This window comes from Thunnus albacares, chromosome 5 (assembly GCF_914725855.1).
Source record: "Thunnus albacares chromosome 5, fThuAlb1.1, whole genome shotgun sequence".
Classification (NCBI taxonomy): domain Eukaryota; kingdom Metazoa; phylum Chordata; class Actinopteri; order Scombriformes; family Scombridae; genus Thunnus; species Thunnus albacares.
In genome coordinates, this window is record NC_058110.1 from 21,882,402 (window position 1) to 21,943,387 (window position 60,986).

Here is a 60,986-nt window from a genome sequence, read left to right on the forward strand (position 1 = left end):
GTGTCCTAAATTCCAATTTACTGCTCACAGTACAGTAAACTATTGAGTGTCCATTACCTAGGGACTGATGAATGAGTGAACAAGGGAGTTATTTCAGACACAGCATTTGTCTTCCCACTATAATTTATAACTGAGGCAATATTTGGAATTAATAAATCACAGCAGAAAGAGTGACTAAAAATACTGATCTCAAAAACGCATGCAATTTTATAAATGTTAAGATAAACATTATCTACAGCTACTGAAATAAAATGTAATGAAATTGTAGGGTTATTTGTGCCAGATTAGATTATACACTTGTAGTTTCACAGTAATAAACATCGTTAAAAAAAAAGAACATGTTGATCGCCCACTGATCTTCACTTCTCTGCCATGGCATTTTCAGTAATAGTGATTCTCATGAGATGCATTTGTGTCAAAGGTTGTTTGTCTTGGTTGTAAGTTTTAATTAGGTGCCCTGGGGGTTGGAATTATGAGTCTCCATTGTGCTGACCCAGCCAACCCCAATCCTGTAGCACTCAGAAACAGGCAGAGGAGGGTCAGCCAGTTGCCTGGAATCCTAATGTCTGACTGGCACAAGATTGTGACGTCAACTTAAATACTGCAAAATATTGCCTGTTCTAAACTACTACCACGATGGAGGAGACTTCTTACAGAGGGTCTAATTAAAATACATGTAATTCACAACCTCTTGGTCTAGAATCTACACCATGAAATCAATCAATCCCCCTAAAAATGTTTTATGCTGTTTGAGCTAACCCCTGCAATATTTGCTTGAATCATACAAGAAACTAGGGGTGTGACGGTACATGTATTCATCTCGAACCGTCACCTTACAGACATTACAGTTTGGTGCATGCAGTTGTACAAAGAATACGCTCCATGACCCAAACAATTACTTTTTTCCCCCCAAACAATTACTGTCAAAATAGTTTAATTATCCACTTAGTCCAACATGCAGAACAATAATTCTTGAGCACAAGTTCCACTCGGAACATTTTGGCAGCACACCACTTAGCTATAGCATGCTAATGGGCGTATGCTAGCTGGCTTAGCCAAGGTAGGCTGGTTACCCTGGTTACCCTGTAGTGTCGATGTCTTCACTGACTGTGTGCAACACTATTATTAAAACATGCTCCGTTATATCTGTGAAATAATTGTCACCCCATCCCCCTCCCCTCTCTGTGACAGTCAGCTTTTCACTCCACCTTGGAGTGAAGCCGTCAGAACAATGATAAAAACTTTGATTTCTGACATAGTCAGACTGCACGTCATAAGAACCAGTGAGAGAGAAAGAGAGAAAATGTTGGTAAAAAGTATGAGAGTAAAAGTAGTGGTTTGGTCCCTCTAACTGATTTTTTAAATTTTTTTTTTTAAATTTAACAAGGAACTCCCTTGAGATTGAAATCTGTTTTCCAAGGGAGACCTGGTCAAAACAGCACACCAGTTACAGTTTAAGTAGAAATAAAAACAACAGATAGGGAACACAAATATCAAACACACAAGGAAGAGACTAAATCCAGCTCAAATAAGGCAGTTGCAATTCTAAGTTACATGGACTTTTAACATTGCTTTAAATATTTCCATATATATTATTATATATGACATCAATAGATTATTGTTACTGAAGCATCAGTGTGTAAGCAGCATGTTACTATTGTAGTTGCTAGAAGTGGAGCTAGTTTCAACTACTTTATATACAGTTAGACCATAAATCAGCATAACACAGCTGTCAGCAGGTGTCCTGACTCCTTGCACTGCAGCACAACTAAACTGTTTCAGTAATAGTTTTGACCAATGAACCATTGTTGGATGTTTACATTTTTCAAAATAAAAAGGCCAAAATATAATTCTCTACCTTCTTTTTTTTTCTGCTGTACCGAAAACGTACCAAACCCTAACCCCAAAACTGAGGTACATATCAAACCGTGCATTTTGTGTACCGCTACACCCCTACAAGAAACAAGCAATAAAAGAGGGCTGCTCTGCAATGGGATAGGGATTTTGCAGAACCCAACACAAATGTTCACAAAATTAACATGTATTCTCTATAACATAAGCAGAAACTGGTGCTTGGCCTCATTGTTTTGGTATGCGGTATAAAATGTAACAAACATGTTATTTTCGTCTATACTTCATTAGTTCAACCAACCATGCACGCAAATGCATGGTCTTCCAGTTAACCACATACCTGATGCACTAGCTAAGAAAGCCAAGCTTCAGATTGCTTTGGTTCACTCAACCATTTGCTTTCTCTTTCACTCTCTTTAAAAAGACTAGTCAGACAATTGGTTACATTTTGCTCAGATCTTAACAACATTAAGAAAAGTAACCACCCAAATCCAAATCCAGATAATAACACTATCGCTTGGTTCGAACATCTGACATTCAAAACATCTGGTTTGCATGTTCTTTTGGGAAATTTCATCAAGTATCTTAAAAAATGAGGACACAATCTATAACATTTTTATTTACCTTCAGGTCCCACTGTCTGAAGTGTTTTTTTTTTTGGTTTGCTATTTAATATGGCTTGTTTGCAATTTATGTATCTAAAAAGGTGGCTGATAAAACAGTTGAGCAACTGTATTTTCCATGGCTGGGTGGGGCAGAAAGATTTTCAACAGTAAACACTGTTGCAGGTAGAAGTGATCTGACTCTGTGGGAATTGGCAGTGACGGTTGGAAATCCTGCAGATGCTGTGCAGACCTCTATTCAGTAGCTCAGAAGGGTGTCAAAGATAAAAAGATGAAATAAAATTCATCAGAATGTCCCTAAACCTTTAACCACAATACCAGAGTGTCAGCGCCCATATCATATTACAAAATCCTTTCAATAAGATTTGAAAGACTTCAGACATGGCAATTCTACTGAACTGACAAAAACAAATCTAAACAACATAACCTGCTGTAACTGTGTGGTGACTTTATCATTTCAATAATGCTATATATTTGTCCTAAAACACGTTGAAAGATTGGTCACTTCATTCTTATTTTACTGAAGATAAGTACACCTTTGGATAAGCCAATAAAAAAAAATACCCACAATGCATTTCTATGAATTGTGCAGTTTAAATAATCTCTAACCTTTGTGACAAATCAATTTTCAGCGTTAGGTTTATCTGCTAAATTCATACCTACCAAAATTCAATCAATCAAAAACAAACAAGAAGAAACTTTGGTTTCTGTGGATTCAAGAATCATCCCTCTCCTCTACTCCTTTTTACAACAGCTACCCACATATTTCTAATCTGACCATATAACTATGAGGAGCCAAAATCTCTATGCTGGTGCTCTAGACAGGCCAACCCATTGCTTTGGCATTTCAAGATGTATGATTCATCGTTGGACAAAAACTTACAAAGGCAGCTACAATACGTTTTTGTAGGGAATTCAAAAGAGTCAGTAAATTATCTACTGTTAGCAGCAAATAAGAACATTTAGGCTAATGTACACAAAACAAAAACTCCTCAAACCATATTGAGCAACCAATGTATTCTACTTTCTGTGTACATGAGGCGTTATTATTCACTGCTGTGCCATGGCTAGCAGTGACATAGTGCAGTGTTTCTGGCACAGAAGTACACTGTTATGACTAGACTGCCAGCTGGGAAAACTATGACATACAATCAGTTCATATCCACAGGGCTCCTGTACCCTCCAGCATCCTGAATGTACAGTACATTGAAATGCTAGATGGACGTATAGGAGAAAGAACATTTCAAACATAAGGCACAAAGTCACTCTGAAACATGAGTTAAAAAATAGTGACACGTTGCTTATCAGCTTCACTAATTTGACATGTTGCCACCTACACACAAATACATACACAATACTGAGTCTTGTCCCACCTAACCCATTAACCGGGTTGAGATATGCACCTTTATCTGAGGTCTTTATCTACTGAGTCAGTTGAGTGGGATTTACTTCCCATGACCTTTCCCCCTCTTCCTGTACAGCCCTCTTCTGACACCGATGATTCTAGACAAAAAAAGCACTAAGCAGTGACTTAAAGACACATGGCCATGTAAGGATACAGGATCTTCAAAAGCCTACAAAATGCAAACTGAATATGAAGACAGAAACGTATTTGTTTGATTCATCTATGCATTCATGTTTAAATGTAAAATACAAACATTAACATGAAAATAGGTTTTGCCCATAGGCTTAATTGAATTCAGAATGAACATTTACACCTCACCTCGGGCTGTTGCCACACACATGAGAAAAAAAAGCAACATCTGAGCATCAAAGTGAGCTCTCCACAATGTGGCCTAGATTCTACCATGATCTCATTTCACAGCGTGCGAGTAATTCAGAACCCGATTCAAACAACATCTCATTAAGAAATATAAAACGTTTTAATATGTTGATTTGCAGTCTTCTAACATGCCATTCAAATGAACAACAACACAATATTAATTCATAATAGTATGTGTTTAAGATGAGTAAACTTCAACAAGTAATGGAGGGTGTTTCATTTGAACAAAAGGCCAACAATCAAATGAGAGAATTAGCCTTACATGCCTTGAGTACAGTGTGAAAATTTTTTTAAAAAGCATATCATATACTTCATTTACAATTATCACTCTGGATTAAGAATAGAGCAAACATTCAAAGCCTAGTCTTGGAGAAACACAACCTGCCTTAATCACATTTCACATTGCTCATAGAGGGGATAATTATCCCTCATTGTTATCATTGTGACATTTTCTTTACAATAGCATTGGGGCTCAGCCATATGGTACCCTTGCTTAAATATGTAAGAAATAAAACCCCCAGCACTTAAGATTATAATGTACAAAAGTGTTACTTTCAATATATAGTGGGGAGTTGATAATAATACATTTTGTTCTTATAACTGGGTATACACCAAACTCTTATTAAAATCTCACTTTCTATGACAAGCCCTTTTTATGTATGGTAAACAGTACAATGACACAGACCTGAAGTGTGGGAGATTTCTGCCCATTTCTCTGAGGCTTGCACTACTGGGGAGGGGTTGGGGGGGGGCAGTTTACAACAGTGATACCCATACTGTCTGTAGTTCAATAGTAGTTAAAACTTAAAAACCATCAAAAATAATTAGGGCACCAATGCACAGTGGCACTCAGGGCCAATTGAATTGACGTACCACATCCAGCAGCCTCTCGATAGTGCATGAGCTGAATAACAAACATATCCACAAGACAAGCTTGCTTTGCAATTGGATGTTTCCCTTGTGTTGCCCCCTCCACTGTTCCAACAAAGTAATGAAATATGTGGAGCAAAAAATACAAAAATCGGCCTTTTGTTAACCTGCCATGAAGATCTGATACTGTAGCAACTCGTTTAACGCCACAGGAAAACTACTATATACAGTCAAAACCCGGCGTTGCAAGTGAACAAATCACTTTTGTATATTTTTATGAACAGTTGGTGTTATCTACATACTGAAGGAAGAGTAAAGTTCCAAGTGTAAAACAATGAAAAACGCCAAATCTCAGCTCTGTAAAGCTCCCCAACAAGTGACACTATCTGAAAATTAGCCGTTGTTATGATGTATCGGCTGATTTCGTGTAAACTGATTTTCACTTCTAATTGCTAACGATTGATTACTGCTAGCCACAAATGTTAAACTCTTTATATCACTATATTTGACAACATGAGATTAAAACAAAGCTACCGGACCTGCTGGAACGATTTTATTTTGTTTTTATTTTTAAAAAAACGTTTGCAAATCCACGCTAACTAACAGTAAGTTAGGCTAAATCCAGCCCTTCCCAGTGTAACGTCAACAACGACAAAGACGCTGTGGTTGATGACAGCAGATGTCGTTTTTGACGTGATTTAACAAAACACCGCTATTATAGCTGCTATCATGCTCGATAGGATTGACAGGAATTTGTGCAAGCCAGTCAGTCACTGTTTTCTAGCTAGCTGAGTGACTAAAAAAACGTTAGCAACCGGGCCCGTTTCAGCTGCCCCGGTTTCTAGGAGAGTCGGTGCATGAGGCCTTTTATAAATGATAACGCCACCTACAACGTTCAACCTTGATAAATCATTTAGCAGCCCACACTAGGTTAACACTGTCTTTAAGGGATAATTATTCCTTTAAACCGCGCAAAAATGGAATGACTAATCTGATAACCGTCTACATAAGAGTGATACCCCGCATCTGCCCGTCGCTAGCGCAGAGATGCACCTGTTTTATTCTAGGCGGAAACAAGAGGCGAGCTGGTGCTGCTGCTGCTGGGACAATCACCGCACAACTGCCTGCCTCTCTCTATTACCGCTAACGTCAGCTCAGCCCGGCTGCATAACCGATGCTGTAACTAACTAAAAACAAAAGCTTGCTTCTTGGCGATTATCCTTCAGCAGCGCTACGTGAGCTAGCTCCATCACTTTCAAACGTCGAGCACCAAAGTCGAGTTAAGAGCGACTGTGGACTGAGCGATGATAGCCGCCGAGTGTGGCTAACTAACAAGCTAACGCCGAGAGAGTATACTGATGGCAAACATAGCTGGTTACCTGTCCTGTCAGGGGACGGGTGGCCGTGCTAATTCTGTTCATGAGCCAAATAAGCAAAGATGACGAAGGGTAGCGTTTTAAAAGACGCTACTGCTGAAACAGGGACAGAAGCCAAAACTCAAACTGACCTTGTTAGCGAGCTAACGTTAGCTAACTCGCGCCGTAATGTCTCCTCTTCTACCCGGAGAGCGCCGCGGAGTCTTCCCAAATGCCATTAAACATGCGCTCACCCCTCAACGCCACTGACAGATATGTAGTTAGTAGGGTATGTGAGCACAATGAAGGCAACAGATATCTCTCCAGTTTGGTTAGTATACAGATAGTTCTCTGCTCTGTATCATAATTATGTCGGTAACTAACTACCCCTCCCTTGCTGCCTCTGTCCTCCTCGCAGACAGGTCTACAGGTTGAGGCCAATCGTGTATGTGTGTGTGAGTGTGTGTGTGTGTACCAGCAAGACTCCGCCTCCCTTTGATTTGGAGACGTGCAGGTGAAATGATGAACTGGTGCACACACTTAAATTGGGGTTGCTTTAAATGCAGTGTGTTGATGGCGGCGTTTAAATCACTTCGCAAATTATAAAGCAACCCGTAGTTGATGATGATGATCACGCATCCCCACGCATTTTATTCCAACCTGAGTGAAGCAATTACTTCGTCTTGAACTGACTGACATGAAGAGAAGTAGTGAGGTGAAAGGTGGGAGCTGGAGTGGCTTTTGTCTGCAAATCTGATACACTGTAAACATCACTGTCTATTGTGTCTGCTTGTCTTCAGGTCTCTAATATATAGCTTACTGGAGGGCTGCATCATAATTCTTGGATAAACATTCAACACCATTTACTAGTTGTAAATAGAAAATAATAATACTTTGTAGGATTATACTTTGCAAGCTTTTTGGACCTCGAAATCATTGGCATAATTTATTAATTTTTCAGGTTGTAAAGATGCCCAGGCTACGTTTCTGTTAATATTTTGATCCTGAAAAAGCTGCCACACTTGTCTTTGGTTTATGCAGGACATGATGTTGGTCCTATAATCATATTTAGAGGATAAGACAAATAGATAGACAGTAAAAATGCATAGCATTTAATATATTTTCTTCTTCCTGTGACTTTGCATAGCAATTATCAGCCAACAGTCATGGTCAGGGCCTTCAGGGCTTTATCTCCTGCCTTGCATGCAGATTGCATACATGGAATAAAATTTTGCTAATTATTATTATTTATTTGCAGCATGTAGTACAAAGATTTACAGACTTAATAATAACTTATCACGTCTGACAATTTAAAGCTTAAACCTAAAAGTTATGCTTATGTATTGATCCATTCATCATAAGAATATCTGAAATGACTTTACAGAGAATTAGCCCACCGCAATCTAACAAAAAAAAAAAAAAACAGAACAGAATGATAAGATAATATGCAACAGAGGGAATTAAACAAAGCATAGTATACACAATAACATTTCTGATAGACATAAATGGCCTGAAGGTATCCTATAACTTAACCTCATAGCTTTCTTTGCATCAGTGAAGACAGGGAAATGTATCTACAGACCCTGTTCAGTTCTTATGAAAAGGTGTCTCTATTAAAAATACTTTGACCAACACTTATGACCTATAGTGGCTTTACCCTTTTCAGGTACCAATTGTTAAATACATCTTGAAGGGATCTCTCTGATATTGTACCTGTGCTTCATACCATCTTCCACAGGTTTTATTGTAAAAGACTTAGCAAAATATATTAGATATATTAGTAAACAGTGGTGGAAGAAGTAGCTTATCCAGATCCTCTGCTTATGTAAAAGTACCAATACAGCAATGTAAAAATACTCAGTTACAAGTAAAAGTCCTGCATGAAAAATCATACTTAAGTACAAGTACAGAAGTATTAGCAGCAAAATGTGCTTAAAATATTTAAGTAAAAGTACTTGTTTCGTCCCTCTGATATTATATATGACATCATTAGATTATTAATACTGAAGCATCAGTGTATAAGCAGCATGTTACTGTTGTAGCTACTGGAGGTGGAGCTATTTTGAACTACTTTATACACAGTTAGCTAGTTTAGTCCAGTGGTTCCCAACCTGGGGGTCAGGCCCCTCCAAAGGATCACCAGATAAATCTGAGGGGTCGTGAGATGATTAATGGGAGAAGAAAGAAGACAAAACAAAGTTCTAATACACAAATCTGTTTTCAGTTTTTGGACATTTTCTCTAATCTCTGATTTTGGGTGAAATATTGGATCATTTGAACACTTATTGAAATGTGAGAGGTTTAGAGGGAAAATTACTATTTGGTGGAGCTGTTAACAACTCATAGACATCTGAAATGTGACCCCGACTACACACTGTTTTTTGTAAGATGTCAAAAGCCAAAAAGGTTGGAAACCACTGGTTTCATCTTTAACAATGTGTTGTATTTTAAAAGCTTGTTATATTATCCAATGTGTCAAATCTTCATCTGAAAATCAACTAAAGCTGTCAAATAAATGTGGAGTAGAAAGTACATTATTTCCCTCTGAAATGTAGTGGAGTGGAAGTATACAGTAGCATAAAATGGAAATACTCAAGTTAAGTACAAGTACCTCAAAACTGTACTTAAGTACAGTACGTACAGTACTCATACTTTCCACCACTGGCTGCAAAGCTAACAGGTTAACTGCTGCTCACATTTTCCTCAGTCAAAGATTCTTATCAGTAGAGGGCCATTTAGGGTCTAAAGGTTGTGTTTGTTCAAAGAGGGGTGTTGTAATGATTAACAAGTGACTTTTTGTTTGTTTGTGCAAAAAGAAAAGGTGAAAAATGACGACAGTGTTTGCACAATCTTATCTTCAAAACATTTCTGCATCCCTCCCCCAAAAAAACCCTGATTTCTAAAGTCTTTGTCAGTACAGAAGCCATATTGATTTTGGCATCGATATACAGACTGTCATGGGTGAAAATCAAACAAAATCAGAGAAAACAAACATCAGCTGGAGGAGGGAAACTGTGGGAAATTCATTGACAAAGTGTGTAGGGCAGCTTAGCAGAAAAGGTTATCATACAGCCATGTTGGACACAGTTTGCAACAATGTGCATTTGCATCAATGCATTCAGTCTCAGAGAAACACTTGACTGCTGAGTGAAGACATATCAGTCACAAGATGCAAGCATGTGGTTGTTTAAGGGTTCAGTGGTTCAAACATTCAAGGATGAAGTGCTATGTTGTCAGGTGAAATGTTAATAGTTAAGATATACAGCATTTAGTTAATGTTCAATCCCTGTTCCAAAATTAAACCACATATTAGCTCCTCTGCAAAAACCCCCCATAAATTAAATGTAATTTAATACTGTTACTGTCTGTTACTTTAGCAACCATTGCAATAAAATACTGTTTGATATCTTTTATGAAACTTTACTGATTGATATCTCTTTTGAAACTCACTGTTATGAAACCCTTACCCTGTGAAAGCATTCTCTTTATGTTGAGTGAAGTTGCCAGATTTGTGGAGCAACCCTTCAAACCACTTCCTGCTCTCCGGCATTCTGTACTGAGGAAGATTCCTTGAGATTACTTTTCCTCACTTTGACGACTTCTTACTTTCCCCTTTTAAGGTGGAACAAATGCGCACAAAGAAGGTGATGTTTCTTTGTTGAGATCTCTATGAGCTCATGAGTGAGAGGTTATATTATCCTGCATTATTATGGGTTTAAATAGGGCACAAGCTCTATTGGGAACAATACTTGAAAGAGGAGGGAAAAGTTTAAAGAAAGAGTAACAACTCTCAGACTGACAGCCAGCGTTGAAGAAGAAGCAAACGGCGCACTAAAAAATTCAAAATGAAGCCACAGTCGCAGATGTGATTATGTTGCCAAATAAAACACAGTGGAAATGGCCATTCTTATCATTCGCTTTGCCAGAAAATGATTAGATGTCTTTTATTTCAAAGAAAATATGTGCATGAAATGTGTGGTACCATTTTTGTGATGCCATCATCATAGATTATCATAAACTATAAACTGTGTGAATATCTCGGAGCAAAAAATGACTTGATGTTCATGGCAGCAAAGAAAGCGCCTCCATATACTAATAAAAACCCTTGGCGAACATGATTAGGGTTTTAAGATAGAGAAACAGAGCCTGTCTGTAATAGTTCACAGACATGTCAATCATCTGAATCCCCTTGACTCTTTGTTCACCCCTGCAAGGCGACAGTATGAGCACACATGTAGTATCTGCATGTAGATTTAAGAGAATAGTTTGGATATCGAAAATCTAAATTAACACGCTTTTCAAAGTGAACATGCACAGGTGATGAAATTACTTCGGAATTTGTTTCATATGTGCCCCATGACTTAATATTTTTCACATCCAGAGTACTGATAATCTTTTTGTAATCATGTTATATCTTAATTGTCTCTAAATCTCATGAATACAACGCCAACACAGGCATAATATGTAAATTGCATCAGTGTCAACGGAGAAGATTACATGCGTTTTTTAGCAGTTGCTGTCCTCTCATCCAATTGTTTACACTCGAGGTATATTATGGCGGAGGGATTTCCTTTGCAAACGTATCACCCAGCTCTCATTTTGCCAAAACACACATACACAAAAACACCTGCATGTCTACTAGACCACGATAGCCGTACCGCGCAGGAGCTTTCATGTGATTGCACATATCAATCTGACTCTTGATGTGTGAGCACAGAGCGAGAAAGAGAGCGGATTAGGAATCAGCTGACTCCCCACATTTTCTTCCAAGTGACTTATTAGAAGGGTTATTCTGAGTGGACTGTTGGACCGCTGAGAGGCTTGGCTGAGTAGCGAGACCCTCAATGGAGCCAATCTCCCCTCTCTCACAATGGTAGATTACTTTAGACAGCCCTTCTCGGCTTTACTTAATAACAAACGGAAAGACCCTTTGTACTTTTTATATGTTGTGTTCACAGATCTCTCTTTCTCACTCACAGTTTTTCTTTTTTGTCACCATAATGATTTAGAATATCTGCACCATAATAGTTTTTTGGTTCTTACACGAAAAGGTACAGGGCTACAGTAGTTTGCAGGGTCATTTAATCAAGATCAGGAGTGAAATGCTTTAAAGAATGTTTCAGGAACAAATCATTTACCTGTTAGAAGTTTTGTTTTTGGTCTGGAGTGGGTGTCTGCCTGCTTACTCCATCACTTATTGTGTTGAGCTGACAATAGAACAGGAAGAAGGAGGATTTCCTTTCAGCACATTGCCTAGACTAGAGCACTGTTCCTGTTTGTGCCTGCCCCCAGTTATCTCTTCTCACTGCTCAGCACAAATAAGGTTTTCCAAGAGGTACCATCATCACTTGTGCATCTTTACACTGAGATAGATTGTTAGAAAACCCTCACCCTGTGAAAGCATCCTCTTTATGGAAAACTGAATCGCAAATTGGGATTTGTTGTTTCATCTTGCCATAGTTACATGTATTTCAGCATAAATTAAACACATCCAAGTCTTGCTGAGGCAAGTTAGCAGATAATTCGCAAATTACACTGCATAATTAATCCACCATCAGAGACCCAGATGGCAATTACAGGGGAATGGTCATTAGCAGTTCTGTATGTTCGACTAGGCTCCTCCATTACAGGGTAAACAAATGGCTCATGAGGAGACCTCATGCTAAATGGAAGTCTGAGGAAAAGCCCCTAATGGCCTCTGTGACTCGGGTAATAGTTTTGTTATCAGAGACAAACAGGCCTAATGACTCTGAAACACATCAAGAGGACATCAGCAAATTTAGAAATCAGCAAATGCAATGGCCACAGGATGACCCCAATGAAGAGCAGTAATCACATCAAAACCCAATGACTGAATAGTCCCTCATTAGCCCCTAAATGTGTTCTGCAACTCTTTAGCAGTTACCTGAAATACCTTTAACCCAATCCAGCAGTGCAGTAACATGATTATGCAGTCTTAATTTTGAAACCCTTTGCACATTATAACTATGATATATATTCACCAACAAGTTCTCATTAGCTCCTTATTTTGTGAGTATTAGCAGTGGACCAGTTTTGTATCTAAAGTTATCAATCTAACAGCTATGAGCTTAGAACCATTTTTGTTTAGTGAAATTATGACAGAAGGAATCAATGATTGTCAGCATTAAAATGATAGGACTGTAAAGTAGCATGTGAACTAAATATCCTCTTTTTTTAATTCATACAGTCCCTCAACCTTGGATATGAGACTTATCTAAAGTATGTGGCCTACATACAGTATCTTTGAGAGTCCAATCCCTCTACAGAGTGACAAGCCTGTTCAGTGTAACCTGACTCCATGTCCTCTCCTGTTACCTCTATGGTCCAGATAATCATCACCTTGCTGTGTTTTCCATCCTCGGCAGGCTAAGAGATTTATTAACTAGCAAGAACATGTAAGGTCTCAGGAATGTGCTCCAGTTTTGTCCATTGGACCTGACGGTGACTGGCACTCACGCCTAACGTGGCAGGCAGCTCTGTCTCAGTAAGTCTGTGTGGGCTGGCAAGTGTGTGGAGCTGCACTCCTGCTTAATATCTGGCTGAGGCCCTGGGCTTGGGGAGGATGGAAATGAGGGAGAAAGCACAGAGAGGACCCAACGTCAGGTCCCAGGTGTGCACTTAACACTACCTATCAATTCCGGCCTGGGGTGAGGGAGACTACAAGCCAGATCAAATCATGACTCAGAGCTTGAGGATGCATTTCAAGTCTGCCTTATTGCTTGGCTAGTCACATGGTAACAGTGAGGACTGGGATGAAATGAGTCAACGGCTACAGGAATCACAGCCACACATGCATGCAGGTGACGTGTGGGAATGTGTGAATTGAATCTAGACTCTGGGTTGTATCACTAATAATCCCACGTTGCAGTCATATCTATGATAAGAGCCATCCAGGAGAAAAAGAAACAAACATCAACAGCGTTCAAGGAGAAGGAATGGCAGCATCTGAAGCTGCCTATTATGTGGCTCCCCATATCCACCCACTGCTTGGTCCAAGGCTGTCTGTGCTGCTTAGCTCTCGCACAGGGACTCTCTGTGATACAGCAGAGCTCTCAGTGCAGGGAGTGTGGTGCTGATGCCAAAGTCCTGTTATCCAAATCCGTCGGCACTGTCTCATTTAACAGATAAGAGGCTAATCTACAGGGTGGGCAGGAGATAGACCTACAAATACAAGGCCTCTCTTGTCGCTTGTGCGCCATTCTCCACATTCCTGGAATGTGTATAGGCATGTGCAGACAAACAAAACCTTGAGGATCTTTTTCCTTTATCCCCTCAGGCTCAGACGTACTCTTTTACAATGTAAAGCACATTGTATTGGTTGAAATATTTATCTGAATGTATTGTGTTAATTTGTCTGTAAATTAGCCTACAGCTGTCAGTGGTATTCATGTTTTATTCTGCAATATGTTAGGCAAAAAATAAAAATAATAGTTCCAAGCAGTACAATAATGCTGGTGTAAATACATTTTGTATTTGTAAAGTTAATTGGTGACCAAAACAAACATTTCTGTAGTATTAAATCTCCACCCAGAGTTATTTACAGAGTATTTACAATATGGATGGAGGCATACTTCAAAGGCTTTTGAAAGCTCTGACTTGCTGGAAAATCATTGATGCAACCAGTTTTCCCTGCAATATCAACATAGTTTGCTTTTGAGCAAGATACTTAAATCCCCACTAAGGCTGTATATTGTTTGAAATTTTTTGATACTGTTTCATTGATACAAGAGTTTTAGTACCAATAGTACAGTATAACAATACTTACTAACACCTTACTTAAAGAAATATGAGCATGTTTTTCTACAAAACCACATTGTACTGAACAAAAGAAACTAAAGTTCTCCAGTTCTCAGGGACTACCTGATCAAACAATAAGTAAACAACAGTTGTGCAAAAGGAATTTGCGGTTCAATACCCAGCCCTAATCCCTGGTTCAGCTGTCCAGCTGCCAACAACAGAATATTGTGGCTAAGCTATTTCACTTCCAGGATGAATGAATGCAACTGAATGAGTGCACACTGCACAGCAAAATACAGCATGGGACAACAAAGGGTTAAAACAGACGAATAAACAATGGTTTCAATAATTAAAGCCCAGGGCACAGAAACAGGCTACCAGACACGGGCACAAATTGGCAGCTAACCAGCTCTCTTACAGAATGTCCTTTTGTTGACTGCTGAGGTATGAAAGCTTCGGCCTTTATTCTTCATGTCAGACCTTCATTTTCAGGGATAAAGACCTGACATGGGCCAAAGTGTTTGTTCCTTGTTCTCAAGTTTGAGAGAAGCTCATTAGTCTTTGTTTGGCTGTGGATCTTATCATATAGCATATGCCTTTCACTATTACTGCAACATGTGATCTACTAAGTCTCAGTACTTATCAAAATTACAACAAAACTTGAGAATAGTTGATGTTGCCACACTATTGTGGTATTGTGTACCAGTGCATTATTGTGCTCCAGCACAGATATTATCTGTTTCTCCACCTCTGTACACTTTCAAGATCAAAAGCTGTTTGAAGATGCTCTTCATACCTGATACATGAGACTCAGCAGGTAGCCCTGTCTCTGAAGTTACAGTCAAGAGCTTTGACAGGTTTCTGGTAAAGGACTTTATCATTAAGTTATGTTAAAGGATATGTCTGGCAATTTTCTAAATTTTTCTTATTGTCAGCAAATCTCATGTGTAGAGCCAAACCAACAAGGAATCAATCCTACTCAGAAGGACTGTGTGTGTATCTAAAGGCTGATATATCTTATTCCTCTGTGCCATAGACCGCCTTTAGAAACACATCAATGATTCACACCGCTGCACTCGTTCACCCAGAAGATTACAGTCACATTAGTTTACTTAGAAACGATTCTAAAGACTAATAATGATTAACTACTTGTTGTGCTACATATCATAACCTCCTTGAGTTTGTACTACATTGTTAATTTTTGGCTCTGCACAGAAAAATATAGAAAATTGCCAGCCTTATCCTTTAAAGTTTGAGTGAAGATTCAACACAAAATCTGCTCCATATTTTGTCAACAGTATTCAAACATTCTGAGTGACTATTGCTATAATAATGCGGAATTAAAGAGAATAGTTTCTCTTTGCATTTCCATGTCTATTTCAGAAGTTTTTAGTTTCCGTTCCCTCCTTTGCACCCCTTTGAAATGAATACCAGAACTTCCCACACTTTCCACCATACTTATCTTATCAAGTTCCTGCCTAAAGGCTGTTTCCCACCACAACACTAGAGACCATACAGTCATAATGTTGCCTACATTGCATATTTGTGCACCTGTGGATGACACAGTATCCTGTGGCCTGTTCTAGACATAGCCTGGAGGAACATTTCCTCTCACATCTGCCATGATCTCATCTTCGCTTTTTTTTTAAAAAAACAGACACTGAATTAAGGCTTATATGACCCAGGGCTTTGGCTGTCGTCTTGACATTACACCAGTTACACACTCTGCTTTGCTACATGATCGTAAAAATGGAGACGAAGACCCGGCATGAAGTCTCAGTTTTTTTAAGCAGTTCAATTAAAACTGAAACATGGTTTTAAACAAAGCTACATTTATCTGGGTGCAATGAGGAGACTCATTATTATTAAATGAAAGAACTGCAGTAATGATCTGCATCTTAAATTGAGGAGGGTGTCACAGGACATCTTGCATCCACAAGGCTCTAAAACAGTGCTTTTAAAGTCCTGTCTCAAAGTTTAAATGAAGTGGTATCATATGTGATGTTCAGTTCAGATTCCTGTTTTAAATCTGAGGACAGAGGATGTCTTGCCATTACACTCACACCAATGTTTTTGTATGTAACTAGTGTAGAATTGTTTTATTGTTTTTACGGTGCAGAGCCATAAAGCACTAAAAATACATTTATAATAGTAAAATGTGGTATTTGTTGTCGAGAAATGTGTATTGGATTCGTCTGGTCACATGTCTCTGGTTGTTGGTGCTATAAAATTAATCATTAATCACTGTAGTAAATAATAATGCGGTTTCAAAGTGCAGAGTTATAGACATACCTTTAAGTTGTGCCCATACAGTCTTGAACCAGAAAGCTTAATTCAAGCACATATTGATGATAGCTGAGAAGAGAAGGTATTTGTGATTCATTCTCCATCCCACATTTTACTGACCATTTGCTGGGATTTGACCTTTGACCTCACTGCCTCTGTAACCACTAGACCATCACTGCTCTAATCTTTTCATATTTTTCTCCATGTTACATTCCATTAAATTACTTGACTGTTTTTGGATATCAGTGCTCTGTGGACCAAACAACATGGAGAAATGTAGTGAGGAAGTAAACATATTTTAGATGTGAAGCAAATAGCTGAGATCACTCCTGTCAAACTGCCTCCAAAATACAGTATGAGTTCAATACTACATTAGTCAAAAGATCAATGTACAACAACTGAAGTCTTGATAAGTGATCTAAAGCAACTGGGCCAACTACACAAATTAAGTCATGACAGCTAGAAAACTTTCAATACTATTATGAATATCAGATAGTTTTCTTAAATAGTGATTTTCAGCTTTGATTCATATATCAAAAATACAACTAAAAGTGTCTTTAATCACCTGAAACAGCCTCCTTTGGATCTGAGGGAAGCTCATCAGTGGACTTTTTTTAAAAGCTTCTTTAAGACGGATCTGCTTTAACCTTGTATTTTGTAGAACTGTCATTTAACTTTTCTTATTTCATTTGATCTCCACTTTCTTGCTTCTTCTTTGTCTCTCATACACTTTTGTTCTACTGCAGTATATTTTATTACTTTCTCTTCATCTTATCTGTGTTATTGTTGTATTTTAATTTAGTTTTTTTACTCTATTTGCATGAGCTGCATAATGGAAGGTTGATTAAATAAAATAGAAGCTGCGGATGAAAATCATCTCATACTTGATGACATTTATACAAAATAAATGGAAATATGGAATCACACAGTACCTTGTTGTCCTCAGATTTTTTTTCTCCCTTTAAGTACATACAAAACAGAAAAACACTTAGAGCTTGGCAAACATAATCCGTGTTCGGTAAGCTATTCAATACTAAATCTCCTATTAGTATTCCAACTCCAGTCCAGTCCAATGTCTCCTTCGCCTCCATTGTTCAAATTAATACACTTGCTTCAAAGGAAAGCCATACGTCTTCAAAGGAAGATATATGGAAATGTGCTTTCTAATATGCATCACCATTCTGCATCTAAATGCAAATGTTTGTCACAGTGGTAAACACTGTATAGGTGTTCGTCGTGTGTGTTTGTGCATGCATTTTATTTGTGGATCTCTTTAATTCTTTAAACAGGTACAGCGGACATTGACACACCTGTAGCTTCTTTGGTCTTATCGTGTAAATTATAAAGGGAGTTATTTTCAAGTCCGTAGAAGAAATCTCTTTCATGTTTGATAAGTAAACATCAAGAAGAGATGTCAAACCATTGCTCCCTTCTTAAGAGTGAATCAAAGATGACTGCAGCTTTCAAGAGGATCAAGCTACTGCAGAAGAAACTTTAATGAAAGGCGAACCTACTGTGGGCTCTGGTATGTGAAGACAAAAACGGAATATGTTCCGCCCTTCCCCCGTATGTCTTCAATCACCATTTGTCAGGAGAAAGCTAAGAGTTGCCATGAAATTCAATGCAGAGAATGTTAGTTAAGCCATGTTTGTTTGTGCATGAGCGTATTGGAGAGAAGAAGAGAGACATTCCACGGCTGAGTAATTGTAGTTGTTACCCTGGTGTCATCTCTCGTTGTTTCAGTGCCATTTAGTATGAGAGGTATTTGCTAAGCTTGAATGCTCCCAGACAAGCAGGGATGGTATGCATTGTGTTTGACACAGCTAATGGGGGTCTGATTTTAGCGCAAGCAATGCTTTTGTGAATTTGACATCACAATCTAATTTCCAGCTCTGTTTGATTTTAGAAATGAGGATGTTACAGTGAAAACAAATGCAAGCAACTCAGACTTAACCAACCTCAATTAGAAAACATCTGAATCAGGATGTTTATCACTAGTGTGTAATTCAGTCACCGAAAAAGTGAATCCAAACCGTAAAATTAAACTAAAATTATATTCTAATTTTCTCTCTTTTTACTCTCTCTGGCAGAGTCTACACACACACACACACACACACACACACACACACACACACACACACACACACACGTTGCAGGGAGACAATCTGTCATTTAGTCCTGCAGTGATGTAGTGCAGATCTGACTTTGTTTATTAAATCCCTGCATTGTATGTGGCAAGTATATCGATGCAATCACAATTCCTTTTCCCAGTTGATGGCTGTGTAATATCCAACAGTGCACCTCAGCTTTTTTTTTTTAAAGCCACATCACCATGACTGATGGCTGGCAACAGTCTGACCCACACACCCCTAGTGGTGATTGCATTTTTTGTTCAACAAGGTGCCCTGTCTCTGCAAGAGGGATTTGAAATCACACAGCACCTCCTACTGTTTAAGAAACAACATCTCACTCTGTCACTGGACCAGATGGACCACAGCAAGTTGTTCAGTGATGCTATTATACGGTTAAGTGCTTGACTCATAGGGTACCATTATGTAGAAATTCATATAAAGTTGCCTATGCATGGTTGACAGATCAAACAACCTTCTATTGCTTGCTTCTAAGTTATGATTACCTGTCAAAAGATTGAAGACATAATGTTTCATACCTAAAGGTTAAGGTCTAATGTGGGTTTATTCACTCAGTGGAACTCTATTGGCTGTGCGTTCAAGTAATCATGCCTGGTAATTGCATTTCCTTAGTGACCCTGCAAGTGTTTAAAATGCACTGAAGGCTACAAGCATACATTTGGGAAATAACCTCGACAAACACTGTGAATGTATCTACTGAAAATATCTACTTCATTGCCCACTACTGGTTTTATTGACTTTATGTAGCCTCACTGATCTGTTTAGAGTCCCAGCCAATATAAAATGTCACCATCAGACACACAAAGCAACAAAATGCAACTGCTCACAGTGACAGTAGTTACAATGCAAAGCTGATGAATAAGTCTTTTTGTTAAGAAACATAAATATGAGTTCACATTCATCCTCTTCTCATTCTTCTGCCATGAATGAGAGGCACCTGAGAAACAACTGAGACAATCTGTGAGATAGATGGAGATGTCATGCTCAAATTGTTCCCTCTTTGACAAAGGAGCAGTGGGAGCTCTTTACAGTAGACGTCTCGCTTCATTGTCTTCAAATGAATGAGTCCTTTCGTCAAGTGAACATCAATTATACTGTAGGTGCATTTTGTTTGGTGTGAAATATTAATTCACGTCATTCTGTTTGTTTAATGTTGTTTATTTTACATGTAGCAAAGGGAAAAAATGCCAGCCACTGGTTAAAGATACCCGGACTTTTAGATATATCAGTAAAATTTACAATAATAGTATATTATATATCCCGAGTCCTTGCGCAGGATAAGCAGGTAGCCTATAGAAAATGGAAGAATGAAGGATGAATAGTTTTACTGCTTGAATATGCCCAGCCTCTTTTTAGATAAAACAGATGCAACATCCAGATAAAAACACTAGATGGCGCCGTGTTACTGAAACTCACCAAAAACTTCAAAAGAATACACGAAGAGCTTCACATTTGCACCTCCAACTGTGATCAGGCCAGTGAATTATAATATGAATTTAAGACATTTTAACTTAATTTAGAATTTAGGTTTTTGTTATATCAACAGCCTATTCATGTCTTTCTGAATTATAGGCCTATAGTCTGACTGTAAATCCCGTGACAGTTTCTCAAAGATGTGAGCTGTTTGACTTGTCCACCATGGAGTTTATGGGGTTTTTTTGGGGAACATAAATTACTTTGAAACTTCTCAGAATTTCACGAAAACATTCACGTATACTTGAGACATGGAAATGCCGCAAATCCTTTGAACAATCTGGCTAATTCAGAGAATGTCGTTCCCCCGGTCGTGCCATGATTTTAACGTGCGTAAAGGCTCAATCTGTGTCAATTTGCGACGCGACGCACAGGGAGAAGCGCGCTGCGCTCCCAGTAGAGGTCCTGTGGGGACAGGAGGATCACAGCACGCACCGGCCGAGGCGGGGGATACATACTGGAGCCTTGAAGGCAGCTGCTCAGCTGAGTCAAAGGATTTTTTACCCAGAGAGCACTCGGCTCTCTCCCACGGGCTGCCTCGGTTAATGGTGATCAGGGTGAACGGGGTGGTCGCCGCCTGCATCTCTCTCAGTGTGTGTGTCTCCCCTCCTCAGCGCACAGGCGCCCTGCACTCCAGTCTGCTGACACACCGGGAGGACAGTCCGCACTACACGTCCGTGTCATTGGACTCTATGTGGATACAAATCCCGAGCAACACAAATCCATGGGGATACTTTAGAGGGAACTGCAGCCTGCGACCTTTTACATGAGAACACGTAAGTGACTAAAGATTATTTGAGGAAGGCACATTTTTGGACAGCATGTTCCCAATTCTCCAACTTGAAACAGCTCTTATAATAGATGACATTCTCGATCACTATTTACTGTCATATTTAAGGTATTATGTGTCGAATTACATCAAACAAATAGCCGCATGTTCATATATATAGCCCAAAACTCTTTAATGAGCAACCAACGTACTGAAGCCAGAATAATGCCTTTTAACTGATTTCAATCATAAATTACTACACTCTCCTGTGTTTTCACTTGGACGCGCTCATATGAGTACAAGATGAAATCATTTGCCAGATCCACGCATGGAGCTAAATTAATGAAGCCATAAATTGACTGGGTTGTTAAATCCAGCATATGGTAGAAAGTCGCCAGATGAGCAGGGGGCACAGTAAGACTGAGGACACAATTGCTCTCTTGTGTGTGGACGGTTTTATGATAATGAAAGTGGAGCTCGTTGGCCAGGCCAGTTCTGAACACAAAGATCATTCTCAACAAGTCCGGTACTGTGGGCGCCTGCTTGGTGCTGAGGCAGCGAGTGTGTGTGACAGCACCATTATTCACCAAGATGCTTAATTGCATTAGTCTTACACAGGATAGGAAAACTGTCTTGATAAACCAAATGAAAACCAAAACTCACTGCAGATGAGGTTTGGTTGCACATGTTCTCCTAGTTTTTTTAAAATTCTATTATATATAAGGACCTCTGGTCTCATTTGGCAAATTGTAGGCTCAGTTTAGTTGTAGTACTTTACCACACTAGACATCTTAAACAGGATGTTTTGTTTGTGTGTCCGCCAGGTCACACAGTTTCCAGATGTTTCTAGTCTAGTTTGTTTGCTACACACAATTCACAGCCAGTAAATACTATATTACTATACAATATTATACTGTCATTATAATGGATATTTTCAATTAGCATAGCGGGCACAAATAGGCTTGTCAACATCTTAATTAAATAGTGTAATTAATTACAATGGGATTCAGTACAAATAGCTGGAATAAAAATATGTCATGTGTTCAGTTACCATTTCATTTACACTCACATTTTTGCATGTTTTGGCGTAAATTTGGCACTTTTAGCACAAGATGCCCTGATCATCTTTAGATTCTTCTGTAAAATAGAATCAATAAAGCAGCATCTGGAAGTGGAGCTGATTGATTCAGGAAATCATGGTCTTTGCTGCCTGGAGATGCTCATGAATCTTGCATGTGCCCCTTCACTGTGTATCTGCTCAAACAAAAGTGGAGAGAGAAAAAAGACACAATTGAAAGATTGCACATCACTTGGGGTGGGACTGTAAGCATTTTGTGGGAGAATTCATTTGGATGTAATGCGCTGTATGACTCTTTTTGTTTTTGTAGCATTTTTTTTTTTTAACCAAAGAAGTAGGAGATCATGATTCAGATTTATCTTCCCACGCACATACCGGGGATCAATAAGGAATAGAAATTTCTTCTGTGTATGTGGTGAAAGGGGGGGACTGCTTGGGTGCAAGTACACACTATTTATTCCTGACAAAAGGAACAGCACATACAATTTGGCTGATGTGAGAGGCTCGCTCCGGGGAAACAAAGACAGACCATCATGTAATGCTGACTCTCTGTCCAAATGCAATTCCTTAATGCACTCTGAGAGTTGGAGATCTAATAAGAAGTGGAAGAGCATCTTCAATAATGAAACCCCACCTGCATCTCTGCTGCAGAGTGAGGGCTGGGGCCGAGAGGCTTCATAAATAACAGAAGCCAGACCCGACACGTGCTGCTCCAATGTCTGGGAACTGCCAATAATCCCTCTCATCTACTAAGATGCTGTTCTTGCCACACTGAGGGCGGGGCTGGACAAGCACCTTGCTTAGTTTTAGTTTGTAGTCATCAAATAAATGTAGCCGAGGGCAGCAGCTTTACTCTATAACAGTCCTGCAGAGAGAGATGGTGGTTATTCAATCACCTTTTACTGACGAGGGGGATACAAGAGGAGCTTTCCTGCATAATTTAGCCATTTAACAACACAGGGGAGGAGAATTGCTTCCGTTGATAAAGCATCTTGAATTGTATGCAGATTGTTTGTGTTTTTTTTACTCTCTTGATTCCTTAAGTTAATATCAAATTAGTCCTAAATTGTTTCTCTATGAAGACTTAAAACCTGTAATAACTCGTAATGCTTTTGGAATCTGCGTTTTATGATGCAAATCAGTATCATCATCTTCACTCAGGCATTAATTTAAGTGTTGTAGTCACAGGAGCGTTGTTGTGATACAAATTAATTTCCTCTCCAATATTTGAAATAAATCCCCCGCAGCAATTAACCTGCATTTGAGTAATTAACCTGTGCTTGTCGCTATCTAATAACTACACTCTTGAGGCTCAACTCACTACATTTTCCAGCTTTGTTGACTGAAATAGATTTTTGCCATGCATTCATTATCTCTATGGTTTACCATGAAATGGGTTATCTTGTACTAAAAAAAGGCATGGAATCCAGTCACATGAAAACCTATTGATTTGTGATCTTCCAGCCTGCATGTAAATAAACAGTGTGGATTCCTTTGTCATGGACCTTCTTGTTCTGCTATGAAGAGAGCCTTTCTTTCTGAAACAGAATGTGACCCGCGTTGCTGTTCTTAAGACTGACCCGGTGGCTGACAGAGCCGCAGGCTGTCCCTGCTATGAAAAGATAGCACTGTGTTGAGCCCCAGCGATTGACCCAGCAGGCCTCATGACTCTCCTGTTGTGTCTCGCAAAGAGTCTCATGAGCATGATTTATTTAGTTCAGAAGTTACCCTCAAAGAGCGGCTTTCATGCTGTCTATACTTCACAGAAAGTGACTCAAGAAATAAGTATAGGTGTATGCTAAGTGCGCAACTCTAGCGAGTAAGTACTGTATATCAAGTGAATAAGCTAAAAGACTGCCTTCATGACAGTAATCCGCTTTTCTCTACAGTACACTAAATGGAGGTTTTCTTTCAATTGGCCATCTGCATCAGTGTGTATGTGTCTTTTTGTGTTGCGACCAAGAAGGAGAGAAGCTTTTTATCCCCCCTTCAGCTGCCGAGTGCCTGAAATATTTAACAGGGACTGCACTATTTTTGGGTTTGTGCTCAGTTTGTTGTGGGGCTTATGTAATATCAACGTGCATGGCACTGCTGTATACCAAACGACACACCATCAACTCAGCTAACTTAGGCGTAGTGATGTCGTAAGCAGTATGATGTTGCAGCCATACTGCGCGGCACTATCAAGGATACTATACAGTTGAGATTTATGATTAAATCGGAGCGAGGACTCCTGCGCCATCTGTGCACTGACGAATTTAACTGCCTTTTTTATACACTGTCTTGTACCTCAAGGAAGCAGGGCCAGTCCACATCGTCTCGGGTTACTTGTTTCTCTGAGATATCGATCAATTCTTCTCTCTTCCTCTCAACTGTCCCCATCGTTCCTTCTTTCTCTCTCAATTTGTCTCCCTTCTCTGTCTGCTGTTCTCCTCCCTCTCCTCTCCTCTCCTTTCCTCTCCTCTCCTCTCCTCTCCGAGGTGTCAGATTCTCTGACTCATGCCCTGGTGTGGAGGATGGGAGGAAAGCAGGGATGAAAGAGAAGAAAGGAAAGTCATTTTGCAGATACAGAGAGTGACCTTCATCCAGTAAGAGGGATGGGATAAAAGCTGGAGTTAATACCCTGCCAAAGTATATTCTCCACCATGCCAAAAAACCATTCAGAATGATATATGGTTCTAATAGAAGCTCTCTAATAAAAAGAAGCGTGCCATTGTAAGTCAAGGCAAGGCAAATGACCAGAAAATTCCAGTGTTGAATCCAGAGGGATAAACACTCTGGAGAAGTCAAACTGCATAATCGAATGAAAACAGCACTGCAGCACATGACATCCAAAACCCAGTTAAAGATTTTCCTGAATTTAAGAGATCTACAATATGAAACAGCTTCTGTATTTGCAGATTAGTTTGCAGATGAGATAAGAAGAGCTAAACGACGAGAGTACAGTATATCGGCCAGGGCCACACTGTTCCCCATGCTAACCAAAGCCAGCGTAAATACAGGCTCAGACAGTGTCACCGTGTGTCTGGAACCAGCAGCCACTTGGGAGATAACAATTGACAGCCTAGAAACACGGCCCTGTAAGGTTCATTATCTGTACGTTTGTGTTGTTTTATCCCCGCTGGCAGTAATGAGAAGAAGGAAGAAACTCGGGTTTACCTAATGAGGAGATGGGATCCTTTGTGGGAACAACTGCGTCAACACTTGATCAATGTATGTTTCCCTCAGAGTGGCCATGCTCCTTCAAGGATATACACGTATTAATAACCATTGAGCCAGAACAAACTAAATACTGTGCCAGCCTGACAGTCACAAAAAATAAACTGCCATAATGGTGTGTCAATTACTCTGCTCTTCATTAGCTATTGGATTCATTCGTAATTATGCAGATTCTGCCACAAAGGCTGATCTGTGTCTAAGCTGCATAGACAGATTGACATGATTGTAAGTTGCCGTGACAAGAAAAAGCCTTGGAAGTATTGATTCACGCCACTTTGAGATATGACAGACTTCGCAAATGCAATCATTTCTGTCGTCAATAATTCACACAAATTGTATAGCTCCTGAGCTGTCAGCACATTGCTCAAAAAGTGGAATGACAGTTGTTATAATGGTGGGAAATAATCTGCTTTTGTGTCTAGATAAGAGACTCTTAGTTCTGAATAAAAATATGTTTGGCGGGGACGAGGGAGATATTACAATATTTTGTTAGGAGTAGGAAGCTCATTTAATAACTGAACTGACAGTGCTCCAAATTTGTAAAGTCAGACAGAAAAAACTCTTCCCACACATTATTATTGTAGAAGATGCACTAAAATTCCTACATCAGTAATTTTGAATTAGAAATTTTTCAGCAGATTGGATTACACTATCTGGGAGAAAATCGTGGCATTTTATTCACTCTTTAAAACACTACAGATTATAGATCAAAAACACACAGCCTTAGGTTAATCTTATCAGCGTCGGCCCACATTTAGGCGCAGTGGCTGCAGTGAATACAGCTGTTGGCCTCCTCTCTGCCGCAGGAGAGCCGAGCTGGCTCCAGGAGCAGCAGGCAGCCCGGGGGTCTGATAACCCTCTCTGGGGCCTTGCGGTTGACAGGCGGCGCGCACTGCCGGCTGACATGGTTATGCTTTAACACCAGATGAAGCCGGGGGCTGATAGGAGAGGACAGTCCCCTCTGTGCCAAGGGCTGACCCCTCCCATTATATGTGACAGAGCTGAGACAGACACGCTGAGAGATGAAACACTGCTCTTTAATTTCAAGCCTCTCCTGTTTCACTGCTAAAGCCTTTCTACTTCTGTCTCTTTCCTTTTTTTCTCTCTCTTATCTCAGTGGAGAGATTGTGGAAGTGCAGCCATGGTGAAGGAACCTTTTCATACTCACATCAAGTGCCTTTAAGTCTTAAAGTTGTGAGCTCTTCCATATAATAGAACTATAGGATATATAGATATTGAACTTAAATGAGCCTAGTTTACTGTAGCTACATCTGATAGAGCTGACAATGTAATAAGTCTGAGAGGAGATTTAAAGAATGCTTCATTTGCACAAGACTTTTTGCATGTACAGTTTTCATTCAGCTCCACAGTTTGGCTCATAAAGCAATATTACAGATGAACCCTGGCATGTGGCTGTGATGTGGTTAAAGCAAATCCAAACATACAGCCCTCTTTGAATATTTTATTAACATGGAATTGAGTTCATTTAATCAAGGAGCCACTGCATAGACTCATAATTCTACTGAGTTCCAATCATTTTAATATGCAGTCGTTAGCTGTGTTAGTTCAGCACCTTCTTCCACTATTTAGAGCCTCTACATATCCCCTTAGGTGCAGTATGTAGTTAGTCAAATTCATAGACAGAGCCTCCAAATGGCAGTCAGGTTTGTTTATGTATATGTGTGCTTGTTCTTGTGTGGATGCGTGCACATGTTTGTTCCCTGAGGATCTCATTTAAGTTTGGAGGAGACAACTCTGAGTGACTGACCGCCGGTGATGAGGAGCATAGAGTACTTGTTTTCTTTACTCTGCTGCACTGTTTGTGCTTTTTCGTCTTGTTCATCATCGTCGTCGTCTCCGGAGATGATGCTCTCATTGTGTCATCCCGTGTGCTCAAACATGGCAGTAGTTTTAGCTTGTTCATGACAGATAGCTGCAGAAAATTCCTCTTGTGAAACTTCTCAGCAGATCAAAGGCTGTCCGCTCTTATGTTTCAACCGGACAGGTTCTGTGTGTGAATTGTTGGCTCCTTTCATCCCAGCAGCTGTATGTGGGTGTGTGTGTGTGCTTTGTTTTGGTGCATACAGACCTGTGAATGTGGCCGTCTCTATGTGTGTGTGTGTGTGTGTGTGGGGCGGGGGGGGAGGTTTGTGCGAGCATGTGTGTGAATGGTCTCTCACCTCTTGCCGTCACCATGCGCGTGTACACACGTTGACACCCTCTCACTTACTCTTCTATATGTGCCTGCCCAGGGGACACCCTATCCTCTCTGCCTGTGTGTGTTTATCGAGCAGACACTCAATCCCCCCGACCCCTTGTATGTACTGTATGCAGAGGGGAACCCTGTTTCCATCTTTCACCATGGAGACCAGGCATGTCCTCATTTCTTCTTCATTTCGTCTAAGCCGGCCCAGAGCCGTCTGTTTGCCAGTGGTGTGAGGGACAAGTTTGTCTCAGAACAGGTGTCCAGTCCTCTAGACAAGTAGGTTGTACAACTTCCTTTTCATCTTGACAGTCTCTGTGGAGTGGATGCTCCTGAAAACATGGCAAGAGAAAAAATGTTGCTGGCGGCTGTCAAGGGCTGTATGCTGGTTGCTTTTATCCATGACATCTTTGAAGTAAGCTCCATGGAAATTGGACAAAAAACACTTCTGGACTCTTGATATCTTTACCTTAAAGGATAAATCCAGTTTATTTGATGTTCTGGTAATAAATCTTCTGGTAACAAGTCATATTTTCACAATTTCTGCCATTATAACATTGCACATCTAGGAACCAGTTGTGCACATATTTGTACGTGGTAAATGTGTGTGTTATCACATATTATATAGGTTATGATATTAGTTTAGTTAATATGATATTTTTGTATTATTTTACATATTATATTATATTATATTATATATTAAGTATCATTTCTTTTCTGGCCTGCTGACCCTCTGCCGATCTTTTTTACTTACTTTGTAATGCTCAATGCTCTAGTTTATGGTGACTGTTGCATGTGCTCTGACATGTTTGTTCTGGTCACCTTTCTTCTTGTTCTGTTTATGTTTTATGGTGGTTGGCAAACTATGAAGTGAAGCACTACTGTCACTCACTGCAATGGAGTGTGTCTTTGGTGCCTTTGCTTTCTTTCAGATCCAATGTTTACACTTTGCTGCATGGGAACACAGATATGATGGTACTCAGGCTGTACCCGACCAAACAGAAGTTAGAGTGGGTGTGGTACCTCATTTTTATTGCTGAGAGATTTTTTTTTTTTTTTTTAAATGAAAATATACTTTGTGTACTTTTAAAAGTTATATAGTCTTATTTTAAGTGTTGGAATAAAGGTACAAGTTCTATCATTCACAGTGTAGAAAAAAATACAGAAACACTCACGGAAGTCTGCAAACTTTGATCTAAACAAGCTTTTGACTGAGTTAACAGAGTATAAAATCATGTAATAGTCTATAATATGAAATAGAACATCAAGTTGGAAGTGAACAGGTCTGAAATGTAACTTACAGTATTGTTTGAATAAGATTCACCCACCCTGATGTTGAAATAAAACCTCACTCAATGTTTTTTCTGCCTCCTGGACTGTTAAACTGGTTTAATTCACAAGAAAGTTTGAATTTAGTTCAAATGAACACAAGTCAAAAACTGACAATGTCAGCAAAATAAGTGGTGTTGGACTTGGAATATGGTAAAATCTGATCTGGGAATTCAGTGGCATCGCTAAAAGCAAGTCAGATAGAACAAGATGCGAAAGCAGTCATTATTGTGGCCAAGTTCACAGATCTCAGCAATTTCTTTGGTGAGAACAGTGTCATAACTGATAGGAATTATAACCAAAACTACAAAAATAAGATTCTGTAAAATTCAGAATAAGCCCTGAGCCTCATATTTTTTCAGCTTAGTTGCTACAGACATGTCCTTTATGGACATTTGTTTTTGTGTCAATCATTTGCTTTCACAAAGTCATGCTTAATTCAGTATAAAAATGAACACAAACAGTGACTCATAACAGGAGCTGCTGCTACTGGATTCAGCGAGGCCAAGGTTACACAGTCAGTGACAGAGGAGCAGGACAGTGGATGGGCTCATGGTCCGACTGTATTTTGGCAGCCTGGCGCTGCAGTCTGCACTTTGCTAATTCCCTGTTCTGAGTTACCAGGTCTAATTTAGAACAGAGGGGCTCTGTTCATCCTGGAACGCTGCTGCTTGGGATTCTGGAAATGAGGAGTTCAGAGGCTCACCGCCCTCACACAGACACAGAGCACATGCCTTGTTATCAACCCACAGAGCTGCACATAATGATCCCTCCAGCCATTAGCTCCTAATGCAATAAAGCGCTAACATTTTAGCCATGCCCTTCAGTGCCTAAACATAATAAAGTTAGCCCATGGGTTGCACAAATGTGCTCTGTGATAACGTGTTCAGGATGCATCGATCAAGCTTAAATTCATGATTACTTGGCATTATAGCTGTAGTTGACAGCAAGCAAAATGTACCATTTTTTTGTTTATCTCCAGTAAACCTCCTGGGCTTTGTTTGATATATATGGAAATTGTATGGAGATGGGCTTCTAACTGATAGTTTTGTAAGTCAATCCAATGAGCATCTCCATCAAAAAAAAAAAGCAGAGGTGCAATCTAATCCAGCAAAATGACACTTTGCTGCACTTACAACCCCATTTTGACAGGCTGGCATGTCAGGCTGTGCCATGGCCATGGAGGGAATACAGAACACATACAGGCAGTCAAGCTCTGTGACATCTTAAGGATGTGTATGAGCATTTGAACGTGTCTTTGCCAGCATCTAGTGCATAAATAAATCAGGGAGGCAGCGATGGCCTTGTGCACTAAGCAAAAGCAATAAACCTGCCTACAACAAGTCTCTGAGGAGTTGGATCTCATCTGAAATAACACCCATTTATTAAACATGATCTGCTCACATAGCTCACCAAATCTACATAGAGGATGAAGATTTATGTAAGGCATTGTCAGTAGGATTGCAGCAGTAGGCTGATATAACACTGTAGGCTGGTTGGAATGCATTTCACGGACAAACAAATGGCCTATCAGTAACAGCACAGTAAAAAAGAATCCTCTCTTCTTTGACTGAGTACGGGTGGTTAACTTGATCCTTGACAACAATTTTTCTTCAATATCAACGGTGCAGTCAAAACTCAAATGCGTTTATTTTGTTATAGTCCCGTTAAATAGATTGCCATGACATTTTGTACAGACATTCATGGACCCCAGAGGATGAAGCATACTGACTTTGGTGATCCTGACTTTGCCTTATCCAGAGAAATATCTCAACATCCACTGGATCCATTGATACAAAATTTAGCACATTTATTCAGATGATGAATCCTAATTACTTTAATGATCACCAATTACTGTGCTTGCAAAAACTAATGACAATCCCATCAGCCTCAGCTGTACTTTGTGTTTAGTGCTAATTAGCAAATGTTAGCATGCTAACACATAAAACTAAGACGACGAACATTACACCATCTAAACATCAGCATGTTACCATTGTCATTGTGAGCATGGCTATAGAGTCTTGTTCAAGTAAAAATGCCAACATTTCTCTGGGTCCAGCTTCTCCAGATATGCAGCTTTTCTTTGTTTTATGCATGGGTGTAGATTTGGGTATGGATGGTAGGGATCCTAAACAATCTAGTCACTTTAACTCCAGGTAATGGGTAATGTTAACGGTAAGATCTCTGCAGAGTTGCCAGGTTTGTGTGTTTTCTGCAAAAAAGTGCATTATGATAAAAAAAGTGAAAGAGCAGGATATAGGGCATATTCGACATGATGATCTGGCAGCCCTCAACTTGAAGCCGTACACATTGTTGACTAGCAGCAGCAGTAGTGGAGTCGGTGAGGTGAAAAATCTGAAGCGGTTAGTATTTATAGTTTAAATGTTCCAAACGTCATAGAATTGAAAATGACTTTGCTGGACCAAACTAAGATAATTTGATATTATATTTAATTTCAGGTGTTAGGTGTTAATTTGTTGCTCAGACATGCTGTTTAATTAAACAACTTTAATGCTGGCAGTGAAAATTCCTCCCAAAAAGCAAATTAAGACATCTGGTCTTTTTTAAAGAAGAACCAAAGTGTCGTTAACAGTTGCGCTTAGTTAATAAGAATGTTCTGTAATCAATCCAAACATTAATCATTGAAATTAGTAGGAGAAATATTTACTGTTTAATGCCATCTCTCCCCTTTTCCAAGAGCAGATCAAGACCAGAGTTATTATTCCATATGTGTCATTAAGACATGAACATTATTTATTAGCTAAATTAGCCACAGCTTGTCCAAGTGATTTGTTTGTGACTGTCAGGCATCATTTTATGAGACACACAGACAGGCAAGCCGCAGTCTCTCAGGTGAGCTCTGATGTCACAGAGACACACAGACAGGTAAAATGTAAAAATCAGTGAAGAAATCCTGATACGAGTCCAGTTTCAGGCGAGTCAGCAAATGCATATTCAGTAAAGTAAACATTTTGCAGAGTCAGGCTCTTTATGTGTGTATGTGTGTGCGCACATGTGCCTATGAAAGAGAAGAGTGATAGAGAGCAAGTGCGCACACACAATTATTTTGGACGTCCGACAAAAAATGTTCCTGCCAAAATTAAAACCAAACGTACGCCCTTGGTTTTATGTGATAGCAAACTGGATCTCTTTGGGTTCTGGACTTTTCAGACTTCACCTCGGATTTCTGAAATATTGTTATGTGTAATTTTTGCTATTGTGTCATTTTATAGGCCAAGCAATTAATAGAAAAAAATCAGCAGATTAATCATTAATGGAAAATAATTGTTAGTTTCAGCCTAATGGAAGGGATTGTGAGTGTTTGTAAGGTAAGTGTCACTGCCTTTTCATTCTGCTAATCATGCAGCATCTAACACCACTTATTTATCCATCTGCTTGTCCAAGCTGACAAATGTAAGGAAATATAAATCAAGTGGAAACATGAATGATTCCGTGAACTAATTATACACATTATGCTGAGCCTGTGAGCAGCCAGGTGACTCACACATTAATCATCATGCCGTATGTCACATAACTGACATGCACGTAGTCGCTGCCACATTGTCATTCTGGGATCAGTACAGATGCTTCTCATTTGCCGTCTGTGTATAAATTCTGCTCTGTCTCCCCAGAACACTGTTGTTTTTTGGGGGTTTTTTTTTCCTGCGGTTGATTGTGATGGAGTAGATAAAACCAGGTCCCCAAAGAAACTCCAAACATTTCCAATTTCATGAAAAGTGTTTCGAATTGGATTTGATTAACTTTGCATGAATCTCATGCCATGCTCGTCTGAAAGGAAATTTTTTTTTCTTGCATCCAATTTCAAAAATCCCTCAGCTCGCCATGAGAGAAACTGCTTGTCAGCTAATGAAGACACAGATAGCGTATTAGCCATCCATGGCCCACAGTCTGTTAGGACCCCAAAGAGATGCAACATCGCTGACACTGCTGGTGCTACTGGTCAATATCCTGCACACACAATGTGCATGACTTTATTATGACTTTGGTATGAATCACCATCAATATTACATCAACGAAATCTAATGAAGAAGTTCCTCACAGAGATGCTTTATTTCAACGTGCTATCGAAGGCCCTCAAAGTAATAAACGTGTTTGATTTCAGCTTTGATTTGTCCTTTATTTATCTGAATGCTTTTGATCTCGGGGAATTATCATTCATTTAACAATGCTCTTAGATACAGTGCAATCATTCAGTTTCTGAGAAAAGAACTAGAACACAGCCATTACATTTATATTGGCACATAATGTTCAGTGAATAATGACACTGAATTAATGTGTGTATGTTTATGCATTCGAGAACTACATCTTGGGTGCAAACAATTGCGTTTGTGAGCATGCATTGATATGTTTATGACATGATTCACACATCTTATTAGTAGGAAGGATGTTGCATGTTCTAGAGCATTTAGTTTAATTTATTTTATTAATTTATTTTAACGTCAGTCATTCTGTTCTCTCTCAGAGCGGCACTGAAGGACCTCGGAGAGCCAGAGAACGAGTGCTGGCTTTCGTTTGACTGTGTGACCAGCGAATGAGCCTTGTTCATGCGTCTCCCTGCGTGTCACTCCCACATAACTATGAACTGTGAGCAGGACTTTGGAGACGGGGGCTTGGGAGTGACCCTCACATTACGACTGCTCATGCATGGAAAGGTACAAGCCTTCTGCTCGCATTGTCAATGAATGACTGCATGCTGCACAAAAGCACTCGGCGCTTTTTCAAGCAGAAGATGTGTCACTGCCTCATACATTTTATACCTGAATTATTGAATTGATAAATAATAAAATGTCACTAAAATGATGTTTTTGCTGCTTTTTTTTAAAAAAAAAAAAAAAAAAAAAAAAAAAAGCAAACATGTATTAATGTTTCCATTTATCTCCTTGTATTTTAGGAGGTTGGCAGCATCATAGGAAAGGTGAGATTACTATTTTGATTCTGCTATATAAAATTCTGCATGTTTAAAGTTTTTAATCTTAATAAATTTCCTTCATCAGATGAGGTAGATGTTTTGAAATGCTGTGCCTGTCTCTAATCTTATGTAAATCTATAGTTATTTTCCATTTTGCTAAGTCAAATAATAACCTTTATTGATGCCTTCTGTGTGGATTCATAATAAGCCTTGGCAGAATAATATTCCTCTCCGTCTTGATTCTGTCTTGAAACACAGAACACAAAGCCCTCTAACAAACAATTGTTCTAAATATCCCCATCCTAAATGTAATTGCCTTAAACCGACCCTCTTTAGACCTCACACCCACCTCCACCACCTCTAATGCAACACAGTAATCCATCAAACAAAAACATTAATGCATTGACTGCAAGCCTCCTGTTGAAACTGAGCTCCAAAAGACATATTGCTGTTTGCCCCTTGTGGGCACTTTAAGTGTCTGTTAGGAAGGGCCTGGCTGCACTATGTTGCTTCACAAGCTCCTGCTTTCATGCCTTGTAATACACCACCTACAGAGGACATCGATAGAAGAAGGAAGAGGGACAAAAAAAAAAGAAAATGAACACAAAAATAAAGAGTGCTGGGAAGAAAGATGTCACAATGGATGCAGCAATGTTCTGCAGATATCAAAACATATGAGAGAAAATAGAGAATGAGAAGAAAGGGAGAGGAAGAGAGATGAGTTTGGTGCATACTGTGCAGCCCGACAGAGCGAGGCACTTGATCTGCAATACTTGGACTAATAACTTGCCACTCCACCCTACAAGCCTTTTTTTCCCTTTCCTATCTCTTTGGAAAAAATCTCTTTTGCATCAATAGAAGACCGACTCCAGAGTCATAATAGACCACAAATAATACGTTTTCCTAGAATATAACATAAATAACAGGGTAGCACAGGGGGAAGATACTGTTTTTGATACTCTTGTAAGGAAATGGTCATCAGTGGATGCTTGAAGGTGTGAACAGATGTGCGACAGCTTGGATGGACTTAAGCTAAAAGAAAACACGGAGGAGAGGAGAAAAAGCAATCTAAAAACCAGCAGAGGATGTGCTGCAGCGTGACACAAGTCTGACAAAGTGTTCTTGTCCCTGGCAGGACGTCTTCACACATGCCGCATATACAGCCATTATTGCAGGTGTATGTCCCCTTCAGATGCTCAGATATGTTTGATATCTTCTTGAGACAGTGTGCGGAGGATAGCACCGGGACACATGCATATTGAAACTCGAGCTGAAATTTGTTCAGCTAAATTCCAGTCAGGCTTGCGTGTTTTGAAATAGCAAGTTCCATTTAAAGGTTGAATATGCTGTGATGTATTCTTCAAACCAAGCACATTTGATTCAGTTTTAAAGCTGTCCTTTATTTTCTCTTTTCCAGAAAGGAGAGACTGTGAAACGAATACGAGAAGAGGTACAGTGTCCACGATTTAGAGCTTTAAACTGCAACATCTGCATGAATGTTTTACTCTCTGCTATGTATGATTATACGTGTGTTTTTGAGCAATAATTGTGTGTGTGCCTGCATCCCATAGAGCAGAAACAAGCACATTTTATTCACTGTTTTTCTTGTACCAAGATGTGAACCGACCACATCTCGTCGTATTTTATTTTCTGTCCTCTCTGTCTGTGACCACAAGTCCAGTAGGTTCCTCTCCAGAGATAACATAATTCAATCTCAGAGGGCCTCTAATACTGGTCAGGCTTTCTTGTATGTATTAATAATAAAGCTTGGTTCTCTCTGGCTGTTTGGGAGCTTTGAGTCTGAAAAGCATACAGAGCAGGTACATTGTCCAAATTGCCTTTTGGGCAATAACGGCACCTTTTCAATTTAAATCCTCTCTCTCCATCATTCACTGTCTCTCCTCTAGCTGGCTGCTCACGCACCAACTCTCCTTACTCTTTCTTTTCATGCTTAAAACAGCTCCCTTTTTCCTCTGTTTGCACCTTTATTCCCTCTTTATAAACCTCAAGGGTGCAGCTCAACTAATGCCGCTTGGTTAACTCTTTGTATTAGAAAGTAATTAGGCTGTCACTATGGTGGCACATTTGATTCTTTCTCTGGCTGTTAAGGTTTTATGTTTTACTTTATGAGGCAGAAGGATAAACAGAGGAATAGTGAGGTCATGGGACAGTGCTACCCCGCAGAGCTACTGGATAAACCACTCACCCATGGTAGTCATCCATCCATTCATCCAGCCAGCCTGCCAGTTTTGTCCTTTGTTACTTCCTAACTGTATGAGCCTCATCCTGTCAGTTCCTCCCCAGGCCATACAGTCACAGTGGGAGCATGACTCACTGAAGTGACTGGAGAAAATATCCCAGAGGTCAGAGCACTGTCCTGTCTCTGCTCATGTGACTTCAACTCAGAGAAATACAAGGACACAAAATGGAGTGAGATGAGGGCAGGAGATTTATCGTCCGAGGGCAACGCCCTGAGGACAAACCGTATTAGATTGTCAGTCTGTCAAACAGAGATGTGCTGTATAGCTGTTAGTGTCACCTCCTTTACCTCATGTCATTTGACTTTCATACCCCTGGGTGTGTTGCACAGTATGTCTGTGGCCACTTTAAATCCTTTTGCCAGTTTGAAACCTAATAACATGCGGATTAAAGGAATAGTTAGATATTTTGGAAAATATACTTGTTTTCTTGCCAAGAGTTAGATGAAAAGATAGATGTAACTCTCATGTCTGTACATTAAATTAATTCTTTTAAACTACAGTACAGTTACAGCAGCAGCTGATTAACTTAACTCAGCATAAAGACCAGCTCTATCGAAAGGTGAAAAAAATCCACCTACTAGCACCTCCAGGAAGTCACTGCTCCTGGCCTAGAAATAGTCCAGCACAATAACCCCTCCAGAAACCCCAAACTGTAATTTTTATGCTATGGTTTTTGTACAGATTAAACAATTAGTGAGCTTCAGTGGTTCTGGTAGGTGGATTATGTTACTGTCAGACAGAGAGCATGGCTGGCTGTTTCCAGTCTTCATGCTAAACTAAGCTAACCAGCTTCTAACTGGCTGCTGGCTGTTGCTTCATATTTCTTTAATGTTGACCTTTAAGTGACCCATTGACCTCTGTTTCTACAGAGTACCGCTCGGGTCAACATCTCAGAGGGCTCCTGTCCAGAGAGGATTATCACCATCACTGGCTCCACAGACAGCGTCTTCAGAGCCTTCACTATGATCACATACAAACTGGAGGAGGTAACTATAATGCACAGCTATCACATATGGGCTACCAGTCAAAAGTTTGGACACACTTTTTCTTTCAAGTGTATGGGAAGGTGTGTCCAGACCGGTACTGTACGAGTGAAACCAGCTCATGGTGTCATTTTGCATAAATAAGACATCATAACAACTTTCCTATAAACCAAAATAGGAGGACCTATCAAGAATAATTTTGTTTCCCTTCAAGTTTCTTACAGAGGACTCCAATCTGGATGCAATCAGCTAAATATATGTAGAAAGCTCTTTGAAGTTGTCTGGGCGGAGCCAAAATAAATTGTTTGTGAGAGGTGAAAAAAACTGCAAAAAGCCATTTCACCATATTATTACAAGAAATCATTTCCTGAGCTTCATCCCAACAGTACCACTAATGTGCTTTTATCGCTATCGATTATACTCTGAAATTAAGTGATGGAAGGAAAAAAATATAGCTGTACTTCATAGCATTTGATGTGCCTTCAGATAAGATTACACTGCAGATGAAACATATTTGATAAGTGGACCTGGCTGCTGCTGAAAAACCATTTTGACTCCTTCAAGAAGAATGGTTTGATATATGTTATACGGCAAGTTGCTCAATCACATTAGTTATTTGTTGGGCCGTTTTACATAAATGCCTTTCAACTTTTACTTGGCAACACATTATCTGGAGAAAGAACATGCAGAGTCCACCCCGTAAAGATGCGAATTTGTACCTGTTAATGAGAAGGATTTGTACATCTTCTAATGAGTTATAGATGACAGGTTCCTCATGCTATTAATCCCCATGGTGACTGTCCATCACTGCGCTAATTAATATGGTGGAATCAGAGCTGTCTTCACTGATTTAGCATCACAGCAGACTCTGGCAAGGAAACAGGTGCTCCCTGCTCAAGTCAGCAGCCCTCAGTAAACACACACTGGCTGAGAGCACAGTGCAGTATTCATTAAAGATCTTTTGCACTCACCTCTTTTCAACCCTGTGTTCAGCTGAAACTCCTGAGTTTCCATGGCAACGTGTTGGCTGACCCACCGTGCGCCTCTCCTACCATAGTTGAGTTATTGTATGTCTGACACCTTTAATTAAAAACAAATGGGAATAATCTGCTTTTTGGCCACTGACTATTAGACTTGGTGTTTCTGTCGCAATAGTTTATGATTACACAGGAGCACAGACTCACTTTGTTTTTTTCATTTGGCAGATGATCACTGTGTGTGTGTGTGTGTGTGTCTGTCTGTCTGTCTCTGTTTTATGGATGTTTTCCCCAACTGCTACCATCTGAGGGCCAAAACACATTTTTATGCAAATAAAGTGATCTAATAATACGGAAAAAAAACAAACACTATATTATCAAACAGAAAGTGTTCTAATAACACAAGACATGCACTACATCATACATGTTTTTCCAGGTGTTGTGGCACAGCATGCATGAAAGCCACATAATCTTTTAGTATTGGAGTTCTTATCCCACCCGCAACACAATATGCTTTGGGGATTAAGCCCAGCAACTCTTTGTGTGAGCAGTGCTTGTGTAACCCGCTGTCTTATTTCCGCCAATTCGCTTTGAGAGTCTCTTATTGCTAGGACGGCACCGGGAAGTATCGGAACGTTCACAGTTGTTAAGATGTGGCTCATATTTTTAGATCAAATCAAGAAAATGACGCCCAGAGTCTTGTGATTGTACAGACGAGCTGTGTGCTCCCCTTCTAATGAGACAAGACGTCAGAGAGCCCAATCTGCCTCACTAAATATAGACACGGAGCAGAGAAGCATAAGAGCCACATCAGAATATGCTTTTCAAACTTTAAGTTCACGGTTATTGGAAACATTATGCAGTTCCTTTCATAAGTAAAATCCCTTGAGGTTACTCATCCATGCCATCCAATCTTAAGTCAAAGTCTCGCTAATTTTAATGCAAACTGGCCCCAACACAAACCATTCAAGAGCAAGCAGCATGCTTTGCATTCTGTCACACATTTGTTGTGGGTTGAACTCTGATGGGAAGAGAGACAGTGCTGCATATTTACATTTCAAAGGTTCACAGAGACACACTGTTCATTAATTAAAAGCTCAATCTCCGCCCACAGCAGAGCAGACACAGGATGTTTGCTACCTGCACTGTAAAAGCACTCATCAAATCAACACGGTTATGGCTCCAAATATTCTTTATTTGTGTATTATAAAAACATAAAATACATGTAGATGTTGAGACATATTCTGCACACGTTCTTTTTTGGCTGTTATTATCTCCTGAAGTTTTTAGTTGTACATGTCGATATACATTTTAACTTTATCCATTAAGGGTTTTATGTTAAATATGTGAGTGAATAAGTGAGTTTTCCTTCTGACAACTTGTCATTTTTACACTTTTTTATATATAACGTGTTAATTTGTTAGTTGTAGAGATGCTGGAAGGCAGGTTTTATTGTCTTCTAGCAGAGCCAGGTTAGCTGTTTCCCTCTGTTTTCAATTTTTATGCTAAACTAAGCTAACTCTGCTGGCTGTAGCTTCTTATTTAACATACAGATTTGAGAGTGGTATCATCTAACTCACAGCAAGAAAAGAATAATTTCCCAAAATGTCAAGGTATTACTTCAAATTGAACCTCATCTCATGGCAATTTCTTTAATTACAAGAGCAAGGACTAACCAAATTATATATATCTGTATCTGTATATATCTTTGCAGTGCATGGATATGACTCCAGTAACCTTTAAATACCAATATGAAAAGACATATTTCATACAAACCCATTAATTCAGTTTTATTCAAAAGATCTTGAGAGAGGAAGCCCAAGGTGACCAGGCTCAGTGTGCTGGCGGTACAGCAGGAAGGACATGTGGACATCGTGTTCTGCCTCAGTTCCATGCAGTAGAGTTAAAATCTCAAAGCACGATTTGCACACCACCGGTGCTGCAATTAATGTTTCCCCTTTCATGGAGTATTCAGCAGTCCATATAAATGATTAAACAGTCTTTTCAGACCACATGCTGGACTAGACTACATACAGTACATTGCTGGCCAGACTCCTGTAGGTTTATCTCCATGCATATACAGAAATATACAGATACAGAGGCAGAGGTTAATTAGGTGCAGATTGCTCTTTGCTCTCTTTGCCTCCCACCCAAAGCTCCACCTGCTACTATGGATCCCATTGGCTTTTCCCATTGTTGGATTGAAGCAGTAGAGACTGAGCTTGGCTGTGTTGTGATTGCATAAATCATGAGTGTAGCGCCTGCTTTGGCTTTGACTGTTGGCTCATCATGACATGGCATAATTGGGCAGATTTTAATTTTACTCAGTTTTTACTATTTGATTTGAGACATCCAGTATTCAAAATATTCAGCCAAGTGAATTCATGAGGAAGTATTTGATGAAACTGAAACTGGAAATGTGTTTAGTTAAAGCTGGATCTCAAATCTAATGCCTGTTCAGGGCTAATTGATGGAGTTAATACTCTCAAGTGACTTATCTCCCCCTCTATTTCCACCTAGACCCCCGCTGTCTGATCTTTTCCTCTGGGGCTCCCCCCTCCCCCTCTCTCTTTTTCTTTCCTGTTGACTCTCACCAGATTTTTCTTTGCCCATATCTCCTTCCAGGACTTGACTGCGCTGGTGGCCAATGGCACCATCAGCTCCAAGCCACCAGTCACCCTGCGGCTGGTCATCCCTGCCAGCCAGTGTGGCTCTCTCATTGGGAAAGGAGGGGCCAAGATAAAGGAGATCAGAGAGGTGAGCAGCCAGAACACAAATCTACTCCATCCTCCCCGTCCTCGCTGCACAGGCTGGTCGAACACAAAAATGTGAAGAGAACAAATCTGCTCCTGGAAATGAGGAAAAAGGCTGCAGCTGAAAGAGACAGATATTTCATTCTCCACAATGCCACTGTCCTTACCCTGCTGTCTACCGTAATTTAAGGTTTATATTAGGTGCTTTTATTCAGAATCACTGCAATTATAGGGCGGGTATAATAAAGTTCCAGCTGGAAAGCTGGTGATCACGTTTGTCTACAGCAGGAATATGGTATGAGATAATGAATGTATGTATAATTCGTCAAACAAACTGGATGCAAAGACTAGCATTATTAGTATGACATTTTAGTGAATGGAAATATAACAATTCACAAAGCGTGCAACATTTCAGATGATTAGACTAAGAATCTGAAGCCACGTTAGCAGCTCTGTGAGACTGTACAGTATTTCGGGGGGGGGGGGGGTTAGCTAAAGGCTAACATCAGCATGCTAACCTGCTCACAATTACAATGCTATCATGCTGAAGTACAGTATAGCAGCTAATGACTAATGAAGTTAAGGGATTACCAAAGTGATTACAAATCATCTTGAGGAGAACGTAAATATGTGCACCAAATTTCATGGTAATCCATCCAATAGTTGACATTTCACTCAAAACCTCAAATGTGAACCTCATGGTGGCGCTAGATGAAATATCAGAGGATCACCAAAGTCATGAGATCTCATCCTTTGGGCACCATGGTTATTTGTACCAAACGTCTTGACCAAAGTGGTGGGCTGACTGTCAGACTGAGATTGTGGCTAAAAATATAGCATATTCACAAAGTATACAACATTTTATATAAATAAAACAATGGTTGTTGCAGATCATTTCACTTAGGTTGGCACTTGGCTAAAATTGGTTTTAGACCACCATTAAGGCAGAAAATTAGTGAGACAATGCTGTCCAGATAGATCACTTTACACAACATACAGTATGACTCAGCAGTGGCAACGTTGAAGGGAAAAACTCATGACATTTTAGGCCCAGTTGAAACATTAGGATTAAACTTATCTGATCTGTTGCCAGAGACGTCAGACACGTTAACTTTAGCTCTGTACCGCTCTACAAATAGACTCTCTGTCCCATTGCCATTTTAGCTCTTTACCTTCACCAGCAATGGCATCCAGTTGATTTTCTACGGTCAGACAGGTCATTAGCCACAGATTAAAGGGGACCTAGTATGCTTTTCCTTATTTTCAGTCATATATATAATGTTACAGTGTCTGATGTTTATGTTAAAACTGACCAACGTGTCAAATAATGAGGTAAATGTATGTAGAGGTAATCCCTGTAAGCAAAAACCACCAGCTTCAGACTGCTCTGAATGCTCAGTTTCCAACGTTTTTTTCTACTTTCATTCTGAACCAACATATAGATTTCTCTGTATGGTCATCTGCTTTACGCACAGTGTGCGAGTTCACTGCTCTGCTCTGCTAACATTGTAGCGTTTTTCCATTGTTTTGGGGGTAGTCACACCATGCCATTACTCCATTACACAGCACGGCAAAGTAAAATAAGTCATTTACCAATTGGAGGTATGCTGGTCGTCTGCAGCTCTTCATCAAACATCATCTTCACTCTGGCTGTTTCTGCTGGTACTATTCCTCCCTGCATTATTTCTAACTGATCTGCTGGACAAAGAGCTCCAAATATCTCCATATCTTGTTATTTCGACCGGATTTTATTGCAGCTAACGAAGCCTGCTAATTCAGTTAAAATTCTTCACAATAAAAGTCTCCCATTATTTAGTCGTTTAAAAGCTTTTAATTTGAAACACTAAAGCAGGGAATGCTTGGTGGTTACTTAACACAACTCTAATATGGCTGCCCCTTGGCAGCTACCGGAAAGCTGGCCAATCAGATCAGAGTGGGCTCATCAGGAGGGGGGCCTTAAAGAGACAGGAGCTAAGACTGCCTGTTAGAGACAGAGACTGAACCGAGGGGCTGCATAAAAGGCCAGTATAAGATAAATAAGGAGCTTTTGGAGCTGAACTGTGAATCATGCAAAACTACTCTAGTGGAGTCCCAGAATAAAAATATAGAGCCGGAAATTAGCATAATAGGTCCCCTTTAAAGCACTTACGTTTTCATTAACTCCTTGCCTGCATACAATCTATATTAGGGATGTATCAGGTAAAAAATGACATTTTCTGATTAATGACTTGGAGTTGAGCTGATTAATGAAGAGTTAGTTTATCTCTAACCTGACAGTATGACATTAAACTTTAAGGTCAGCAAAACCAGCAGGGAGGCAGGGAAAGAAGCCGTAGCAGAATAATCACAACTTGTTTTATCACCAGAATCAAACTAATCTTTTTTTTTTTTAAACCTCTATTTTTTCCAGAGCACTGGAGCTCAGATACAGGTGGCAGGGGATTTGCTGCCCAACTCTACTGAGCGAGGGGTGACGATATCTGGGAATCAGGACTCGGTAATCCAGTGTGTCAAGCTCATCTGCACAGTAATCCTGGAGGTAGGAAGTGTACCATTCCTCTATTTACTCCACCTAGCTGACATTTTGTCAGAGCCCCTCTGCTGCAGCTATCCAAAGGAAATAATGGCTGTCGACATGCATTTTTTCATTTCACCAGCATAGAGTTATTGTCTGTTCCACTGCAGCAGAAGTTATTGCATTATTAGTAGGTTGCGTTAGTCGTCTTTGTTACGTAATGATACCTATGACAGTGTTGCATAGAAGTCGACTAGATTCAGAGTGCTGCTGAACATCTAGAACATGGGAAATACCAAGAAGTGATACAGTTTCTTTATTCTTTGGACCTCATGTGTTGTAATCTGCCGGACAAGACATCGGATAGAGTCAAAAGGTGCAGCTCTCAGGTCAGAGCTCAGCATTGTTGGAGAGGACACTAAGCTGCTAACAGAAAACAAACTGGCCTGCAGCAAAATCTGTCCACCTTTAGACAACAGCTCTCTTGAGAAAACTGAGGAGGAGATGAGAGAAAAACAACCCCAAGCACAGTTTCTCCCTGTGTGTTCATGGAAGTGCACAAGTCCTTTTTGTTTTAGCATTGCAGCTGGACCTGACTGACTAATTGCTAGTTTGATCCAGTTTTCCAGGGCTTTCTTCAAAGCAAGTTTCATTAGGATTCTGTACCAGCGGCTTCTTGCTTTTGGCTCCAAGATTTAAATTATGCAAAGTTATACAAAGAATTTGCTGTGACTGCTCCCACAGAAAAGATGCTCTACATTTTAATCCCAAAAAACAGTATCACCAGCACTGCAGTTCTTCGATAAGATATACAGCGTCATGTACACTGTATAATCTCCTTTTCTTACTGGTGTTTGAAGAATTTTATCTTAAAAAATCTCCCTGTCAGTGGATGTTTGATTTATCCAGAGGGCAAACCACTGCAGAGCCCAGAGCCCTGATGCAAACTGAAACTCAGAGCTATTATCCACAAAGAGCTCTCACTACACTGCTTCAGTTATTCAACAAATTACTAGTATTATCAAAAGAAAAACAAGGAAGTGAATAGTGTCAATGTCATTAGCAGTTTAGTACATCATTCATTGTTATTGTATGTTAATGTACTGGAGAGTTAAACACCATTCGTTCACTCTTTAACAGAAATGCTGAGCAGTGTGTGCTGTGTAGAGATTATTCATGTCTGTATGGGATTTTTGTATTTTACAACCTCTGACCCCTTGTCCTGTTTTTTGACTACTTAGTCTCCCCCGAAGGGTGCCACCATCCCTTATCGACCGAGCCCCTCGCCAGCTGCACTCCTAATCGCAGGGAACCAGGTGAGAGAGTGAGATTTTACCAGACAAGAGTGGTTCTCAAACTGCGGGGCGAACCCCCCTTTAGGGCCGCACAGGCTTAATTTACAGGGGATTAGGTTTAGACTTGGGGGGGAAATGAGGAACTTGAATGAGAAGCAGAAGTTGAATGAATCTGTTTCATGTAGGAACAATAAAAGTGCTTTCGAGTTAGCGAGGCTATCACAGTTCAGATTAGCAGTGAGATTTATTCAAACAGTAAAACTAGATGTTGGCTGCAAGATGAAAAGATTCTTACAGGAGAGAAAAGATGAACGTAGAATATTCACTGCCGATATTGCAGGAAAATTAAGCCTTTTGTGTCACAAAACTCATAGAACTCAAGTTTAATTTGCATATTTCATTTGCACAACTGAAACTGATGTAAAGGTGAAAGGAAAAATGCCATTCTTGTTCTTGATAATGTTTTTTCAAAAGAATAACATTCAACTTGGCTTGTTTTGTTACTAGTTTCCAATATATTACTAATGGTTTACAAAAATGACATTGGTTTACATGGGAGTGGAGAATATAAAAAAATTTAAGAACCTGACAATCCCAACTTCCTAGCTTACATTACTGCTCAAATGGTTACTGGAAGATGTGGAGGAGGGTTTGCCAATGATCAGATATTCCACCGAAGTTCTTGACTCATCCTAGAACCAGTTTGTGTATCTCATGTCTTACTGTTACATTTGAGTCACAGCACTAAGCATCTGCTTTTCCTTAAGATACTCCTTAACAACATTTACTACTGCTCTGAATGTATTTCCAGAATTTTCAAAGACTATTCTGACCATCCTGATGAAAAAATATTTAATAATAAATATAAAAGTCTGTAGCCAGAAATGACATATGTCCAGTATTTTTGTTTCCATACAAAATAATATGTTCATATTTCATTACAAAAGAGCAGTAAGTCATTTCTGGCCACCCGGATTTGGAAATACAGTCCCAACTAGAAAGAACTGGTTAAAAATCTTTTTTATTGCGCAACAGACAAAATGTATTTTCATCCAGACAGTTAGAGGAGTATTTGAGGATTCTGGAAAAACCGTCAGGACAGCTATAAATATTGTTAAACGACCTTCTGGTTTTTCAGTGATTGGCAGGTATTTATCTTTCAGGGAGAATCAGATGTTCACCACTGTGACTCAAATGTAACGTTAAGACATGAGAGGCACAAACTGGGACCAGGCTCACCCTTGTGGGGAAACAAGACTCCTGTGCAGGCTCCTTGTTGGGGGAAAGGGTGGTGTGTGTGTGTGTGTGTGTGTGTGTGTGTGTGTGTGTGTGTGTGTGAGGGTGGGTTGACTGGGTGTGTATAGATGTTGCTGTTCGGGAAGGGACAGATATCCACCCTCCCATGGAGCAAGTCACAAGATTAGCAAGTGAGACTGGAGACCTGCCGTCTCCTCTGGCTACAGCAGCAGCCAGATATTCTGCATAGCTGTCAGCAGTTCTGACACTGTTTGTGCTGCCTCAGACTCTGGTCAATTTATGGAATAGCTTTGTGTTTTTGATATTCCTCATAATAAGCTATCAAATTAAACCCGGGGCGAGGTTCTGGTCACCGGGAGATGGCTATAATGAAGGCTGCACACTGATAAGGGATGTTTGTATAATTTGTTATAGGAGAAAATGAAGTGGAGTGGGAAAGGGTCGGCGGATGAGTCATAGCCTATAAGCCTGTTAGGTGTGTTAAAGTGTCAGAAATGCTGCCTGGAGAACTCAACGCAGACCAAATTTAATGTGTAGCAAAAGCCAAGGAAAAGAAATGAAACTGGACATTTTTACTCAGTATTTGAGTCAAATTTACCATGGAAGGTTTCAGCCAGCTGGCACATATTTACTCTCACTAATCATTCTTACCAATGCAAAATTAATGACTGAACTTATAAAGATGAAGATATGTTAGTTATGAGTTACATATTTTCACTTCTGTGTTGCTGTGTGTTTGTAGGTGTTTGAAGCATCAGAATATGCACCCCACCCTATGTACTCAGTCGCCCAGGGTGGCCTGGACCTTCAGCAGGTAGGTGTCATCTTAACGGGAGAATCATTCATGTGAATATAAACATTTCTCTTGAAATCGGCTCACATTCTTTTCAAACGTTGCACAAGGAGCTGAGCGGTGAGTAAGAGCAGGGGTTATGTGTGGTATGTCCAAATTTACACAGTCCATCATCTGGCATGAGGCATTAAAAACAACAGCTGAACATAAGCTGCGGCTATTGTTCCAGCCTGTCATATGAGCTATAACCCCTCCTGAAACATGATGCCATCACACACCACACAGCTCCTCTGCTGTCTATTTTTCAGCCCTGCCTCACTCTTTACCAGAAACATTTCAGCTTTAGGAATATTCCTCCCGTGACGGCAATAGCAGATACTGTCACAATATCAGAATGGAGACAGCAGCCACTGGAAAATCAATGTTAAATTGGGGAAAAAAGAACATTTAATTGTGGGTAATGTAGTATAAAGAGTTCACAATTAACATCACTCATGGTGTAAGTGACAGAATTACCGCTACTAGTTTTTGGTGTTTTTGTGCTTTGCTGTGTATAAACACAGCTCTAATGTTCTTATGCATTTTAAGGGTGAGATCTCCACTCCAGTTTATGACCATATAGGATGGACTGGTAATAGTAGCCAGACTGCTGGCGTCAGTCAGAATTGAGTTAAGCTAAGTGCTGTCTGGTCTGACCATAACTATAATGAGGGAGGGCTGCACAGACACCACCCTTACTAATTACAGGACGGAACGAGGTGCTGCATATAGATAGAAAGATAGAGATAGATAAGTTGGGTATCAGTGTGTGGAGAGACAAAAGAAGGTTAACATATGTGAGTTTGCATTATTTAAGATAATGGGGGATGGGGGGTATTGCAGTTAGAGATGACGGTGATGGAAGAAATTAAAATAAATGAGAAGGAAAATGGAAGAGCTATACAATTAAAATCTTAGCTTTGCACAGGTAAAATATTAAAGGTTATATGTTAGCATAATAGTCAATTTGGGTTTGAAGCGTTGATGTAATAAGGGCAAATATTTCCAAAAGGAGCATTTTATAGTGTTGCGAGTCCTTGGGAAGCAGAGTCTATCAACAGTGTTTTTTGAACTGAACACCTGGACATGAAAGATGTGTGTGTGTGTGTGTTCTGCACACTGATTATACTGTATGTTAGTATTTAACATAAATAAGTCATAACCATTTTAGATCAGCAGCCTCCACACTAAAATGTACACTGCTGCCTGCCAACAGGCACAGAAAATCTGTTACAGCACAAAACAGGAACTAAGAAAAATTAAGAGACATAGTGCTTACTCAGTTTTACATGCAGCAAGTCCAGGAAACCTTAAGGTGTTTTTGAAGATAAAAAATCGGGATCTATTTGCAAGTAATACATGCTTTTCTGAAATCCAAAAAATATTTTCACTCGCTTCTGTGGTATCATGGTATCTAGACATGCAGATAGTTATGGTTTTATTTGCCTTGGTTTTGAGATATTTGAGCTTCGAAGTTTCTGCCTCCACTCCAGTACAAAGGAGGTGAATAGAATTTTGATTTTGGTGCTCACAGCATTGAAAAATAGTCTTTAAGTCTAATGTTGTGTTTGCAGTCCTGGATACTCCAGGCTCTCTTTAATAGCTCAATCACCTCGATACTTCATGACTTTTCCTATTTTTTTGAGAATTCCTTATAGACATTTTGAACTAAAGAAATGACACATTCATTCTGTGTAGGGTCTTAGAGACTCCAGCTGTAAAACATCCTCTACTTCTTTTTATGGCTGTTCCTGTAAGGGGTTGCACAGCGGATCATCCGTTTCCATCTCTTCCTGTCCTCTGCATCTCCCTCTGTCGTGCCAACCACCTGCATGTCTTCCCTCACCATTTCCATAAACCTCCTCTTTGGCCTTCCTCTTTTCCTCTTGCCTGGCAGCTCCATCTTCAGCAATATAACCAGCATCTCTCCTCTGCACATCCAAACCATCTCAATCTCACCTCTCTTGCTTTATGTCCAAACTGTCCAACCTGAGCTGTCCCTCTAATATAATCATTCCTAATCCTGTCCATCCTCCTCACTCCCAACGAAAATCTTAGCACCTCCAGCTCCAGCTCCTGTCTTTTCATCAGTGCCACCGCCTCCAAACCATACAACATAGCTGGTCTCACCACGCTCTTGAAACGTTCCCTTTTCACTCTTGCTGTTACCCTTCTGTCACAGATCACTCCTGATACTCGTCTCCACCCACTCCACCCTGCTTGCACTCCCCATTACTTTGAACAGTTGACCCCAAGTATGCAAACTCATCCACCTTCGCCACCTCTACTCCTTGCTCACCATTGCGCTGTCCGCCCCCCCCCCATTCACGCACATGCATTCCATCTTGCTCCTACTGACTTTCATTCCTCCAGTGCATACCTCCACCTCTCCAGGCTCAACCTGCTCCCTACTCTCACTACAGATCATAATGTCATCTGAGAACATCATAGTCCATAGACACTCCTGCCTGATTTCATCTGTCAACCTGTCCATCACCATTGCAAACAAGAAAGGGCTCAGAGCCGATCCATGATCTAATCCCACCCCCACCTTGAACCCATCCATCACTCCAACTTCACACCACACTGCTGTCACACTGCCCTCATATATATCCTGCACCACTCTTATATACGTCTCTGCCATTCCCAACTTCCTCATACAGTACCACACCTCCTCTCTTGGCACCCTGTCTTATGCTTATGCCGCTCACTAATCATCACCTCTCCTCTCAACCTAGTTTCCACTACTCCTTCCCATAACTTCATGCTGTGGCTGATCAACTTTATACCTCTGTTGTTGCTACAGCTCTGCACATCATCCTTATTCTTGAAAATCTGTAACAGTACACTTCTTCTCCACTCCCCAGGCATCCTCTCACTTTCCAAGATTGTGTTAAACAATCTAGCTAAGAACTCCACTGTCATCTCTACTTAACATCCCCATGCGTCCACAGTCATCTAGACCAACCGCCTTTCCACTCTTCATTCTCTTCATAGCTGCCCTCACTTCTTCCTTGCTAATCTACCACACTTCCTAATTCACTATCCCCACATCATCCAACCTTCTCTCTCTCTCATTTTCTTCATTCATCAGCCCCTCAAAGTACTCCTTCCACCCTCTCGACACACTCTCCTCACTAGTAAACACATTTCCACCCATCCCTAACCTGCTGCACATCCTTAACAGCTCGGTCCCTTTGTCTAACCAATCGGTACAAGTCTTTTTCTCCTTCCTTGGTTTCCAACTTCTCATACAACTCACCATATGCCTTTTCCTTAGCCTTTGTCACCTCTCTCTTCGCCTTACACTGCATCTCCTTGTACTCTTGCCTACTTTCTTCATCCCTTTGGCTATCCCACCTCTTTTTTGCCAACCTCTTCCTCTATACTTTCCATCTATACTTTCTTGTATTTCCTCATTCCACCACCAAGTCTCCTTGTCTTCTTTCCTCTGTCCAGATGACACACCAAGTACCTTCCTAGCTGTCTCCCTCACCCCTTCTGCAATAGTTAGCCAGCCATCCGGCAACTCTTCACTACCACCCACCACCTGTCTTAACTCCCCCCTGAACTCCACACAACAGTCTTCCTCCTTCAACTTCCACCAATTGATCCTTTGCTCTGCCTTCTCTTCCTCTTCTTGGTCTCCAAAGTCAATCTACAGACCACCATCCGGTGCTGCCTAGCTACATTCTCTCCTGCCACCACCTTGCAGTCTTGTCAGTCAGTCTTATGTCCTTGCAGACATAGTCCACCTGTGTGCACCTTCCTCCACTCTTATACGTCACCCTGTGCTCCTCCCTCTTGTTGAAATACGTATTCACCACAGCCATTTCCATTTCCTTTTCGAAAAATGGTAAAACAGTTTGAACCCACCTCTGAGGCTCCTGACCTTACTCCCCTTCCACCTGGTCTCTTGCACACACAGCACATCTACCTTCCTTCTCTCCATTATATCAGCCAGCTCTCTCCCTTTTACCAGTCATTGTGCCAACATTCAAAGTTCCGACTCTCACCTCCACATTCCTACCCTTCCTCCTCTCCCGCTGCCGCCAGACATTCCTTCCCCCTCTCCTTCTTCTTTGCCCAACAGTAGCATAGTTTCCATTGGTACCCTGCTGGTCAGCAGTACCAGTGGCAACTGTTGGTAACCCGGGCCTCAACCAATCCAATATGGAAATCTGATTTATGATCCACATATTTGATTTGGCATAGGTTTTATGATGGATGCCCTTCCCGACACAACCTTCTCTATTTATCTGGGCTTGGGACCGGCACTAAGAATGCACTGGCTTGTGCATCCCTAGTGGCTGGGTTCCCAGCTGTAAAAGATGATTAAATAAAATTGATTTTCATTTGCTTCATATCTGTGATTGGTGACTGACAGTACTTTTTTTTTTACTCAGCACAACCCCTCACAAATCTGAGATAAATTATTTGGATTTCTGCTACTGGAGTTTTAGATTTTCTAACAGTTTGGTTGTCGTCCCATAACATATGAAACATGAAATACTTTATGGTAATTTCCATATTTTGTCACCTCATCAAATGTGCATGCCTAGTGTGTGGAAGTTATCACTTCAATACTTTCCATTTACTGGGTTTTAACCTCTCCTACTCCCGGCCCCCTACCATAGACCCATTTTGGGGGGAACAGGGGATGTTTAGGGAGTGATAGCAGGTCAAAAGTATATGCCGCATAGAAGTGGTATAGATCATCTGAAAGCTGAGAGCCTGAAAATTAATTTGAGATGCAGTTCAGCACTGTGTGTCAAGTTTTTCTAATAATAAATCTGTAATGAACATTGTATTTTGGTTAGGTGTCTATTCAAATTTTGAAAGTTTAGAGTGTATAAGGGCTTAGCACATTATGACAGAAGTATATGATGGCCATTCCCATGCTCTATTATATCTCATAAGATGTTGCAGCAATTTTTGAGTTTATACCATTTGTTACACAGATTTGGTGCAAAATGTAACCATTTTTGACCATTCGAGAATTGATAAAAAATGGTCAAAAATTCCTTCAAAATACCACCAAGACCTTGAAGAACACCGTAGAAAAATTTCAAAATGTTTTGGTATGAAAACTTTTTACATTTGGAAATTTCCATAAGAATTGCATTCTTCAGCAATTGGATGGTGAGCACCTCTGTTCTGGAAACCCCCTCATTGTCAATATACCAACGAAAGCCATACATCCTCTGAATGCCCGAGGTCTCTAGTTTGGGATCTAGTTTCATGAGGCTGTGATTATCCTTGAGGTCAAATAGGTCATTTTATACAGTGAGGTCAAGTTTCAAAAAATGGTCTCACTACAATGAAATGGCTACTGTTTGGACTAACATCATCACACATGAATAGAATTGGGTTCATTGAATCATTGATAATACCCAATTTATGCAATTCCAAGACTGTTTAGGGACCCCAGTATACAGAAATATTCAAATACACCATTTTTAGAACAAGTGGAAATAACACGTTTATACTGCATGCAAAAAACTGCATGGTTTTTGCCCAAAACTGCATGGGATTAGCATAAAGAAGTGGGCATGTCTGTAAACAGGAGACTCATGGGTAATCATAGAACTCATTTTCATTAAGATATCTTGAGGTGAGAGGTCAAGGGACCCCTTTGTAAATGGCCATGACAGTTTTTTCTTCACCAAAATTTAGCCTAAATTTGGAGCATTATTTAGCCCCCTTCCCAACAAGCAAGCATGACACACATAGTTGGTACTAATGGATCCCTTAGGTCGTGTAGTTTCATATGATACAAATATCTTTACTGTAGCTTAAAACTGAGTCCACTACAGCCTCTGAAAGACAGTAATGTCACCCACGATGCCAGCGTCTTCGGGGAGAGAAAGAGGTTAATAAGGTGCAAAGAAAAGAAAAAATTATTATTTTTTGTTTCTATAAATACAGGACTGGGGTCTGTGAGTATAGCTTACGTCAACAAAACACAAATCCAAAAACAGCCACCTGTGTACTTTGTATTGACGAAATAGTCCCCATAAAAACAGTTCACACTGAGGTCACTGTGTCTGGACAGAAATGTTCCAGTTGAATCTTTTATTTGTCATTTTTAATGGTGTGAGCACCACAAACAAAATTTAATTCACCTCAATTTTATTGGGTGGAGGCAGAAATCTCAGAAACGGATATTTCAAAACCTGGACAAATAAAGCCAAAACTATCTGCAGCATTACTGGATAACGCTAGAGGCAAGTTAGAAAATATATTTTTCTATTCAACACTTCTCTTCCTTACAAGCATAAAGTCCAGGACTGAACTATAAACATGTATATCACTTATTCTGAAAAACGGGCATGTGTTGACAGTGAAGCACTTCCATTAAGAGGCTGCAGATTTATTGCCAGTGTGTAATGTTTTATTGCTGTAATTTACCTAATGCAGGACGCTCTCTTTCAGGCCTACACTTTGCAAAACCAATATGGCATTCCACACTCAGAGGTACGACCATTTGTGGAAATAATTTAATATAACACAAGCAGATCTTATGGTTTAGTGCACACTGCATCACAATCTTCCTCTCTGTGTTTCAGCTGGCCAAGCTACATCAGCTGTCAATGCAGCAAGGCCTGAGTCCAATTGCCCAGCCTGCTTCGACTGTCATACCTGGTATGTACAGTGCAGCAGTAATTACCACAAGTACAGGATTTGTATAAAACAAAATAAGCAGCTTGTAGAGTTTTGTGTTTGCATCACTCCTCCATCTGTACTACTTGTCGTAGATATTCAACCTGCCTTTAGATATGATAGGTATAGTCTGGATGTCATTAGCTGCACTGATTATGTGCTTGTGTCAGTGCAGAAGGAGGAGAAGAGGCTTTACAGCTCTCTCCTATCTCCCAGTCTGAGAGAAAAACTATTATGTGAAATGATATGTTCAGCAGAGTCAGAGAACTGGGAGAAAGAAAAGAATGAGTGCCCTGTTAAACATCAGTCCATTAAAATGGAAATTATATTAATGCTTTACTATAGCTTGCAGTTCTACACTGAAAGGGCTTTTCCCGCATGCCGATGGTGCCTCCTCTAACAAAAGCTGCTGGATGAATGTTAAAATGTCTGATATGTCAATTTTATTCAGTTGATGCTTGTGTTCTCTCTCATCAGGGATGGACTCAAACTCTCAGACATCTCAGGAGCTGCTTATTCCCAATGATGTAAGGAGAGGCAACTCATAACTTCTTATTCTTTATGTTGTTTCGAATTTTTTTCCCATCTGAGCAGCAAGAAAAACAACAGGAAGTCAGCACTCGTCTCACATGTACACAGCTCCGGAGCAGGTGACTTTAGATGCGGTAGCTCCAACAGCAAAGACGTCTGGCGTGACTTCAAAAGAGATGAGAGACATGTTGGCAACTTACTAATTATCCTCATTATTCTAACCTCAGACTAACCCAAGGTTAAAGGGATTTTCAGCTGATATGGATCCTTTCGCATTATTGTCTGGGCTGCAGTTGCAGTGTCTTAGAGTGACTCCCATGAGTGCTCAGTAAATCCTCTCATGTTCCCTGACCTACTTAGACACTGTCTGCTGTCAAAACAGCCAATAAGGAAAGAGACAAAGATCCTTTCCCTCTTCACTTAGCCTCCGTGAGGGTTTTGATGAAATGTCTCTTCAATCTGAGTGTAGAAATCACAATACTGACATTCACATCAAAACAAAGCACATTTCCTTTCAGATGATCACTTTAGTAATGGATAGCTGGTTTTGTCAGAGAACTTTTGGATGTGAGCTCTGGCTATTAACGGTAGTAATTAGCTTATTTTTGATCTCATTTAGAAAAATGAGAAAGAGAGCTCACTTCTAAAGTAAAATTTATAATGAAGCCATTTATAATTTACAATCTCATTTGCAGCTTTTATATCCAATATAATAACAGAACTCAGTCATTCAAAGAATGAAATGTTGCTTAGATGATTACAGGGTGAGGCTGGTGTTTTTCTACAGTTTTCTTCTTGTCAACAAATCCTGAAAAAAACAAAATCAACATGGCGCTGGTCTGACTCAATACTTTCTGACGTTCTTACACTGTCTGTGGCTCTCAGTCCCGAGTTCATTCGATCCCACTGAAGACATAAATCTTTGAAAATTGGGTCACAGATTTATAGTTTCAGTCTTTAAAAAGGGCTAAGACATTTCCTTAAACAGCTGGGCAAAAATTACTCAAACAGGAGTTAATTGTGCATTTGCCGGGGACTATTTTCAAACTCAACTTAATATGCGCTAGTCAGTATTTAGAGCAGCAGGACAGTGTATGTGTGATTGACTCGAAATTACAGTGCCCATGCTCTCGGTAATGAAGGAAAATGTCACCCTGTGCAACGCTGTGGCTCGCTGATGTGTTTTAAATTGTTTTTTGGGGAAAAAAATTGAGCTCTATTGCACAGGAATACGTTATATCAAGCTTTGGCTACACATGCAGTACAATGCATACATTGTTAGCAGTTGGTTTGGGGCTTTTCAAGGAGTTTGTTAACAACAGTGAATATATCCTTTTAAATTGTTTAGGAATTCTAGTCCAAACCATGATATAAACAGGATCTGAAAGGCTCTTTACTGTCAAATTTGCAGTTTAAAAACCCCCTTAATTATCCCTCGAGTATAAGCAAAGAGGAAGCAGCAATTTTCAGACAATAAAATAGATCTTCGCTTTGCTGTCTTTGTTGTACATTAGAGAGAAGAGAAAACAAACAGGAATTAGATTCAAGGTTGCACTGTACTGTACAGGATATAGTCACAACCCTTCAGCAACATTTCTAAAATGCCTGAAGGCTTTTCCTCCCCTCAAGTAAACCCCCACATGTCGAGCAGTACAATGCATCAGAGGAATGAGGGAGTCCAGTGCTATACGTGACAGGGACAGCTGTAAGCTCCAGCCATTGTTCCAGAAGAGAGGACTTATAGCCATGACTGAGCCTCAGCCCTCCGTCACCCCCCCACCACCACCCCACCCTCCACCCCCCCTGGCCGGCCACGCTCCGGCCACACAATCCTGCTCTGTGCTCACATACTGAACACTGAAGGAGACTTGTGCGCGCACACACACACACACACAGACGCATTCCGAAACTGCTTACACACCAGTCAGCAGTATACTGTACCCCAGCGCAAGGAAGATTTAGCCAGAAGAAAAATGGCTGCATCCTCACCATCCCATCCCTCTTCCCGTGTCCTTTCAAACGACTGCCTCAGCAGGAAGTCAACAATATATAGGCCACTTACAGCTGAGGACCAAGAGCACCATGCAGCATTACTGTTGTATGTATGCTTAGGAAAAATAATCACTACAGGGAGCGTACCTGTGCTGCCTCCTGTGTCATTTGTTTAGCTCTAGTTTGCTTAGTTGCATTTTCCAGGTTTTTTTTTTTTGAGGTTGCTCATACAGGAATGCTGTTGTCTGAGGTCATGCACACCAAAGTGGGCGAGCTGTCGACAGCTGGTATCTATTGACAGCTGGTGTAAAAGGCCAGAGTCCAGTGGAGATTCTTGGTCACAGTGGGGGAGCGACGTTATCTGTGATTTGAGGTCTGTAGTGGCCATTGTCTCTAGAGTTGTTCTTTTTAGGCTGGCTGTGCTCAGTGTGTCTCCCCCCTGAATAAACTGCTGGGCCAATAATAGCCAGGCAGACCAACCAGGTCGCTGTGTGACGAATCAGACATTGTGGAACAAGCTGCTTACTTCCCAGGAAAGGAATGTGAAATGCAGGGGCAAGAGCGACACAAACACCGTTGTGTGTGTTTGTGTATTTCTACCTATGCGTCAGCCGCTGCTAAGCTGCCAGCACACACACATACTACAAGCACTTCATCACTGTCTGTCCCCCTCACTATATATCTGGCAGCATAACCCTGTCGCTGAGCCCTGACACCCTGCACTTGAGCTGATACGCAGCCCCAAACTCCGGGTCTGTTAAATATCTATTGTGAGCTAATAGGCACGGGTCCAGGTTGGGTAATTAAAACAGAACAAAAGTAATAATGTATTTTGGAATGCAATAAAACTCATGTCATTGTCTAATCTACTCTCAACAGAAAGAATGCTCAAGCCGAAGGCACTGTATATTATGTATTTGAGTTATTTTTCCATTATGTTTTCCATTAGCACTGAGATGCATCTCGCTGGCATGTGTTTGGGAAGTGATTTGTTTGGGAAGTCATCACCACTCTGAGAAATCAATAACCTTTTAGCCACTCAGATTAATGAGACGCAAATGTGCCTTCTCTCGTCTCTTTTACCAGTGCAAAAGCAGTAGCAATTAGGGGGGACTCAGGGAAAAAAAAACGCTTTTGACATGCATGATGGATGACCAATCCACTGAAGACAAACAATGTAATTGCAATATTTGAAGTGGTCCACATTAGGTCAGCTCAACAGCACCATACAGGGTTTGTTTTTTTTTTTTTACTGTTTTGCTTTTGCCCTTTTCGTCAGAATCACTTTCATCAGCATAACAGATCCGACAATGAAAAAAAACTGTGCTCAGGCCAATGATTTATTGAACCTTTTCCTCGTAAAGCATGTCTGCTGTTCTCTTCAGTACATCTACACAGTCATTCATCTTTCCATCAATTGACCAATGTGTCTTACCTCTATTCTTTTGCAGCTGATAGGCTCGATCATCGGCCGCCAGGGCACTAAGATCAACGAGATCAGGCAGGTGTCAGGAGCCCAGATCAAGATCGGCAGCCAGCTGGACGGGACAAGTGACCGTCATGTCACCATCACAGGAACACCAGTCAGCATCAACTTGGCCCAGTACCTCATTACCTCCTGGTAAGAGCTAAGAGCTGGTGTATATGTACAGCCATCTAATGAATCGCCACAAGTGCCTTAGGGAAACGCATTGCTTTAAAAGGGTCAAAGGTTATGCTATAGAGTGATACGTGATAATGAGGTATGTCCTTGTGCTACTGGTAATTGGCCTCAGGGGGATGAGTAAAAGCAGGGTTGTATTGTACTACACATAATAGCAGTGTCTTGTTGAAATTCAGTATTTGCTGTGCAGCTTTTCTTTTTCAATTAATGTAATAACATTTCCTATACATAAAGAACATAGTAATGCAGCACAAAACAAAATCTTCCCGTAAATCACTGAGGAACCGGTAATAGAATAAATATGGGCACATAAAAGTAGTTAATACAAATAAAATGAAATGATACAATAAAAGAAAATAAACATCTACTCCCTATTATGTTTCTTTCTTTATATAACCTAGAAAATGAGACCAGACTTCATAAAACTTCCCTTGGTAATTATTAGTTCTTGCAATTACAGATTAAAGAGAGGCAATGTCTGTCATTAATTTGAACTATTCACCAAAATCAGGTTTTATCTGACTCTTCCAGTGGTGGAGAACAATCCTTATAGCACTTGTTAGTTAGGTTTAAACACAGTTGGGGTGATTCTGGCGGTAGCTTATGCAGCCATTCTCCAATACTTTTGATCAATTGTTCTCATAACAGAGAAACAGAAGAATAATACTACATTAAATGAAGAAAAGTATCTGCTTCATTTTTACACTTCCAACACTGCATGAGTCCCATTTTTTTGAAGTGTTACTGGTATATAGCTCTGGCGTCTTTTTAATAATTTTCCAGAAACTTCACCCAGTGTTGCAGCAACAGTATAATCCTCTAATCTTCAATCCCTGTCCTCTCTCCATGTCTCCCTCTCCTCCCTCCTCATATCTCTGCCCTCATAGTTTAGAGACAGCCAAATCCACGGCCCAGGCAGCCACCATGGCAACTCCGGTCGACCTCAACATGGCCTTCACCCAGCCGGCCTCCCCAGCTGCCTCCCCCGCACCCACCCTGGCCACCATGGGCGCCCTGACCCCGGCTCATATGCTGGGCGCCCCGTACGGTGCCATGCCCCTCTCCGGCCTGCTGGGGGTGAAGTCTGTCCCCTTTCTGACTCTGTCCAGCCCCGCCCCCACCGTGGCCGTCTCCGCAGCACCCTCCCACACCACTCTGGCTGCCTACACTGCCAAAATCTCCTCAGCCAACTGCATCAAAAAGCCAGAGAGACAGAAGTTCGCTCCCTACTGATGCAGCCTCTGCGTCTCCGAGTCTGGAGAGTCAGATGAAGGACAGCTGTGCAGTGTTCTTCCACAAACGCCTGATGTAGCCATATCCGCTGGCAGAGATGCTCTTGACTTTTATTCTATGATGCACCAACAGAGAAGAGACCAATGGTGATGTGGACAAAAGCTATTAGAATTATTTACGGATATAGATAATTTGTGAGTTTCCCATGAATTGATGGGCCGCTTTCATCGTCACCTCATCACTGTTATTGATCCCTGAAAAAGGGCTGGAACCTCACCTGAGAGACACATGTTTAAATGATAGTTTATACATGCGTATCTCAAGTTGGAGATCAGCTACAAGTATTTATCCTTCAATAAATTTGTAAATTATACTCAGATGACAAATGCTCTACTGTATGATGCTTTTATACAATGTCTATGTTTGGCTCTTGAAGTTTTTAAGAAAATTTGTAAATGTCTTGGGGGGCGGGGGGATTTTGATTTTTTTAATAATCTGTGCTATGGTACTGTACTTTACTGTTCAGTGTTATGTTCATTTTGTTGGATTTTATTTTGATTGTGCACTTGTTTAATCTTTATTTATTAGTACTGTTTCATTTATTAAAAGTCTTTGTTTCCTGACATGGCTGATGTTTGTGTGTCCTAGCTCTATTTTTCCCCCCTATCTTTACCAGTAGAAGCTGCATTTGAACCAAATCAGTGTCAACCTATTGCAGCAGCACAGGAACACACACTCAGGAATAAACAATGCACACACACAGATGCGATGCCAGATCCAGGTTATTTTTGTTTACCTCCAAACACAGGGTGGGTGGCGGCTTGTCATTCCAGTTGCCAGAATTTATAAGAGATGCTTTTCACATCATTGTGCTCTTGTGCCCCAAACAATAACTGCAGAATGAGACAGTGCAACCCCAGTAGAGAAAAGAGCCATGTCTGCATGACAAGCAGTGCACTGACATGTATGCAGCAATGCACAAACAAAAAACAGATACAGAATCACGTACTGCGCTATACGAAGAGCTCATTATCACACTGATTTCACTTACTGTAAGTCCCGGAAGACACAACACAGTTAGACTTTAAGCCAGAGGAGTTTAAAGGACACAGAGACAGACAACTGGAGGAAAAAAAAATGAGAGGAGCCACGGTGATGCTGTAAAGATGAAATTCACTATCTGCATCAGCATGCAACGCAGCATCATCATCCTCCAGAGAGGCAGCGAGGATCCTTTCATCTTAACTCTTCTATTTTTTGTGTGTGACTGCATCATGAGTGTGTGAGATACTGCGAGTCCTCATTGTTACCAAAGACATTCACTTTCAAACAGACGCACAACCCACGTCTGCAACGTCAGTGTTATCCAGCTACTCAGAATGGCTGAATAACATGAAGGAGCCTTGAGCATTTGATTTTATTTTCTGATGTTTTAGCATGAAAGGCCTTTTCTTTCTATCTCTCTATCTCTCTATCTATCTAGTCATTATTTTTTAAAAACCTGAATTTATTGTAACATCATACATATTTAGATTTTTGTGCTATTCTTTCTTTTCATCCTTCTTCTTTTACACTTCTCATGAATCATTATCTACTGAATCCAGCAATAATTGAACGTTTTAACACTGAATAAAGGAAAATAAACAGATCAGCCATAAGCCAATTGTCATTTGATGATAATTTCAATTCAATGTATACTATATTTTCAAACAGAACAGATATTCCCAACTAGCCTTCAAGGTATCATTATAGGACTTTTACAGAGATACTAAAGGTCTCAATGAGTCACTTGACTTTTCTCATGTTTAAAGAAGATTCATGTTCATGAAAGTTGCAGAAATATTCTCTAATATCACCTGCATACATTTATATATAACACAATGTGAGTTATTTGTTTCTTTATGTGAACAAATAACAATTTTCTTAAACTCAGGCTGCATTACCAAACAGTACCAAACAAAAAGATATACTGAATTTGAAAATCAAAGAAAGATGTTGGTGACAGAGTGAAGCTTGAGCTGGGGATAGCAGGGACCTTAGCTGTCACTGCAACTGTCTTTTTTTTTATTTTTACATCTGCGGTGGACACAGGGGTTGTGTGACACTCTGCTATCCACACACACAGGCATATACACTTCAAGCACCCATGTGCATAGGGCTGCAACTAACAGTCATTTTCATTATCAATTAATCATTTGCTTAGTGAAATGAGAAAAAATAGTGAAAAATGCCATTTACCATTTCTTAGTGTGGTAAATGGCATTTAGAGACTACAGTGATGCCTTCAGTGTGCTTGTTTTGTCCAACCAACAGTCCTGAATCTTAAGATATTCAATTGACTGTTATATATGTTG

At 40.3% G+C, this 60,986-nt stretch overlaps 2 protein-coding genes across 5 annotated transcripts in view; one reads left to right on the forward strand and one right to left on the reverse strand.

Moving 5' to 3' along the window:
- LOC122982675 (dystroglycan-like) overlaps positions 1-6,934 on the reverse strand; it is a 13,336-nt gene extending 6,402 nt beyond the window's left edge. The window contains exon 1 of one of the 4 annotated variants that reach the window (XM_044352142.1): positions 6,635-6,934. The gene's annotated coding sequence lies outside the window, so the exon portion shown is untranslated. Of the gene's footprint in view, positions 1-3,877; positions 3,973-5,130; positions 6,453-6,506; positions 6,582-6,634 lie in introns of those variants that run through there. The other 3 variants (XM_044352145.1, XM_044352143.1, XM_044352144.1) reach the window with 3 other exon arrangements.
- A 13,165-nt stretch (positions 6,935-20,099) lies between these two features.
- Positions 20,100-59,255, forward strand: LOC122982589 (poly(rC)-binding protein 4-like). The gene is made up of 14 exons (XM_044351991.1): positions 20,100-20,925; positions 33,231-33,420; positions 33,660-33,683; positions 35,095-35,127; positions 36,808-36,924; positions 40,524-40,655; positions 43,062-43,190; positions 44,408-44,482; positions 46,461-46,532; positions 52,986-53,027; positions 53,120-53,195; positions 53,691-53,740; positions 57,188-57,357; positions 58,287-59,255. Exons 2-14 carry the CDS (start codon positions 33,313-33,315, stop codon positions 58,630-58,632), a joined length of 1,374 nt encoding a protein of 457 aa, XP_044207926.1. The 5' UTR covers positions 20,100-20,925; positions 33,231-33,312; the 3' UTR covers positions 58,633-59,255.
- Positions 59,256-60,986: the final 1,731 nt, after the last annotated feature.

Coding starts and splice junctions, on each gene's coding strand:
- LOC122982589 (XM_044351991.1), top strand. CDS start 33,313: ATGCGTCTCCCTGCGTGTCACTCCCACATAACTATGAACTGTGAGCAG. Junction 33,684..35,094: donor TTGGCAGCATCATAGGAAAG/GTGAGATTACTA, acceptor TCTCTTTTCCAG/AAAGGAGAGACTGTGAAACG. Junction 40,656..43,061: donor AGATAAAGGAGATCAGAGAG/GTGAGCAGCCAG, acceptor TATTTTTTCCAG/AGCACTGGAGCTCAGATACA.